The sequence below is a fragment of the Topomyia yanbarensis genome, chromosome 3, assembly GCF_030247195.1.
Source record: "Topomyia yanbarensis strain Yona2022 chromosome 3, ASM3024719v1, whole genome shotgun sequence".
In the NCBI taxonomy this organism is placed as follows: Eukaryota; Metazoa; Arthropoda; class Insecta; order Diptera; family Culicidae; genus Topomyia; species Topomyia yanbarensis.
Window position 1 is genome coordinate 151179634 of NC_080672.1, and position 61106 is coordinate 151240739.

Sequence of the window (61106 nt, forward strand, 5' to 3'; positions counted from 1 at the left end):
GAATACAAATTTTGTTGTTAAATGGAGTTAATATGTACGATTTTATGATGAAAATGTAAAATCGAGACTCTATGTCAGAAAATTTGATGTTTCTGAATTTTACCGGTAACGAATCTATTTTTATTTTGTTCCTAAGAATTTTCCACGTTCAACAAGGTACAGTTTATAAAAATTGAGTAAAGAATAGTAGAGATATATGAGAAAATGATAAAATTTAATATGAATGACAAAAGGCCCTATAACCCCAACTTCTCGTATTCGGACAAAGGTCAAAAAGGCTCCGTTCGATTTCTGAGATTTTTTCACATTTGAAAAACATCGAAATATGTATGATTTTCATCACGGAGCAGAAACATTATCAAAAATAGGGGATTTTGGGGCCAAAATGACCTAGTACCCCACTTTCCCGTATTTTTATAGAAACAAAAATACCTCCATTCAATGCCCTAGTATGCATAACCGTCAATATACATCACAGGTTTATTGACAGAGTACTAATAATAAACAAACAAAACAGAACTGAGAATATACTTGTCAGTTTTGCACAAGATACGACCTATCTTCACACTTAGAAAAAATGAAAATTACGTTTGATGCAAACAACATTGCGACGTATTTTGCTGTCTAATAATGAAATTTTACATGTTTTGACATGTGAAATAAAATATTGTGTATCTTTTGATGTAGAACTCGGTTGAATGGAGATGGAGAATTGTGCACAAAGCGCATTTTTACATGTTCTTGAATGTAAATTTAAGTGAATTGTGACGCTCCTTTTATGTGCATCTTGCGAGATGTAAATAATTTTAAGTGTGTTGGATATTTCGTATTACGATTTCGAAGCCGATTACGGCGGTACAATAATATTTCTCATAATTCTCAACAAGTGTCAATGTGGTAAATCAATGAAGCTGATCTCAATGTTCTGTATTATTCTTGAAAGATTATATAAAATCCCATCTGAAATGATATTGATACTCTGATTCACATACTGACTCTAGATTCTACGTGAAAATCATCTGGAAGATCCGAAATATCCGTAATACTGACAAATTCATGAATCTACTGCCCTTGTATGCAAAAGTGACGTAAACGCCACTTTGGTCAAATTTCACTTTTTCGTATTTTTAAGTTTGCTGCGAAAATCCGCATCTTTCAGTGCGAGCGACTTCAAATAAAAATAAAAAAAATTACTTTTAAAACCCGAAAAACAAAGTGACGAACGCATGCTTTTATCCGTACCATGCAAGACAAAAATTGATTTCCTGAAAAATATACTCGGTGGCGTTTACGTCATTTTTGCATACAAGGGTCTAGTTCTAGAATTTTGAAGTTTTTTTTCGAAAACATTTGTTCCCGTTGCATTGTCGTAAATTTGTAGTTCCGAGTGAAAACTTAACCCAATTGGTCACATAATGGACATCCGGATAATCCACAACATTCGTTGAACTGATCGGTTCATAAAGTTAGTCTTAGAACTAGGTGGTTTTTGGTGTTTCTTGAATTTTCATTTGAATGAGCTTATACTTATGACCCCAACTTGTTTCTAGCTACATAATAAACTTCTGGAAGATCTGGAACATACATTCGTGGAACAAGCCGATTCATGAGCTTTGTCATAGAGCACTGAGATTTTTTAGAAAATATTTTTGTGAATATCGTTCGCATAAATTCGTACATGTGACTGATAGAGACCCAATAATGTAGTGAGCTTCCGGAAGACTGGAATTATTATTGCAAAGAAATCGTATGTGTGACCGGAACAAAGACCCTATAGGTTTCGTAGAAACTTTCCGGAATAACCCCAATAAAATCTTCAGGGTTCTAGTACTAGATTGAAGAATTGACCAGTTACAGGATCATCCGGATGATTTTCACGTATTTTTCAGGGTCAACAATATCAATATCATTTAAGATGGGATGTTAAATAAGCTTTCAAGCATATTACATATTAATTGACCACATTGTTGCTTGTTTAATATTATGAGAAATACTATTACCGCCGAAATCGGCATCGGAATAGAAATCCGGAAGATCCAAGATCAGTCGTAGCATGTACAAATTTGATATATACATTCCAATTTTTGTTTTGTTTTTGTTAATTATTAGTTTTCTGCCAATAAACCTGTGATTTATGATGACGGTTCTGAACACATCTATGTCTTCCAAACATGACCCCCTTCGGCACCGATTTCTACTGGCCAACCTGGTCAGAAACGATAATATTTAACAGAAACTGAAAATTGAAGCTCTAAGAAATAATTTGGATACAAGTTCGTATAGATTTGGCTGAAAATGTATTTTAAAACTGAGTTCGAAATCCGGGCCAATATGACCCGCTAACACCTTATTTGTTACAAAAAGTTAAATCCTAAAGGAGGTAAAAAACAGAAAACTAAACAAGATCTTTTATTTTTCGAGCATACCTAATAAACTATGCTTCACAGGTCGCATCACTTGCTTGGAGCGAATCCTAGACCTTATACCCTTCTAAACCTCCAACTCCGTGATACCTACGGAAGAGTGTGATGAACCATTGCGCTGCTGTTAATTTGATCGAGCAGCAACACTTCCTGTCTACCTTATCATTTATCCTTCCTCGTGAATGATGGAGATGGGGGCGGCCGGCAATGATGTATCATGCTGTTGAGGTTTTAATATGGGTCGGAATGGTATGAATTCCTGCTTATCAATTCCTAAGAAACTCTTTTAAAAAAATCAGCAGTCTAACATGATGAAGTCAGTGTGCAATTCGCCAAAATCGTCGTCACAACTCAACGCAAGGACAACGTATTAGGATACGACTGGTAAATTTTAATGAAATCGTAGCAATGACAATTTGACTTGGAATGTGAGTTCTGGGATCAAACCAAAACCATGACATGCAGTCTCCATAGCAATTTTAAGAATTTTAATCTTCCTATTGCCAGTATTCTAGTGAAATTTAAAAATATTCCAATACTGGAACATTCTGAGGGAAATTCGGATTCTCAGGAAGCACATGCATTCATCTGTTTGATTTTCAATCTTCTAAGAGTTCCTACATTCAAAATATCCAAAAGTTATGAGCATTTCAGTTTGGCGAGTAACCTTGCCGGTTACGGGATTAACAATCCAGAAGCCCTTCCTCAGGCCCCCACTTCCCGAATCATCAATTTTATTTCCACAAAAGCTATGCTCAGTGATGTTCTGAGATGTCACTAAATACTAATTTCCAGCATGGTGAAGAATACTAGAATTTCATGGATTTAAATCTGTCAAGGCACCCTGTCGGACACATAGGATTAATCTTATCACAATATGAAAGTCTCATGCTTGTTATTATTAATATTATTACAGTCTGACAAACCAATATTTGAAAAGTTACCCAAATTTTTTGAATAAAGTGCATTTAACAACAGAATCAAACATTTATTTTTAAATCTCACATATCTTTATGACACAGCCATTAGCTATAAATGTGAGATCGTGTGAAAAATATAAAGGCTTTCATTTTTACACACTTCACTATACAATTTGATCATACTAATAGTTACACAACCACCATAAATTTATTCTCCTTCTCTCATATATCTTGTGCAAACAATTTCTGCGTAGCATGGTCATGAAGGGCCCAAAGATGAACATAACTTATTCGTTAACTATCCAGATATCCGAAGTGCAATCACCGCCTGGGTATCTGTGAACACGAAGGGAATTGTTTAATTTAGTTTTTATGCAACAATCAATCAGATTAATTAAATAAGTTCTCAGTCGCTACTTACCTCATTTCATGTGGAAGCGATGGACCGTATGGCTCATCTGCGAAATCAACCAAAAAGTTTTCATTGATCTTCATGCCTCCGTTGACTGTGTCGATATCAATTTGTACGATTGTTCCACCGGCTTTCACCATCTCAGGGTAAAATTGCTTGTCCCAGGGGGAGAACAAACTTGACGACACGTAGAGCCGTTTTCCGTCCAGTGACAATTGTAGCATTTGCGGCCCACCTAACAGTCGTCGATTTTTAATGAATGTAGGATCAGGCTGTTTGGGCAGCTCTGTGTCTTCAATAACTTTCACTTGTGAATCGCTAAGAATGGCACCGCCTAGCCATACTTGACCAGTTAATTTTGGATTCGCGCGATCGGTTATATCATACTGACGAACATCTCCATGAAGCCAGTTACTAAAATACAGAAATTTGTCGTCCAGTGAAATTAAAATATCTGTCATCATTCCATTGATGTACGGAGAGGGCCATCCTTCGACTTTTTTGGCCGGCACATCAATTACTTTTTCAGTAATATACTGATCTGAATTTTCATCTAGGTAGAATCTGAAAACTTTTGCCTTCAGAGCACAGCCTACGTAGCCTTGATTTTCCTTGGGGTTGTGTAAAAATCTGATTTCCAGAGGACAGATCCCTTCTTCTCCTAAATCGATTGTTTGAAATAACTGACGTTCGTTCCATTTGTAAAAATTCAGTCGCCGGCCATACTGTTCAGGATCTTTAATGTCTGAGTCTTGATAACCACGTCGAAAGAGCTTCGGAGCACCCCATTCAGAGGCAACCATTACATTGAAATACGGCTGGTACCAATAGTCATACCCACACAGTGCAACCTTATCTCCTTTCGTCCAGACCCCCACAAATTCAAAGTTCTTATCGAACTCAAGAAATTCTCCTTTCGCGTTGCCTTCTGCATCACCCATGACCGAAACCATTATATTGCCATTTGGTAGACAATGAGTTGTGTGGGGCGCGGTGGTGTTTGCCTTCTTCAGTATATCACCTTCAATCACTTTGAAGAGAGTAGGGGCTTTAGGGTCTGTTCCAACATCAACAATGAAAATTCGGTCCGAATTCAAACATGGTAGTACCATTCGATCTCTTCTAGGAGCTTCTGCCTTGTTGTCCACAAAATGACAACTAGAACAAGTATTCCATCCACTGTGGTGCATTTCATTGCCAGTACTGTTGGTAAAAGTTCGATGAATAACCTGCAATGCAAAAAAATGTGCCTTAACCTTATAAGCGTGGACAGGAGAATTAACACCAACTTGACAATATGATGGACTGTCTGGATCTACATCGACCGTCGAGAGGTAGTCACCATGGGGCTCGTCCAGTTTCGGCTGAACGGTTACAACGTAGAGGAGTTTTTCCCGTGGACCGTCGCGAATTGCATCCAAAGGAGTTGCATAACCCGGACCACAAAAGCATTTTTCTAATAAATTGAAAGCAAGTATACAGGTTTATGTTAAATATTTAAAAATTATATGTTAGAAGAATAAACATAAGAACAACAATCAAACACGCGCTAAACTTTAAGAGCAATGAAGCCTATATAAAACACAAGAATTTAATATTTAGTCTTTTTTTTAAACTTTGTCAAGAAAGCTTGAACATACTGGATTGGCTCATAATGGAATGGCATACAGAAGAAAATAAACAGACCGGTTTAGGCAAAACGCGCGATTAGACTGACCAATCTTGCGAAGAATGTATGATGATTGGTGTGTTGTTTTGCTTGTCAAGGAAAGATGGGTTAAAATGCACCCCCTGAGGAAACATAATATTCTAGTTCCAGAATGGTAAACGTGAGAATTGAATTGATATCGCTTAATCAATAATCACTTTTATAATCCCAATAATAATATTTAACAAAATATTGAAAAATAAAATTTAATATCAAGAACATCTTTGAAATATAAATGGGGTGGGGCTAAGTGCACCAGTATTAGATTAAAATACAACACAATGAGGTAAAATGCAACCCAACAACGCGTTTTTGCAACGGGGCATGATGCACCGCGAACGTACAATTTCTATCGTAACTTCACAAACGTATGCTAATAAAGCGCCGAAATTTATGCAATTGAATATTTTTCAGAGCAATATTTTTCTGTATTTGATCGAAAGATCCAAAAAGAGGGCATTTTTTTCCTAAAATCAAGCAAAAAGTGAAATGTAGCAAAAACCGAATTATTTGGTGGATATAAAAATATTAATATCATCCGAAAAACCTTATTACACGAGCCTTAAAGAATATATCAGATAAGAACGCTATTTTTTTTATTATGTCAGCTATGTTTGACATACGGTTGTCATACTTTTACAGCGAAAGTTTACCACCATGATCCGTTGATTGGGCCACAGCTGTCAAAATAACAAATTTGATTCGCTTGTTGGTATGTCTATTGTTTGTTAAGTTGGTAAAAGGGGATGGTAGTAACTAAAATGCATCACATCTGAACCGTTGTCAGTTTGATTATCAAAATGAATGACACGAGATTTTCATATTGAGATGCTCTTTAGTTGAGCGTTGGACCGACTAGCGGAAAACCGGTCCAGTCAAAATGTGTTCTCACAGCGAATCACAATTGGTCGATGTTAAGTCAGACCGGACTAAGTCGCAAAACATCAAAAAATGAGTTAATGATAACATTGCTGAAAAGAATTTCTTCAGCTACATTCCACTTATACCAGATTTGAAATATGAGACAATAAACAAGGATTATAGCAAAAAAAATTTCCAATTATAATGTAAAGGATGCTGCGATTCAAACTTTAAACACGTTTTTCTCAAAATAAATGCATTGTCACTTAGTCCGGTCTGACCTAACACCGACCAATTGTACTATGGAGAATTTCTACTGCCATCTTTTTTTCAGAAATTGGCAGCCACAGTGGATGCATTTTGCCTCGGGGAGCGTTTATTCCATCTTTCCCTTTATTTGTGGCTAGTTGGTTTTTCGTAAAGATAAGAAGTGAATGACTAAAGATTTTGTTTTGATGGTCGGCGATTGGCTTGGTGTTCGTGAACATATTGTACTGTGTTTAATATTACTTATACGCTACAACTTTTATGCAAGCAGGATAGGTTTAGTGTATTTCAAATGATTGGTTTAATTTATTATCCAAAGCCGAGTTTCGTTAGGTTATTTTCATGCATACGACACACATACTATACACGAACAACATGTACTCGTGTAGGTTGTCATTTTATTGAATTATTGGTATGTCGCACCATTCATTCGTTCATTTCACAGGTCTTCGAACATAAGCCGGACAAAACTGGAAATCTTTTTTGAGTACATATGTCAGAATAGCTAATTGCAGAATTTTGTGTGAAGCGTAATAGTATTATGACGGAAATCATCCTAAATGACCGTCAATATAGCGGCCGAATTGTTGAGGTATCTGACGTACGCACAATGAAATGTGCTGATGTCTTGCATTTTATACAACCGCATAAGGTAGAGTAAAGTGTCTATTTTCGCCATATTAAGGAGATTATCACTAACTCAACAATTACTCGTCCTACAATCAATGGAATGTGTACAAATTGTCATCCGCAGTGTTGCGCAACGAAAACTCGAATCAAGTGCCCTTATTGTTGCGCTACTTTTTGACTCAATGCGTTGAACGAAGATGGCAGACGCTCCTCTAACCATCGGCTTCAAATGGGTAGGGTGATAATAGAAACATGACGAAATAGGCTCATCACGCTACCTAGAAGTGGTTTGTTTGCATCCCATTCGTCGTGTAAACGACCACCGCCGTTGGATAAGTCTGTATAGTTCTAGAGTAAAATTAGAATAGGACGTAAGTAACATTGAGGCAACATTTTCTCTGTCGATTTTTACCACGTCACTATAACACTTTGCACTAATTTTTCAGTACATATCGAAAACCGATGGTTTTTACTAGAATATTTTGCAAAGAGTTGAGTACTAAATGTCGAAACGACCAAAAAATTAATAGAAGAGAAAGACCCCAAAGAGAATCTCTCATTGTTACTTCGTCGCTGTTGTGCTATCTTATGACAAGCGCCATTTAGTACATTTCGAGAAAATGATTTTTAAAGTTCGAGATTGAATATCTTGAGATTTATAAATGGTATTAACAATTCATAGAAGACAATTCATGCTTCTATCTATTCTGTAATAATCTCTCAAATATTACGAAGATCGGTTGACTATGTTGCCAGTTTTTACTATACATGTAAACAAAAGCGCGTTCTCACGTGTCATAGGTGTGTTTTGATGACAAAATTTGTATAGCGTGTCATAATCGTGCATGGAAAAAATAAAATAGGTACCGTAAACCGGGGTGACATTGATCACTTTTCGCATTAATCATTACATATTTTTAGACGCAACACATTTTTTTCAAGTTTAATATTTTTAAACTATGTACTGATGTGCGGAGAACAAGATTGGATGTTTTACCTAAAATTGGCCGCTTACAGCTATTTTTCCAAAAATGTTGTCAAGTTGAAGTCCGTTTTCGTAGTCCGGGGTGACTTTGATAACCTATATGTTCACCCACATTATGTTATTGATGTCAATGTTTTTCATTCAAATGTTCGTTTAAACTAATTATGGAAAGATACTCATCGTTAAATAGATGTTAATTGGTATTATAAAAATTATTTCAATGTACTGTAAAATTCGAATAACCAAAATTCGTAAAATTGTGTCCAACTAGAATAAAAGATTCTGAAAACCTTCAAAACTAAAAAAATGTTTTATTTTAGTGCTTTATCAATGTACAAAAAGTTTCATCCATTTTAACACATTGAAATATTGAACAATATAAAAATGCGAATTTTAGCTTAAAATAATTTGAAATAATTGCCAACTAGTTTCAAAAAAAAATTATTTTAAATAAACACAAACTCTTAAAAGTAAATTCGGCGCATCCCACTCTGAAGGAAAATAAAAACTCGCTTGTAATTTATTACTCTTGCTCAAATCTGAGATTTATTTGTTTTATAAAAAATAGACACTGTACGAAGCTTCGTAAAAATAAGGTTCGGTTTTTGTAGTTTTTGTACACAAAAACCGAATAATATACTCAAAAAGTACAACAAATCAGTATTTTATAAGTTTAGACTAAAAATCATTTCAAATTAAAATGATTCGGTAGACTATTCTGGTTTAATAAGCGATCTACGAAAAAAGTTTCGAGTGATCAAAGTCACTCCGATGATCAAAGTAACCCCGGTTTACGGTAGGTAAATTACAATTAGATAAAAAGACATTTTCAAACAACTTTTAAACCACCTAACAGTATGATGAGACATTTCTTATAACTCTTAGAAATCCCTTTTCGGATATTATATCGATCAAATTAGCATGGTACAACATCATCGCGAGCAATATCGAAAAAATGTCCTTTAAAATCAGCGTACAATCGACTCATTACTAATTCTTCGTCAATAAAATATTTAAGTTCTTCATTCAATGCATTATTTATGGAAAAACGGAATTTCACTTAAGAGAATATACATATTGTGCTGGGCGAAAAATAAATAAAAATCCGTATATTTGAAGTACTTATCCTTAATAGCGTTTATTTAAATTTTCAAGGCGAGGTGAGAACTAGAACAGTTCTTGATAACACGCTACCTCAACGTGATTATTGTAACATCGAGTTTTTCTAAAAGTGACCGCACAACATATTTCGAATTCCGTTGGACTCGCAATAGAGGAATTCCACGAAGATACGTCTGAAAATAATTAAAATCCTGATCGACCATCTTGGATTCCTATGAAACTTTACACATTTCATCGGTAAAACTAAACATTTTTCACCATCAGTAAGATTATTTTGACTCAAGAGCAATTTTTTTTAAAGGGCGTAAATATTACTATGCGCAATAATTTCAATTTTTTTGTTCGATTACTGTATTTTATACAGCAAAACTTTATAAGGACGAGTTTTTATATGCGAAAAAATATACACTGAAAAAAAATTTGTGTCAATTTAACAAAAACTAAAATTTGCGTTAAAAATTTAAATTGTAAAAAAACCCATTTTTTCTAATTTTTTTTTTATTTTTTGAATAAAAACCAAGAGAAAAGAAACATTTTGAATGTGATTGTATGATGGAGAACTTATCGATAAAAAGTTTTTCTAACAATAACTTTATACATGTTTTGAAATTTCATGGTTTGAAATTTTGACATACAAAACTGTAATTTTATTACAGAATATAATTCTAACTCTCATTTTAAATCAAAATGAATTTAACAAAAATCTTCAAAAATGCGATAGTTTTCGAGATATTTGGAAATTTGTTTGAACAAAAACAGTTAATTCGTGTGATTATGCTCTTTGTAAAAGTTATTCGCCTTACCTAATTATAAAATGCCAAGAATCTAATGTTTATCGTTTTAAAGACACAAACGAAACTGTTTCAGTGTATTTGGATCATAGAGAAGCTTTCAATAAAAAAAATTTCCTAACAACTTTTGACATATTTTTATGATTCTTACTATTTGCAGTCAAAAATACAATTTTCTTTTTGAATATCATTCTAAACGCTATTTTAAATCAAAATGCTAATAACAAAAACTTTCGGCAATGTTGTAATTCTCGAGATATTGCAAATTTTGTTTTAACAACATAATTCTTTTGTTTTATTACGACCTTTTCAGAAGCTGGTGTTGCTACCAAAGTCAGAAAAGCCACTTGGCGATCCTGCCTTGTACTGGCCCATATGTCTGCTGGATACACTCGGAAAACTCCTGGAATTGATGATCCTTAAAAGGTTGACGAAATTCACAGAAGGTGAGCGCGGACTGTCCAAGATGCAGTTCGGATTCCGCAAAGGAGCATTGACAGTGGATGCAATTCGGACAGTGCTCGAGAGCGCTGAGAGAGCAGTTAAACAGAAACGAAGAGAAAATCGATACTGCGCTGTAGTCACGCTAGATGTGCAAAATGCATTTAACAGCGGCAGCTGGGTAGCCTTCGCTGCATCCAGGAGCGGATCCAGAAAAAATTTCGGAGGTAGGCCAAAATTTCGATTTTGAAATGTTTACGTAATATATAATCCCAACATTTAATTAAAATCAGTCTTGATGGTCGAAAATGGATTGAAATGATTTTGAGTTGAGAATGAATTTAAAACAGAAACTATTTTAAAATTTCTCAAGAAGTTAAAAAGTTTTGGGGGGGGGGGGGTGGCTCCGGACCCTCAGGACCCTCCGCTGGATCTGCCACTGGCTGCATCGCTACATAGAATGATCCTGAAGAGCTACTTCCAGAGCAGAGTGCTACTGTCCGAGACGAGCGAAGGGCAGAGGTCAATGCGAGTCACAGCGGCATTCCCCAGGGCTTCATTCTCGGTCCAACTCTTTGGAACGGGATATACGATGGGGTCTTAACACTGCGGCTGCCCAGGAAAGTGGTAATCATGGGTTTCGCGGACGACGTGTCACTAACAGAGTGGATACGAGTATACTCTCCGAGCTGCAGAGGAAGTGGCGAAGAGACCAACAAAGTAGCGCCATTGGCTAGAAAATCACTGTGAAGCCACAAATCGAGTTTCGAGAGAAATTCCGCCTCCGGGGAACTCTCCGACTTTGTCAGGGTGCGCCATCTGGATGTATTCTATTTCAACATTGAACAACTCCGCCATTTTCCAGCCGATTTTGATAGATAAACACAATTCTGAAACGTCATTTAGTGCCATTTAGCTATGAGTCGATTTACACCAAAAGAACACGTTGAAATCGTAGCGCTTTACATTGAAAACGATCGTTCAATAGTGAAAACTCTGCATGCTTATCGTGAAAAATATGGCATAATCCGTAATTTGGCGAAGAATTTCTTTGAGTAGGGGTCTGTAGCACATCCACACGTTATACATCAAACACCACTGCACGACCAGAAAGTAACTGTTTGGGTCAGAGTGTGCTCCAAAACACTCATCGGTCCTCATTTTTTCAATAAGGGAGAGACTTGGGACGGGACGTGCAAAGTGAAAAAAGATGGGTGGGTAATGTCTAGGACATAACCGGAGTGTCGTGACTACTCGTTTGACTTGTAATTCAAATCGAATGATATTCAATGAAATATGTGGGAATGTTTCAAGTTATTCTTTATAATAATTATGGTGGTTCTGAAAAGAACCTCTGTTGTTGGCGTCTGCGTTGATAGGGGATGCGCTGGATTCTAAGCTCGTTGAGACATTCATTCATGAAATGAACAATTTTCTTGCTTTGAAATATCAATGTTAAAATCTCTCGAAACAACCATCGGAATCTTTTCGGTACAGAAATGAACACGCTTAGCGAAAAACTAGGGGCGGGTAATGTCCGGGACATAACCGCGATGATCATATTCTTAAAATTCTGCTTGTATCTCTTTCAAATGGCTAAATTTTACGTATTAAGTTCGATTCACCGGGCTCAGCGAAATTTTCCTGGGGATCCCGTTCATTAGTATATTCAGCAAAACAATTTTATTACCGAGTTCTCCGCGTTGAATACAGGTCAATAATTTCATATAATGATTTCAACAAGCAGACAATGTACATGTATGACAGGTGGGAGTGTTCTGAAGTGGTTTTAGTGGAGGTAACAACATAAAATCATGTATTGGACATTTTACAATGATTCTCCTTAACCCTGCAAAACCACGTGGTTGGCAGCAGAGGGTTAAGTTGTTTGGAAGAGATGACAGTTAATATATGATAACTAAAAATATAAAATTGTTCTATAAATTGCAAAGTTATTGCCGCGTTGACTTGAAAATTTGTCATTTCATTCATAAAGGAACAATCTTTGAAATTATGTCAATTTATGCTTTGCAAGATTTGAAATAACTTCGAAGTGTGGTCACGCCACCTCTGTTATGTCATATACATTACCAACCCATCTTTTCATCATTCGTTTTGGTGTAGCTTTCGCTTAGTGGCAGAGTTGCGACATTCTCTGATTTTCTTGGAAGGATTTGCAAAAACCTTCGGGTTTGTAGAACAGAAAAACATTTTCTTATGATTCACTGGTAAAAGTACAGAATTAACAAGCGCAAACTTAGTACTAGTTAATAAAAGAAACTTTCTAATTAAATTCTTTTTCCATATTGCATTCGTCCTAATAAGGACGGTTTTTAGATAACTATGTTGATACAAGACGAGAATCTTTTGAAACAATTCAAACCTTGCCGACGATTGTTTTTACTGCGTACATACATCTTTCCCCTTTCGCAGCTCACACCGAATGAGTACGCTTTGCAGCCTTCGATATTTTGGTGGCAATTTTAGTGGATGTTACTACCGCCTTTTCAGTGACTGCGTTTCTTAGCCTTTGCTTTTTGGCCTTCTCACCGCCACCAACGTTTTTCTTCTCTCCGGTGGTAGCCGATTTGATTGGTCGTCCGATGCAGCTTCTCACGACCACGCACGTCTGTTATGCACTGCGTCTTACACACGTCTGGCTTTGAGAAAAGCTGCGACACCCTGTTTATAGGTTTTATCATTAATGTTGATTCTCATTTAAAGTAGTTTTTGAACTATTTAAACAATCAATGCTATATCAAACAACGTATCGGTAGCAAGCGTTGAACGTTTTCCTTCCGATTTATGAAACAAGATTGGCAATCCATTTTGTAGAAGAAAAGTTAATAAGGTTCAAAATGTACGTAACGCTTTCGCTAATATGCACTACTATCGCTTTCTCGCTCGTTCTCGTGGCGTGCATGAGCCTTTTCTTTCCGTCCGGCTTCTAATGGCTTAACAAAAACTAATATGCCGGCTTTCCCCCACCAACTGCTCTCGTCAAGCAACCCAATACGAATAATCATAGGAACAAACATGTAGTGGACCTATATATAAACTTTTCATTATTTTATTGTTCATTTGCTGCACCATATTGACGGCTCTGTGCGGGATGGGCTGAAAAGCGTATTTTTCCCTGCTAAATAACATCAATATTGGGAGGGAAAAAGAAGACCGTCTTCGCACGTCCCGTCTCAGGGAGAGACCATCGCCGGCGCACGCTGCCGTTGGATTTTGGCGCACTTTGTCTATCCACAAATGCAGAAAAAAGGTCTGAAAAACTTCTATTTTCAACAAGACGGGGCACATTTTGCCACACCGCAGCCGCTACAATCAAGTTCTTGCAGAGCAAATTCCCAGGATGCGTTGTCTCAAAAAATGGTGATTTGAAATGGCCTCCTCGTTCTCCGGATTTAACGGTACCAGATTATTGACATTAAAAATGTCTTACTCCACTATCTGGGGCTATGTGTCATTCTAAAATCTAAACTATCTCCCATGTAACGAAACTATGTAAGGTTTGCACGCTTATAACTCCGATATTACTAGATGGATTTTAATCATTCATACACCAACCGATTCAGAAACACCTAACTTAAATATTGGTAATAATTGAATATCTCCCCAATAAAAGTAGACTTTTAAAAATTGATAAAATTAAAAATTTCACGAAAAACCGGAAAATTACCATTCGTGAGGCAGATTTCTCAGACACAGCCGTCATTAGAGGGTAGGTTAGTGGCTCAATCACACACGAAAAGTCATAAATAGAAGCAACGCATGTCCGTTTAAATCAGTTGTTGCTCTTATCCCTTACGAGCAACATCTTCTCCGGGCGATGTAATAAGCGCTATCGATTTTCGGCAACGTTGGCATTCGCACACACTCGCACCTAAGTGACTAAATCATATACGGTTAGTTTATAAATAGAGGTGACGCGTACCCGTTTGAATCAGTTTTTGTTCTTATGTTGAACGGGTAAGATCATGACTGCAGCGTCTGGATGCTACACTAAGCGGTAGACGCTATGCATTTTCGGCAGCGGTGGCCGTGTGCGGATTTTTCGGGTACCAGCACGGTGTAACAGAATGATTTGCAAAGTGGGTGGGTGGGGTGGTTTGGATTTAATTCAATACGGTGTGTGCTGCTTAAGAGTGTTGCGTTTGAAAAAAATTATTTATATTTATGCATGCGTGTGCGTTGTAACTTGCTAATCCATGTTTACGGCGCTTTGTAGCTGCGTAGGGTAAAGAGCCTATTGGTTTTCATGTTTCATATTTCGGTTATATTTTTTATCAGTAATGCATCTGACAACGTGCTTCTGCAGTTATTGCACTGTTCAGCAGCGTAGTATTTTATATAGAAGAGTACACTCAGGTTTTTTACGCGGATTTTGAAATTTACGCGGTTTTCATTAACGCGTTTTTTTTTAAATTTACGCGGTTTTCATTTACACGGCCTGTATCCCCTGCGTGAAAAATCTGAGTGTAATTGCATCGGAAACAATCACATTCCCAGCAGAACTTTTTGTTTTCTAATTTCAAACACTTTTGTTTCGTACTGCACAAAACGGAAAATTTTAAAACAGAACTTACCGTCCCAGCAGCAGTTTAAGCGGGTGTTCTTTTTCGATTCAAATTCAAGCCATGTCTTAAGCGTTACTGGACTTAAAATTGTTTTCCTAGTTTATCCAGTCAGAATATCTGCCCTACCCTATGTATTTAAAACACAGTTCTAATTGCGTTTTAAAGTATACAACAAATAGACGGTTGGGTATACTAATTCAAATTTTAAAATAAATCTGTTTTAAATTATGAAACAAACCGCTGTACTGAAGATATAGTTATGTCAGTCCTACTACCACATAAAACACCTATATAACATAAAACGCTGCAGAATTGGTTTAATAATACAATGTTTACACTACAGAGTTATAACACGTTTTAATAATTAGCAACAAGAAAAATGTCACCAAGATAGCATAAAAGCCCGTTTTAACTGGTAGTGCGAACGTTGTATAACAATGTAATTTATCAAATAATTTCATTTGTTCAACCACTAATCGATCAAGAAATACTTAACCTTAATATTGTTTACTTAAGTTCATTAGTACATTATTGAAAATTTAAATGGAAAATGAAATTTCATATTTCATGGAGAATCTGTATATTTCCGTTGGCGGGCGTCATCACAGCTCTCAATATAGAATTTTTCTTTTGAATATATTTTCTGGACAGACCAGCCTATTTTTACTAGATGAATCAGCCAAATAATGCCAATCACCTAGTGAGATACTTGATTAATTAATAGATTACCGTTAAAAGACCTTCAATAAATTATGTTTTGATGGGGAGGGTATATAGCAAATTGTAACATATGAAAACAGGCGAGGGAACAAGAACGTGAGTCGATATGTGTGATAGATAAAATTCATTTGCACGCTTTTGAAAAAAGCTACATTTTTAATGTCACCGTGGTCGTGTCCTGTACACAACCCTTTAATTTTTTTTTTCTCTGGGGTTACTTGAAAAGTAGTTTATTCAAGCAAACCTAAAAACCTTGACGAACTAAAAGCTAATATACGAGCTGCAATTGCTGCAATTAAGCCCGAAATTTGACAAATATTTGTGAGTATTTTTTGAGGAAGACGAACATTTAAGTACGTCAGTGATAGAGTCAACTTATAAGGGTGCATTGTTAGGCGAAATCGTGAAACTTAAAACAAGACCAAAAGTGATCATCAACGAATACGAGATATCAAAGCTTCACCATTTAACATCATCGACTATTGGAAAAATAAAAAAAATCTTGAACCGCAACTATACCACCTAGCTAGAGCGGTGCTGTTAATTCCATCTACTCAAGTAACAGTGGAACGATTGTTTAATCAGCTTAAATTCATACCAGCGTACTCCAGAATGCAGCTAAAGGATACAATAATGCGCAACCTGATGTTCTTAAAAATGAATCTGTTGCCAAGTGTTGTTGATCGAATGAAAGCAAATCCGGAGAAGTGTTGAAGTTGAAGTAATTGGAATGAATAAAACAATTTTCATGAAATGAAATATATTTTTGGATTTAGTGTTATTTTTTAGTTCTTCCGACACCGCAATTGCTTCCCTCGATTTGAAGGTCTTGTTGCTTCGTGCTTGTTTAGCTTTTTCAGTGAAACTGTTGGTGGTTTTGCGTTGGTGGGCTTAGAAAAATGAAAATAATGTTGATAATTCTTGTAAGTAATGGATTTTTCATTAAAGCCTTAAAATAAGTAGGCCACCTAGAGGTGGTGTTGGGCACCTGGGCGAATAAAAAACAAATACTTTTTTCTTCTAGTTACTTCAACATTAGCGAATACAGATGTTATTCAAATTCCCAAATGGGAAAATTTTGGATTATACCAAATTTTTTGTGCATAAGGACAAAATACCTTACATACAGTATGGTTTTTGTTTTAGTGTTTCGGATTCTCCTCGTCAGTAACTAGCATCAACTGGGTGCCTAGTTAGACGATGTATCTAAACTAGTACCCAAATTAGCACTAGTTAGACACTAAATTCCAAAAAGTCACACGTCTTGTGTGAACACTAAACAACTGGCTTATACCGAGTGATGTCTCGATAGTAAGCACAGAAGTTCTGTTTGCCGACGAGGAATATGAACCGAAACTGCCTTATGGTTTGAAGACCCAAACGCCTGGAATTATGCAAATTCCCGAATAGGAAAATTTTGCACTACGCCAAATTTTGAAAAATTTAATATTTTTTGTGTTTTGAATATTTTGCAAAGCGTTATGATTGTGATTACAGAGAAAAATTTTAGCTAAACGATTTCATTAAATAAATTGTCCCAATTAATATTCTATAGCTGAATAATGATCATGTTTCCCTAGGGGGTGCATTTTACTCCATCATTCCCTATGTATTCCGCAGCGAATATTTCCTTAGCGAATGGAATATTCACCTATTATCGAGCTTCATCAAGGAAAAATACAACACTAAGGTGCGTTGCGCGCTAACCTAGATTATTCTTCGATTCGAACATGAAACTCGAAACACGCTAGTATATGTGAAATTGTTGAAATCGATCGTTAGTGTAATGTGTTGAATCATAGAGTGCCTAGTTCACAAATGAGCTGTACAGGTATATCTCGATAGTTCGTACCCTCATGAAACTCATAACTAACTTCAACGAAGCTTCGAGAAAAACTTACAAAATTAGAAAAGAAACGAATATTAAATAAAACTCTTTATGTATGGCATATCCCACAAGATTCTGAGAAGTCTTACTAATTTTAAGGAAAATTGTAAGATTTCGAACATCAAAAAAAGTTTTAAGCATTTCTGAAGGTTAATATCTACATCGATGATGAGACGGTTTTTGATGGACGATCTTCAAGCATAATGTGTATAAAATTTGAGCGCTGAGTCCCATACATTCTAGGAAATATACCGCTTAGAATGGAATGGGCGAGATTCGCATGACTAGTGACTTCGATGGAGGATTGTAGTACTCATAGAGCTGAAAAAACGCAACTAAACGAGCATTTTCTCAATACCTGCTTTGGGGATCTTGTAAGGGTGAATAAAAAAATGTATCCACCATATTGGCGTGGCTCAAGGCACATTTCCTAGTTCAGTAAGACCTATCTTGTCTAGTCAAAAACTATGGTTTATACACCTTATAGCTCATCTGCCGGCATAATTTTAACTTAAAATCATATAGCCTTTGCAAATATATTTAAATATCCGTTTTCGGGGTTTTTAAATTTTTTTGTTATAGTGGTTTTAACCTTAAGGTCATTCGCCTCTTTTTGGGTTAGAGAAATCTCTTTTGGGAAAATCTCTAACTCTATTTGCGAGATTGGGAATCGAACCCAGGTGAGCTGCGTACTGAGCAATCGATTTACCAACTACGCTATGCCCGTCCCCCCTTTCAAGTTCATTAACGACCAAAAGGTGAAAAGAATAAAAAAACAATCTGGAAGCCTGTATGTTTCTGAGAAGAATCGTTATCGTGCCCACAAAACGGGAACTTCTTCTTTTAACCCAACAAATTTTGGTTCGTTCCTATAGTTTGATAAATTGTATTGTTATCACTACACGAATAAAATATACAAAAAACAACTCCTTCTGCTTGAGGAAAATCAACAATTCAAGAAAATCTTCAGGGAATTTCTATGAATTTCAAGCAAATTTGAGAATTTCTGAGATTTCGGATAGTTCTTAAATTTGAATGATAAATACGAAAGTCAATAAAGTTCTACAAGAATCCTAATAAATTTGGGGGAATGTTCAAGATAATTCTACCAAATTCAAAGGAACGGTACGAGACCAAGGAAATGTTTTTACACTACATTTTCAACCATCCTAAGATCAAGATTCTAAGATTTAATACTTGGTGCTTGAAAGGACAGTTTATCACAAACGGGTGCTGAATTTAGTGATAAATATTATTTTTGTAAAGTTTATTTCAATATTAAACATATTAAAATAATATTTTTATTTTTTTTGTGATTCGACAGTACGTACGTTTCGATTGTACGTACACTAAACGAAGCGAAGGTGTACGTACTATCGAGGTATACCTGTAGCGTGTATTTTCCGTTTTGTCTTCGTATGAACCCGTACTCGAGTATTCAAATGGGAATGTTTAAAATATATTCAGAGTTGAAGAGAACCACGGTTTTTACGAGCGAGTAACAACTGAAAATGAAATAGAAAAACGAGAAAAACTTACTGTGTGTTCGTGTTACCGTGTATCGCGGCCGGCTTAGTTTTTCCCATTTCCACAAGTGAAATGAACCCAGATCAGTGGGAGAGCTGAAACTGTGTGATCGTGCGGACATATTGAAAGAGCGTATAGCCACGTTGTACGATCTGTTAGTTTAATCCAAAAATGGAATAAATGGATTTAATGGGCTTGCACAAAATTACGCTGATGCACCTGTAAATTTATAGTGCGCTGCAAAGAAACGTAGGCCTAATGAAAAGTAGTATTTACTTTTGCTAAACCGTCGTTATAGTAATCCATCGAACTACCAGTGGCGAAGTGAATTCAGTAATATTTCAGTGGACATAAACCAAGTGATATAATTTATTGCGCTGCAATTCTTTGTCCTGCAATAACAGGAAAATGGTTTCGGACGCTGAGACAATTTGGACTGTTTCGACGACAGCTGAAAACAGGACGGCGACCGTGGCGGAAGCTCTCGGGGGGATATGCCCAGTGTGCAATCAGTCGGCGAAAAAACGCTGCTCCGGGTGTAATACAGTATACTACTGCTGCGTTGAGCATCAAAGACAGGACTGGAAGAATCATAAAAATGTTTGCCATCCATTCAAAGTACGTTCAGCAGGAACAAGGAAAAATATTACCTTCTTTTTTCGATAGAACAGGGACTGCATGTTGATCGAAGGGATGCCACGTTTTACTATATATTAAATAAACAATAAAATGACCAAATACTAAACAACAAGAGGTGGATTTAAATATCAGTTAACTACCAATTAATCATGATATGTTCTATTTGCTTCTGAGCACTAGTAATTCGGCCGTCTATAATTATCCTAAACCTGCCAAACATCGCTATACCGTGTATCACGGCCCACGGGATTGGTTTACCATTTGATTTTACTTTTGCCCAAGACAATTTTATGTCTACAGTGCAAATGTTTATGGTTTCTTTATCTTTACGGCCACGAGCAACGGATGAAATTTAGATGAGAATCATTGGTCTGTTTGGAGTAGCACCGCATCGCAAGGAATTGAACTTTTCGAACCGTGCACTCATAGTTGCTTATTTATTATTTATTTTTTTCGACAGATCTGCAGTGATGAGCATTTTGGAAGATACCTGATGGCAACGAAGGACATCAAAGCCGGTGCAACAATATTGAAGGAAGCTCCGTTGGTGTATGGTCCATCACAAATTACTGCACCCGTTTGCGTTGGATGCCTTCAGGTGAGTTGTGAATGTGGATGTAATGTATAATTTTATTCACTGGGGGAGGGGGTGGTGTCAGGGAAAGGCTATTGCCCTTCCCTAACAAATGTTCTGGGAAAATTTAAGTTGATTTTAAAATGTTGTCATTATTTTTTTTTATTCATTTCGTTTATTTGATAGGCACAAATGCGTTAGCTTGGCGGTGCCAAATGCTTATGTTTTTACATTTTGGATATCTTAAAACTAGGAGGTTACAATGTTGAAATATTTTTTTTTACAAAGGAAAAAAAAGTTTAAAGCTATCTTAAGACTAGAAATAAGATTCAATATACAAGAGAGGGCCAAAAGATTTTTTTTATGAAAAAATTTAAAACAAAGGATTTACTTTGATATACAAGAGAGGGAGTAATAGTATTTTACGAAATATTTTACGGTTATCTTAAAACTAACAATATAGTTTAGTACACAAAAGAGGGAACAAATATTTATGAGAAGTTTCACAGAAATTTTAAAACTAGGGATTCAATTCTATTTACAAAATGGAGGACAAGAGTTTTAATAAAGAGTAAAAATTATAGCTATCTTAAAACTAGGAATACAGAATACTAATTTGAATTTTTTAACTAAAACTTATGCTTTGTCAAGATATTCAGAGGGTGGCTTATTTCCGCATCAGTGTAGCAGCAGTTGTATCAAGGACAGGGGAGAGACAGGGAAAGAAGAGCAAAACTTGCAACTTTCGCTCGAAGGGGGGGGGGAGGTGGATCAGCAAAATAAATTTGCGCCTCAGTCTAGTAAGTCGTCGAGTACCGGATTGGCGGATGGTATTCTTCGGACCCGCGGGGAATCCTTCAAAAGTCATCGGACCTCGAGTCGCTCTCGCTTCAGTTTCCTTCTATGTAGGCGTAGTGGTAAGGGCGACGGCGGTTACATAGTGGCACTCTGGAGCTGATCGGTTCCACAAGGCAGGAGGAAACTCTAAAAACGAGAAATAAAAGAGAGGGGCTAAATTGGGATATTTATCGTTTTTATGAAGGTATAAATAAGGGACATATAGGGGAAATCACGAGTTGCCAGCATATCTCGGACTGGTACATTGGGTGGTCTACCTAGGGCCCGAAGGGATTCCTTTAACTGAGACCTGGCGTCACAATACCCGGCGCATACCCAGACAACGTGTTCGATGTCGTGATAGCCCTCGTCACAAGCGCACAGACTACTCTCCGCAAGCCCAATACGCCGCAAATGCGCATCCGTGGTGTAGTGATTGGACATAAGTCGGGACATTACGCGAATAAAATCCCGACCCACATCCATCCCCCCGAACCAAGGCTTCGTTGATATTTTTGGGATAATCGAATGTAGCCATCGTCCAAGTTCCCCGTTGCTCCACGAGGTTTGCCTACTGTTGAGCGTCCTCTGACGACAAATACTAAAAAATTCGTTGAAGCAGATTGGTCTTTCGAATATGTCACCATTTAATGCGCCCGCCTTTGCTAATGAGTCGGCCTTTTCATTACCCGGGATAGAACAATGAGAGGGGACCCAATCAAAGGTAATCTGATAAGATTTTTCAGATAACGTACACAAGGACTCCTGTATCATTCCCAGAAAATACGGGAGTTGCTTTTTAGGCTTCACCGCACGAAGAGCCTCGATAGAGCTGAGGCTGTCCGAAACGATGAAGTAGTGATCTGTGGGCAGAGTGTCGATGATCCCAAGGGTGTACTGAATTGCAGCTAACTCTGCGACGTAAACTGAAGCGGGATCATTGAGCTTGAATGAAGCGGTGATAGTATTGTTGAAGATACCGAAGCCAGTGGACCCATCGAGATTTGATCCGTCAGTGTAAAACATTTTGTCGCAGTCGACTTCTCGGAATTTATTATAAAATATATTGGGCGTATATGGTCCGGGATTCCACGAATCTCTTCCTTCATGGATGTGTCGAAGAATACAGTAGAATCAGAAGTATCTAGGGAACGGACACGGTTGGGATTGTACGAAGAAGGATTGATGCTCTGTGCCATGTAGTCGAAGTACAAGGACATAAAACGGGTTTGAGAATTAAGCTCGACGAGCCTCTCGAAATTTTGAATTACCAACGGGTTCAGAATGTCGCATCGGATGAGCAATCGATATGAGAGTTCTCAAAATCGATTTTTTAGCGGAAGAACGCCCGCCAGCACTTCGAGACTCATCGTATGGGTCGAGTGCATGCAACCCAAGGCAATGCGCAAGCAACGATACTGGATTCTCTCCAGTTTGATGAAGTGTATGTTCGCAGCGGAGCGGAAACAGAAACACCCGTACTCCATCACCGACAATATCGTTGTTTGGTACAACCTGATCAGGTCTCCTGGGTGAGCACCCCACCATGTTCCAGTTATTGTTCGGGTACCTTTAGAGTTCCCCAGGTACCTTTAGAGTCGAACCAGACCCCGAGATATTTAAATGTGAAAACCTGGTTGATCGTTGCACCCATTAATAAAAGCTGGAGTTGCGCCGGCTCACGCTTCCTAGAAAAAACAACCAACTCAGTTTTCTCCGTGGAGAACTCAATACCCAGCTGAAGAGCCCAAGCAGACAAATTGTCCAAGGTATTTTGTAATGGTCCTTGCAAGTCGGCAGCTTTGGGCCCTGTAACAGAGACCACCCCGTTGTCTGCAAGTTGCCTTAGCGTGCATGAATTGGCAAGACAATCGTCAATGTCATTCACGTAGAAATTGTAGAGCAGGGGACTTAGACATGAGCCCTGGGGAAGACCCATGTAGCTAAATCGCGATGTTGTTAAATCGCCATGCGAAAAGTGCATGTGCTTTTCAGACAACAGGTTTAGCAAAAAGTTATTTAAAATTGGCGAAAGACCATGCTGGTGCAGCTTCTCTGACAGAATGTTGATAGAAACTGAGTCAAAAGCCCCCTTAATATCCAAGAAGACTGATGCCATCTGCTCTTTGTTAGCATAGGCCATTTGGATTTCTGTAGAAAGCAACGCAAGGCAATCGTTCGTCCTTTTGCCTTTGCGGAATCCAAATTGTGTATCTGACAGTAAGCCATTTGCTTCAACCCAATTGTCGAGGCGAAACAAGATCATTTTCTCGAATAACTTCCGAATACAGGACAGCATTGCAATCGGCCGATACGAGTTGTTGTCGGAGGCTGGTTTTCCTGGTTTTTGGATGGCGATGACCTTCACTTGCCTCCATTCATAAGGGACAATGTTACCCTCAAGAAACTTGTTCTAAGCTTATAACTGATTCGCTCTAGAATACCTATCCGTCTTTCAATTTCATTGCTTTCGTTTCTCTTAGTCTTAAATTTGCCGAAAATAGTCAACAAAATCGATACAGTAGAACCTTGCGGCAATTAAAACATAGTAACATCAAGAAACTTGTTAAATAAATTTAACAAGCGCCTTTTTGCAGTGTCAGGCAGATTCTTCAGCAAGTTGAATTTGATTCTGTCTAACCCTGGGGCGTTATTGTTGCACGATAAGAGAGCAAGTGAGAACTCCACCATCGAAAACGGTGTTTCGTTCGCGGTATCGTCAGGAGACGCGGCGCGGCACGTTTTCTGTACCGGGACAGAGTCCGGACAGATCTTCTTGGCGAAAGCGAATATCCAACGGTTTGAATATTCCACGTTCTCGTTGGTACTATTACGGTTACGCATACGTCGAGCCGTACCCCAAAGAGTGCTCATCGCTGTTTCTCTCGTTAACCCGTCGACGAACCGGCGCCAATAACTGCGTTTTTTGGCTTTCATTAGACTCTTCATTCGCCTTTCTAACGACGCGTACTGTAGATAGCTAGCGGGTAACCCGTCTTCCCGGAAGGCCTTATATGCAGTGGACTTTTCCGCGTACAGCTCTGAGCACTCTTTATCCCACCATAGGGTGGGAGACCGTCCATGGGTATTCGCGCTGGGTACTGGTTTAGTCTGAGCTTGATTCGCACTGTCGAGAATCAAGCCAGCCAAAAACCTTTACTCTTCCTCCGGAGGAAGTTCTTGAGTGGATTCGATTTTAACGGATATCGCGGTCGCGTAACTCTTCCAATCAATGTTCCGTGTGAGGTCATATGAGACATTGATTGTTTCCGATGGTCTTGAACCGTTAGCAATTGAAATCACGATAGGCAAATGATCGCTACCGTGGGGATCAGGGATCACCTTCCACATGCAATCTAACTGTAGCGATGTCGAGCAAAGCGACAAATCCAACGCGCTTGCGCGTGCTGGTGGTGTAGGAATCCGCGTCATTTCTCCCGTGTTTAAGATGGTCATGTTGAAATTATCGCAAAGATCTTGGATTAATGTTGATCTATTATCATCATGAAGACAGCCCCATACCGTACCGTGCGAGTTAAAGTCTCCCAGAACTAGCCGCGGTGCCGGTAAGGATTCCGTGATATTACAAAGCGTTCGGTGCCCTACCGAGGCTCTAGGAGGAATGTAGATGGAAGCAATGCAAAGGTTTGATTAAAACTTGACAAGCGACAATTTCAATGCCTGGTGTCGAAGGGAGGTTAATTCGGTTGAAAGAATAGCACTTTTCGATCCCCAAAAGTACTCCTCCATAGGGGTTTTCTCGATCCAGACGAATTATATTAAAGTCGTGGAAGTTGAGATTTATATCGGAAGTTAACCAAGTTTCACATAATGCGAAAACATCACATTTTAAACTATTTAGTAAAAATTTAAAGGAATCGATTTTCGGGAGGATACTTCTGCTGTTCCACTGTAGAACAGTGATCGAATCGGTGACCTCGTTCGATGACTTAGCCATCGAAGGATACGATCGCTGCAAGGAGGGGCCATTTAGTAGTCAACTGCTTCAAAAATGTTTGCACTATAGGGAGAAAACGTATCAGAAGGCTTTTAAGAGGATCAGTAACATTAAAAGCTGTGAAAATTAAGTCCACTATGTCAGAAAATTTCATTAGTCCGCTACTGGACTGAGTATCTGTTTGAAAAAAGGGGACACTTGGGGTTTTGGATGTCCCTGGAAGTGGTGGGTACTCCTTGTTAAAATTAATATTTCCAAGTCCTGGAGCAAATTGCTTCGGCTTTTGTGCATCACTTCCGTTGGATTTATTGGTTGTAGATGGCGCACTCTGAGTGGACGACACCTTGGCACCCTTACGAGGCAATGTAGGGGAGGCTGGATTTCTCCTCTTCCTGGATTCCCCAGGGTTAACCAAAGATGTTCCCTCTCGTGGGTCGTCAGATTCTTGCTCAACGTTAGCCAAACCAGCATAGGGATTTTCGGACAGGACAGATGGCGAAGCATTCTTTAGCATTTCTGCATAAGAACGCCTTGAGCGTTCCTTAAGGGAGCGCTGAATTTTATCCCCGCGCTGCTTGTACGCAGGACATGATTTAAGAGTATGTGAAGGGCCCCCGCAGCAAATACACTTTTCAGTTTCTTTGTCGCAAGAGTCATCCTCATGCTCTCCTTCGCATTTGCCGCATCGTTTCTTATTTCCACAATATGTGGCTGTGTGGCCCAACTGCTTGCAATTGCTGCAGCTCATGACCCGCGGTACAAACAGGCGAACTGGTAGGCGAACCTTGTCAAGGAGGATGTAGTTGGGAAGAGAGGACCCGGCGAATGTCACCCGAATCGAGCCTGATAGAGAGTAGGTAGTCTTACCTCCCTCGGTGTTTGCGGTATACAATTGTTTGCATTCCAAGATCTTAATCTGTTCAAGTGAGGGGTCCTTAAAGCAGCCAACCCCGTGCTCCAACAGTTCTTCGCATTTCAGGCCCGGTTCGGACACTACCCCATCGATTTCACAGGCCACACAAGGCACGTACGCTTTAAATTACCGCGTAAAGCGCTTACAGCAAGCAATCGCGTTTGCCTGGCCGAGATCACTCACTAGAACACGTATCTTGTTTGCCCGAACACGTGTTATCTGAGTTACGGCCGGGTAATTAGCAGTCAGATCTCGAGAAAGTTTTAATATATTAACCGGTTTCTCTCCGGTCCGAAAATATACCACCCATGGCCCAGAGGAACCTTCTGGGTACTGCTTTATACGGGGAGCAATGCGAGTATTAGGGGGATCAGGGACTTCCATGATTACATCAGATGGTATTTCGCCCTCGGCCATTTAAGCACGAGGGCAGAGCGTTATATAAACGGGAATGTGTCTTATTATTTGATTACAAGGTAGAGTACAACACAACAAGTCGTCGTCAAGTTCGCACGCTTTTATCGTTCGATCCAGGTGCCGTGCGCGATATTTCATTTAGTTTTTTATTAATTCAGCTTTTCGTGTGTGTACATCAATCATAATGAGTTGCGAAATTTGCACTTTCGACACTTCCGCCGATACAGTTATGTGGACGTGTATAGGTTGCCCAAGAAAATTCCACGCCGCTTGCATTGGAGTGACTGTTCCGAGGGGATCACTGCGGAAGAAGGACAAGAGGGTGGACATCAACTCGTATCTATTACCGTGCTGTGAATCATGTCAAGAATTGATGCAGGCCAAGATTGAGTTCAAAGGGCTTATTGAACAACAACAACTTCTGGAATCACAACTGCAAGCCAATACGGAAGTAATGCACCGGCTCGCGTTTCAACTGGAGAAGCCTAACATAGTTCACGAAGCGATCGATGGCCTAGAAATTTTGCTTACAACAATAAAACAGGAATTGATAGCAATAAACAAAAACAGCAGTTTGACTGGAAGTGTTGTTGCCATTAAAAATCACATTACCTCGCTATTCGATACAGCAATGACGACAACGAAAAATAATGTCTATAGCACGCTGAAAACGGTAACGTCAGAGCTATCAGCTGAACTGCGCACCATGAATGATGAAATAAACCAGCTTAATCAACTGTCTCTGGACACAGCGGCTAGTATTACTATGACGTCAAACCCGACGCTGGGGATTGATATTCTTGACGAGCTTAAGTCTCTGTCAGCGAACATATCCACCAGTCAAAACTTCACAAATTCTGCGCTAACTATTGATATCCTCGACGAACTTAAGGCGCTTTCATCAAACATAACGGCAAGTCAAAACGCTACATCATCGCTTGATTCATGCCCCAGTTTGGAAGCCGAATTAAATAACGACAAAAATATCGATAACTCAGGTTGGCGCTTTTTGGGTACAAGGAAAGTATGGAAAGCAGACTGGAGCGATTACGATGCACGCAAATTAAGAAACCTGAACCAGCAAAAACAGGCCGAAAAGGCTAGAAGACGTAAAAAAAGATCGAGGCGAAATAATAATAATAACGTTAATGAAAAAAACAAAAGCACCACAAATTTTCCTCGACCTGATCAAGAGCAAGCAGCGCGCCACTCACGACAGCCAGTTAATAGTAACCATACAAGTAATACCAATCGCAGAATCACATTTAGGGCCGGCAACACCCACTATAACAAAAACCATACGAGTAGTCACTACAACAATAGTTTCCTGCCACCGGATAGAGTGCTTCTTGCGGCTGCAAAAGATCATTTCTCAGGACCCCCCACGAACTATAGGCCAACAATTCAGTTTCAAAGAGGACCGACATTGAATCCCTATCCAGTGGATGATTTACCACGGTCGACGATGCAAATGCACCCAACATCGGAGCGCTTGTCAACAGTTTTGTGTAAGGCGTGCCATTCTCAACATTCGTGTTTTCGACGACATTGACGCATTCCCTAGAAGAAGGAAATGACGAGGACACCGCAGTTTGCCAAGATTCGACGCCATTTGAACGACAACAAAAAGAGGTAATCTCGATTCCTCAAGTAGAGTCGTCAGTAGAAATTTTAATTTACTGTCAAAATTTTAATAGAATGAAAAGTGCATCGAAAATGAATGAAATTCACAAGAATATTTTAAGTAGCTCCTATACAATTATTTTGGCTACAGAAACTAGTTGGGACGAAAGTGTTAGAAGTGAAGAAGTTTTCGGGAACAGCTACAATGTGTTTAGAGCTGACCGAGACATTCATATGTCTGAAAAGAAGTCAGGAGGGGGAGTTTTAATAGCAATTACATCAAAATTTAATGCAGAAATCATTACTACAAGGAAATTTAAAGAATTTGAGCATGTGTGGGTTAAAACCCATCTGGCAGGTGAAACACATATATTTGCCTCTGTGTACTTCCCCCCAAATAATGCCCGCAAAGATACATTTGAAAAGTTTTTTCTTATTGCCGAAGACATTATAACCAAGCTCCCCCCAGAGGTAAAAGTTCATATTTATGGTGACTTCAATCAACGAAGCATTGACTTCTTTCCAGACACTGAAAATGAAAGCATTCTACTTCCAGTCGTTGGGGATAACGAAACTCTGCAGGCCATATTTGACAAAACTGCAAGTTTAGGACTTAACCAAATTAATCATGTTAGAAATCAGCAAAACTGTTATTTAGATTTATTATTCACAAACATTCTTGAAGACTTCTGTGTCACCGAATCATTAACTCCACTATGGAAAAATGAAGCGTTTCATACAGCAATAGAGTTTTCTGTATTTGTACATGATAACAAAAGATCCGATGACTGCGAGTACGAAGAGGCCTTTCAATTTCAATTGGCAAATTTTGACAACATAAAACAAAGACTAAGCAGTATAGATTGGCAAACGTTGTTTAGAAATGAAACAAGTATCGAAAATTCAGTAGACGTCTTTTACACAAAATTGTTTGATATAATAGTTGAACAAGTACCACTGAAAAAAATTAGGCGACAAGGCAACACAAAATATCCAGTTTGGTATAACGAGCAAATTAAAAATTTAAAAAATCGTAAACAAAAGGCCCACAAAAAGTATAAAAAAATCAGAAATGAAAGGAACTTATTTAACTATTTGGACATTTGCGATCAACTAAACCTATCCATTAAAATAGCATTTGAAGAGTATAACTCAAAAACCGAACTTCAAATAAAATCTTGCCCAAAAAATTTCTTTAATCATGTTAAAAATAATTTAAAATCGGAAAACTTCCCTTCAAAAATGAAACTTAAAGAAAATGTCGGTGTCAACGCGGAACAAATCTGCAATCTTTTCGCAACCTTCTTTCAAGACATCTATACCACATTTTCTGAAGAAGATCGTGATCGCGAATATTTCGGTTTCTTCCCAGAATTCACCACAGACATTGGCGTCAATCATGTCAGTGTGCAAGATATTATGGAGGCTCTAAACAAACTAGATGCCTCCAAAGGTTCTGGACCTGACGGGATCCCACCCGTATTTATGAAGAACTTAGCGTTGGAACTCACAGCTCCTCTGTTTTGGCTTTTTAACATGTAGCTTGAATCTGGCATTTTCCCCAATTTATGGAAAAGCTCGTACCTGGTACCCATTTTTAAAAGTGGCAAAAAATCTGACATATGTAACTACCGTGGAATTGCCATTATGTCATGTATGCCTAAACTCTTTGAAGCAATCGTTAACGAAAAACTATTCAATCAAATCAAAAACAGAATTACTAACATGCAGCATGGGTTTTTCAAAGGACGTTCAACTAATACAAATTTACTAGAATTCGTTAACTACTCATTGATTGCAATGGAGAATGGAAACTACACTGAAGCTCTTTACACGGACTTTAGCAAGGCATTTGATCGTATCGACATACCCTTGCTATTATTCAAACTGAAAAAATTAGGAATTGAATCAGGTCTTCTCAAATGGCTCGAATCATATTTAACTAACCGTCAACAAATAGTTAGATTTAAAGGGAAGAAATCGAATCCCATTCAAGTCACATCAGGAGTTCCTCAAGGCTCCCACCTAGGCCCTCTTTTGTTCATTTTATTCGTAAACGACATATCATACATTCTCAAAAACATAAAAGTTCTTATCTATGCCGACGACATGAAGCTCTTTTTAGAAATTAGGAACGAACAAGACATAAAGATATTACAGGAAGAAATACATATGTTTTACCTCTGGTGTAACAAAAGCCTTCTGCAACTAAACGTAAAAAAATGTAATGCAATAACTTTTAGTAGGAAACGAAATACACCTGACATTTCAATCACTCTAGGAAATCAAGTGGTACAAAAGTGCGAAAGAGTTAAAGATTTGGGAGTCATTCTAGATTCAAAATTAACATTCATTGACCATTACAACACAATCATCAATAGAGCAAATAACATGCTTGGATTTATAAAGCGTTTTAGTTACAATTTTAATGATCCATATACAATTAAAACATTATACATCTCGTATGTAAGGTCAATACTGGAATATTGTAGCATAGTTTGGTCACCTTTCTCAATCACACATGAAGAAAGAATAGAATCAGTACAAAGGCAATTTTTATTGTTTGCACTTCGCAAAATAGGTTGGACACGATTTCCTCTCCCATCTTATAAAGCTCGCTGTATGCTCATTAACATCCAAACACTAAAAGAGCGCCGAGAATATGCAATGGTTTCATTTCTAAACGATATAATTTCGTGTCGTATTGATTCAGTCGAACTTCTATCTAAACTTAATTTTTATATACCTTCCCGGCAGTTACGAATCCGAAATACATTTATAACAAACAATTATCGTACAAATTATGCCAAGTTTGGACCATTAAATCAGATGATGGCAACTTACAACAAGCACTGCGAAGCTATTGACTTAACAATGACAAAAAGCAAATTAAAAAAATATTTCTATTCTATTCGCTTATAAAGAACATCCTAAAGTAGTTCTATGTAAACCAGATAGTGTTTAGTTTAGTTATTAGTATTTTATGTTTTAAGTGTATACTATATTTTATCGTTGTAACAAAACGGTCTACTCTTGTTTGACGACAATAAATAAAATAAAATAAATAAAATAAAATAAAAATAAAAGTAGGGAAAAGGAAAGAAAGCAAACGAGGAAAAAAATAAAGCAAAACTTATCTGCAAACAACGTCGATTGTTCCGCACCAGCGAAAACAATGTACTGGATTTACTGCCGGCACCAGCAGAATGGCAGCTAACGAACGAACAAAGGATGACCTTGAATCACTGAAATTTACACACCGAACACCACTGTGAAAGATAACGATCCGTTCCGTTCAAAGGTTGGGAGACGTATGAAATGTTGTCATTATGTTGAGTATTTGAATAGAATCATATATGTATCTATCTTTACTTTTAAAACATGTTTCTCTTTCAATTTTGATCCGATTTGAGCATATCTAGTTTCATTATAAAGAGCATTTAAAGAAATTTGTTGATCATTTCAACATGTTTGCCAAATTTGATTCGAACTATGCAATATTATTACAAATATATCTTAAGTGGGTTGATAGCAAATTCTTTTTTAAATGTTTGCCGACATGGAGGAGCATGGTGATTAGTTCAAAATGATAACTGAATAAAACGTAAACAAACACTTTTTGCAGAGATTGAAACTAGTTTCATCCAATTATTAAGTTGTTACATCTAGTTTTAGTTATATCTAATCAGTAAAAAAAATTTATCATAAAAATAGTATTATGCTAATAAGAAAAGTTCAATAACACTTCGACATTAAAAATAAGCTCAGTACCCCAATTTTTAGCCAAATTGGGCAACATTTTTCGTTTTGTCCAACTTTTGTTCGAAGACCCGCCACTGTGCGCTACGGCGCTTAGCAAAATTATGTGCTTTGAGCATACAATTATCGCATCATATCTCGTTACTCCACCACGACTATATTAAATATTGTACGGATACATACCTGGAGAATCCATTTATAATTAATTCACGTTCAAAGCACTCGTTAAACGCTAGAATAGGCCTAGCCATGATTTTTTTTCGATACATTACCACAATCAAAACAAACTTTTTGCATCCAGCAGCCACACTATATACAGAAACTTAAAAATATATTGTAATGTAATTTCAGGTATAACTAATAAATTATATCAAGTCATTCAACTCATTGCTGATTGCAGAGATTTTATTTTCATCTGGACATAACGTTTGACTCGGGACAATGCGATGTTTGATGTCATTATCAGTTATTAGCCTTCGCATGATTATTTCCTGCGAGTGCAATATTTGGTGCGCTTCTTATAACGAATGATGAGGTTATTTCATGTGCGTGATGTTTACGTTTGTTTTGATTGGCTAAAATAAGTTTACAAACTATGTGTTGGCGTCTGTGATCTGTATACCTAGTTAGAATCGACGCAAATATTACTGTTGTTCAAAAAATAGTGCGGCCTTTGGGTTAATAGTGCCAATATAGGCTCATTGCCCTAATTGAGGTCCATCAATAAAGGAGAATCTCCAGATAACCTTAAACGACGCCGTCAAGAAAAGCTCAAAACGAAAAGGTGTAAACTAAAAAGAATGAAAGCCCTAGAAAGTATATTGTATAATAACTAACCAATTTCAACTAAAGCCATTTTCACAAACATTTCAGAACATTCTTAAGCAATGGTTATCAAATTCGTACAATTCGTTATCAAATTTGGACAACTTTATCTAAATAACTTATTTTTAAAATTTTCTCTCGCATGCTGATTTTTGTACAGTTTATGCATTTCATGGATTTTATTTTATTCATTTTGTATACGGCTCATTCCACGTAAGATTTACAACCAAAACTTTAATTTCTCCTAATTTTTTTTCTTGCATTGTTTAACTAAAAATAATTGATGCGTATTTTTTTTTGTTTTGGTTGAATATGATATTTTTTCAAGCCATTAGTTTTTGAAGTTTATAAAATTGAACAATTTTCAATTACTGATAACTCGGAAACGATTCGGTACAGTAAGATTCCGTTTTTGGCACGTTCCGATTTTGGCATGCTCCTAATTTGGCACACTCTGATTTTGGCAACAAATGGGTTCCGTTATTGGCAACAACCTTATTGTACATAATAAATCTTTTTAAAATGTGCAATAGATATTTTTTGAATCAATTGACATTACATTTGACTTTATTTCCGAACATGGGAGTCATATTAACCCTCAAAGGCGCAAATCGTTTTTTTATTTTGTTAAAATTGTCTCATAGTTTCAATACATTGCTGTGATATTTTTACGATGATTTTCGCAATGTTATTTTTAAACAGCTTTATGCATTTAAGGGTTAACTATATTTTACACTATACATGTATTCAATTATTACAATATGTATTGAAATGTATTATTTATGTATATTTAGTATGTATGTACAGTTTAACTAGTGTCTGGCGGAATCAAATTTCATACTAAGACCCAGAGTCTGAGATTTTAAGAGTCAAGTACAGAGGAATGCGCTACACTGCATAATAAGATTAGTTCTGGAGAAAATTTTCAATTGAACCTTAGTAACATTGCGAGCCTTTCTCTCTTGCGATTAATTCGACGTCACTACAAAACTTGGCATTAAATTTTAGTACATATCCAAAGCTGACCATAGTGCGTCCCAAAGCCGTATTTAAGAATTCAAAACTGCTGGCTCCCAAATAATTTGTTTCAGCTTTACGATGTCTTTGGTGAATTTGTTAGTTTTTTTTCGATTTTTTCAAATGAATGGAATTAGGGTGGTCCTTGTGGTTAGGGTGTTCGAAGTATCGACTGTTCAGATGTGAAGTTTACCTGCGCAATGCCCTACAATATAATAACTCAAAAAATTGAAGCAAGTTTGCTGAATAAACAAGGCTATCTATAATGGTTGATTTGTTATGATTTAGTTTTAAGATTTGAGGTAGGGTGGCTCTTGAAAAATGGGGTTGCTTATATTATCTTTTGATGTGTTAATTTTTCGCAAATGCATTGTTCTAGAGATTTTAGGAACATTCATTGGAGCACATTTTTACCGTAGCAATGATGTTTCAATCCCTTTTGTTTGGACAGTTGCAAGTGATTTTTACAACAAAAATGGTTTTCTTCAAACCTAAATATCTTCAAGCATTGCAATTTGATTTTCAATCTAGCAATTCTATATGAAAGACAAACGATTGGTTAGCTATGGAGAGTTGATAAATTTATTTATTTTTTAAAAGAGCATTGTTTTTTTAACCCAATTGTTCATTAATTTTCAGAAAGAAGAGATAACTGCCTAGGAGCGAAATCAACACTACCATGCAGTGAAGTGTTTGAGTTTTGACGTCCAGTGGGCCGAAGAAAAGCAATTCGAATTAAAGGATATGTTACACCTCCGTCATGAGGGGCATTGCACTCGAGAAATGCGCGAAGATTGTGAAAACTCTACTGGACGGCGCACAGAGTCGCCTATCCGTACAAAACCTCAAAAATTTGTTTTGGGTTTTTCATGATGTAAAATATTTCCCTGTTTGTAAGCAAGTTGAATAGAGTCCCAAAATATAAAGTCTTGAGGACAAAAGATAGAATTCTTACAGAATATCAAAGGTGAAATTGATGATCAATTCTCGTAAAAACTGTGTTCAAACCTATGATATTCAAATGAATATATCGTTTTAGTTAAGGTTTCGATTAGGTTCGAACTGATTTCATTAGTAAGATTATTCGCTGAATTTATATTCGCCATTCGATTTAGTCGGTACAAGGCTTTCTTCTCACTCACTCTTTCTGAAGAACAAATAATAAATCGCACATTAAATTAAAATTATAATGTTAAAAGTGGCTGTACTTTTTTTCGAAACAGTTCGGAAATATCGCTTGTGGTTCATGACTCTTGAAAATTAGTGTACTTTTCGAAAATAAATGTTTTGTTTTGCCCCTTTCTATTCCGAGATATAAAAAAGATGATTTTTCATGCTATGTCTGAAGGTGCCGCATAGTAGTTTTTGATTACCCAGGGCTCGCAATGTAATTTATAAAAGTCTCTTAGCATTATCAACAATTTTTAAAAAAATGTGTATTTTGCTAAAAGTTCAGTAAACCAATTTTTTTGGAAATGGATTGTAAGATATAGTGCACTTTATATTCATTAATGTTGAATTTTCAAACCAGCCTAGATGCCAAAATTCTGAGGTAAAAATAATTAACACCAAATATGAATGCAGTGACGTAAAATTTCATCAAATTCGGACCCCTTTTGAGGTTTTGTTCGACTTTTGTATGGAAAGTGATCACTGTGCGATGACTGAATTTGATAAAAAACATGAATAAAATTAAATTTTCTTATTTTTTTCTTTCATCTCATTCCATTTCGCACATGAATAAAAATCCTTGAAACATTTTTGAAGTCGTGGATTGAAAATCCAAACTTTTAAAATAAAGTTCCATTTTTGGCGCGGTTCCGGTTTTGGCAACTGAAAAAAATAAAATTGTTGCCAAAAACGGAATCCTACTGTTTATGAAAAAAATATTAAATAGAAAACTAGTGTTTTCAAATGTGCTTACCATAAAAAATTACAAAAGTTTTTTTTTGTTATATAATTTATGAAATCTGCAAATATTAGAAAAAAATTGAATTTTTTAAAGTTGGACAAATTTTTGTTCACTTATTATTTTATTTATATATTAAGAATTATGTTAAAAAGATTGTGTAGAAATTTGGAAGTTGATATCAAAGTACTTTGCGATATATTACAATTATAAATTTAAAACTTGACAATTTTACACTAAACGCTCAGTGATAGGCCTGTTAGTATTGAAATATCTCGTAAAATACTTCGAGTTCCTTTCAGAAATTTTTACACAATCTTCTTAATATAATCTTTTTAACATGATTCTTAATATTTAAGGAAAATAATAAGTAAAAAAATCGGTCCAACTTCAAAAAAATTCAATTTGTTTCTAATAATTGCAGATTTCATAAGTTATATAGGAAAAAAACTTTTGTATTTTTTGTGAGATCTTTTGAAAGCGCTACTTTTTTTATTTGATATTTTTTTCCATATTCAATTTACATTTTGGTCATTTAATTCATTTTGCTTTGCTTTTTCCTACTTTTTATTTATTTTATCAATTCTCTTCGTCTTGTTTATTTGATTCGTCTGTTTAATTTATTCGTTTTATCCTTTTCATTTTTTTCCTTTTATTGAATTTATTTATTTGATTAATTCGATTAAGGGAGGTCAAGGTTTCAACGTGAAAAAAACGCTCCTTTGCGATTTTTTTTAAAGTTTGGGTGAAGCGAATTGATCAAAACTACTCAATACAAACTACTACGATTTATTTCAAATTTTGCATACACATTCTATATAAACCCTACGTTGAGTTTTTGAGAAAATTTTTCAATTAGGGGTATTTTTTTAAAATACGGAATTTTTCGTGAAAATTGCAACTTTTATTTAAAATGAGTAAAAAATTCCCTTAATTGAAAAATTATATACAAAACTCAACGTAGGCGATTAGGTAATTATTACATAGAATGTTTTTGCAAAATTCGAAATAAACCGGTTAAGTAGTTTTTGAATGACAGTTACCACCGCAAATCGTGTTTTTCCTGAGACGTTATACAAAAAGCTTTATCATCGAGTCGTTTGTCGGCATTTTTGCGTAGAAAAATTACAGAATGTTATAGAAATAATACATTACAATGTACAAAAGTTTTGATAAATTCGCTTTACTGAAACTAAAAATAATCGCAGAAAAAAGTGTTTTTTTCACGCTGAAACACTTATCCCCCCCCCCCCCCCTTAATTTGATTAATTGGATTAAAGTGATTAAATTGAATTATTTGATCAATTTGATTATTTTGATTGATTTTATTATTTTGATTAATTTGATTAATTTGATTTATTTGATTTATTTGATTAATTTGATTAATTTGATTAATTTGATTAATACGATTAATTTGAATAATTTGATTAATTTGATTAATTTAATTAATACGATTAATTTGAATAATTTGATTAATTTGATTAATATGATTAATTTGATTAATTTCGTTAATTTGATTAATTTGATTATTTGATTAGTTTGATTGATTTGATTAATTTGAATAATTTGATTAATTGAATTAATTCCATTGAGCCTGAATCGGTAATTGCATTTGATTAGGAAATCATTCCAAAATCGTTCAGAATGCCGAATCATATTGTTCCACCTACTAGTTGCTTCGATTCTTTTCGATGTCGTGAACATTGTATCGATATCAGTGAAGTATCGTGCTTGAGGTATCGATACCGAAAAAGCGAGTATCGGAAACAGAAGTATCGATTCCGTACTAGTACCTATAGAAGCATGTTGTCAGATATTGTGATAAACTACAAGGGGCAGCCCTATGGGGTTGCACGAACTGTAGACGTAGGACTACACTATCTAATTTAAAATATTTCTTTTCTATGTACATTTAGTGTAATAATAAAACAAATATATTTCTTACGTATAGTTTAAGCACAACCAATCAACATCGAATGTTACATATTGAACCAAACCTTCTTGGTTGTCAGGTCATTTCATTTGTAGTAGGTGATCGACTCCGATTAAACTTATTTGAGAAGATTTGAAAAAAGAAGACATAAAACCGCGACGGAACTAATATCAGGAACTAAATCTTTATAGCACAAGATGAGTTTTTTAAAAATTGTAAAAACTTTTCGATTGTGTTTGGTAAAAAACTCGGACCGGTGAAGAAAAATCAAATTTTAGACAATATAATCACTAGACTGGTTCAATTTTTGACTTTTAGCTCCACCAGACTCTACTGATTCCTTTTATGGCCCTTAGTAATTGTGCAAATTTTGGTACCGATCGGTTGTGTCTACGGACCCTCCAAAAATTTCAAAGTTTATATGGGAGTTTGCATGGAAAATCGGTTAACATTGAAAATAAATTCTTAAAAAATCACCCTATCAATCAATCAATCAGTACACTATATATTTCTAAAGATATTCTTCTACTTTACACATTCGGGGAACATTGCAAGTTTATGAAAATTCGTTAAGAAAAGTTATTAACTAAAGAAGCAGTATGACTTCAAAACAAGTGGATTTCATTAGTAACCATAGCAACCCTGTTTGAATAGCTGTATCTGCCATACGCGAGGTGGGTGGCAAGTCCACGTTACTCTTGTATAACGATGTAGAATCAATATAGTTGAAATAACATGAATTTTACAAAACTACGTATTTTTAAAGTAGTTATTAGAAAAAATGATTACTAGACATCAACAAGATACCATACCTTATCTGACCTAAGTTCATCACTTATCTTGCAGGCGCTCACCGAGAAGCAATTCCTCGAGTGTGATAGATGTGGATGGCCGGTATGCAAACGCAAATGTCAAGACCGACCGAGTCATCAAGCGGAGTGCCAATTCACCATTGCCCGAGGTAGTAAGGTAAGTGAAGCATTCGATATGTGAAGAAATGGCCCAAAAGCCCCCGAACTGTCACTATAGGCAAAAGGTCTGTTTTTTATTTTACCGGAAACCACATTATTCGCAGTTCATGAGTGACAATTCCCCAGCCCAAAACCGCCTTCACATTCTCCAAAAATGGCCGATATGATTTCAAAATACATTAATAGCATTCATATAAGCAATACTATAACAATTACGGTCGGTTCTCACGATAAAGAGGGACAAGTTTGTCTTTTCCAGGAGGCATGTTGGTGGACTTGAGTGATTCGTAGTTATGCTGCCTAAGCTCAACCCCCACCAACAGAAGACAAAAGTTAAGGTGAAGCGATGCAAAAATTACAACAAAGGTTCGGTTATGTTCGGGTTACGTATCTGTGTGCGGCTAGAACGTACTGTACCGATAGGAGATGGCACGCACCCAAGCGAATCGTTCAAGAATCAGCTGATTGATTTTTGTACCACGTGTTTCATTTGTTTTGAAAAAATAAAAAGGTTCAAATTTTTCAAACGAATCAAAATTCGTTAGAACCTATTCATCTGCATGTGCTAACAAGCTTACATGCAGTGATACAATGTCTAAGCAATCTGAGATAAGACATTTAAGTTTTGCCTTGCGCATCAATGCAATGTTTTGATTTTGACGATGAAATAAAAAGAAGAAGCAGACACGACCGAGCCATTTTAGCTGCCACCTTGTGACTCTATTCAGCATGTACTAAAGCCCGTACAATATTAAAACTGTTCTAATGATCCTGTCACTTCTAATTTTCCGATTTGTATAGTTCACATCCTTGCTCTCATTTGAGTACCATGGCTCTACTTTTCATAACTTCCCTACCCAGTAGTCTCCAGCTAATTGAATGTTGTTAAAATGTAAGAAATAACAAATTCATTATATAATAATGCCAAAAATGAAGCTAAACTTTGGGAAATTAATGAAAATGTATTGAATCGCCCTCCGGCACACCCCACGGAATTTCGTTATAATCCGGAACCAGTATTCCACCACATGCAACGAAGTCGAGCTACACTCAGCTTACTGTATAACTTTACAGTGTGTAAATGTGATCTGATAAGGACAAAAAAGCAAACAATACGCGTGGTTTAAAAGGGATAGGGTAAAGAGCCTATTTTGGTCATTTTAGGAAGGGTGCCTATTATTTCATTAGTTACACGGCCTAAAATCGATTAAATGCGTATAAATTAGCATCGACATCGTTACTTCGTTCCTAAAAACCAATACCAAAAATGACCTAAGAATAATGAAATACTTTTGTTTGAGCGCAACGAAAACTATTACCATGCGTCAAACACATAAGACAGATGCTTTTCGAACCAAATGCTTCAAATAATAGAAACAGGGTAGAAAAAAGGCTTTTCTTCTGAGATGGTCAATTTTAGATAACAATTTTAAGATAAAACTTTATTGTAATCATTTGAGGATAACCCTGTCTGAAACGATATGCAAAATTATTTTTTGTACCGGCGCTAGTATTACGCTAAAATTAAAAAAATGATACTTGAGCTTCTATTTTGACAAAAACAATACATTGTATTATTTATTGTTTCAACACAAATATAAAAATTGGATGTAAGTTTAAGGGGGCGTCTGGTGTAATGGGCAACAAATCGACTTCTTTTGTATTCGCTTAATTGTTAGTATTGAACCTCTAGAATAGTCTCCCGCAATCTTGGTGGCCACGCTGAACTTCCAGTCATGCATTCCTCGTGCGTATTTGCTGTAACACACGCAGATTTCAATCTAGCGGCAACCAGTTTCGAAAAACTCATAACGATAAAAATACAATGTAAACAATACACTCTAAAATACTTCTGCCCAAATTTGCAATAGAAAATACCCAATGGGTGTTTTCTCCGTGATGCAATTTGATGGGGACACCCTTTAAAAGCGTTTTTCTCGACACCACGTTTTTCAAATTGGCGAACTCGTTTACTCAAAAATTAATCAACGAATTGACTTTCTTTTTCTTTCTTTCTTTATTTTGATTACAGAAATTTTAACCTTAGGGTCATTCGCCTCTTTGTCAGGTTAGAGAAATCTCTTTTGAAAAATCTCTAACACAATGTTCAGGGTTGGGAATTGAACCCAGGTGAGCTGCGTACAAGGCAATCGATTTACCAACTACGCTATCTCAACCCCCCGACGAAATGACTTGATTTTTTATGAGAATGCACAATATATGTAGCCTGTCGATAAACCATAGAAAACTGAATAATTTTTTTTTCTCCCTATTATTTTGAAGAAGAGTGAACGAGTTTTACAGTAAAATATGATTTTTTTCGGTTTTTATGAAGCCATTTTCCGAAACTCGAACTTTTTTCAATTTTTTTAGTTCATCGAGTAACTACAAGTTTAAGCTTTACAAATCTTATTGAATTTCATATGTCAGACAATTTTATCAAGAGTTATCGTGTTCACCGCGGCGCTCCTCGACGTGGGCATGGTTGGACGTCTACTGCTCGCATATGTGGCTCTGCGTGACTGAATGTGTAAATAAATCTTAACATTTCAAAAAAGGTCCATTGTTGCATTACCCTTCAAAATCACAAAACAAAATATCATTCGGTTTGAGCACTTTACACCAGACGCCCCCCTTAAGAGAATGCTTGCAAGTAGTCGTAGTAGGTGATGAAACTGAAACATAAAATATACGCAAAAAACATTTCTCTTTGAAAAGTGTGACATGCCAACCAAATTATTTGATAAGAGGATTTAAATTACATTAAATTAACCTGGTAATGTAATGAAATTATTTGTATTCGTACTTTTACCCGTATTTTGATTATTTGGTAATTGGTGACTATATGTCTATTTTATCTAAAAAAGGGGCTACTTACGCCAAGCTACACTCATGTATGTATTACACAATCTGTATATTTGATCTAAAATTTACTCTTATTTTGTTATTTGATTCTAATTCAAAGCAGATTTTTATTAGCGTACTAGTTTAACAGTAATTGATAATTTGCAAGTTGAGTAGTGTAGTTGCAATGGCGCAAAAATATAAAAACGGTATCGTTTCTAGAAATATTCAAACTATGTGTATTGAAGCAATTAGTTGTGAAATGACAGAAAAGGCAGCGGGGAACAGTTCTGCAGTGTAGGCGTATGATCTTATGGTTGGAACCTTACTAAACAAAAAAAGGTCTTCAGTATATTGAAAATGGATATCGCATCAAAGATGGATGAACTGACCTGCCCATTAAATATAACAGTCCCATTCGCATTCTTGTTGGAAATGCCATTGCACTCCGGAACACAATTAAAACTACTTTCAGGAAAATACTAAAACAAGGTTGTCTAATTCTGAAACTGAACTCACTGTAGAAGTATATCTCGGACAGCGTTTTTTCTACATTTACTGTTTTTCATTGTAGGACTTATTGGCTCTCCAAAAAAAAAAGGTTACTGGATGTGTGTTACGCAGTTTTTTAACATACCCTTCTATTTTTACGAGCACGACATTTATTTGCATTCACACATAAATGATGAGCATAATCCTTAACAATAAATCAAGAAATTGACATGATTTTGGAAAAAAAACCTTTTGCATGTGAACTAGTCCCCCTGGGGGCGACTTTACACCAATTTTTAGTTCTTTACATCTCATGTTTAATCTTGATTTTCCAAAATTTCTTTTCACTGTCTTTAGAGGAACTTCTGCAATATGTGAAACATCAAACAGTTTCAAATTTGAAGTCGCGTGATTGTACTTCTTGTGTGTAATGTATAAAAAGTTATTTTTTGCGTGAGGTAATCCCCGATGACCTTATGTATGTTTTATTTTGAATGTCGTACAAGAAATGTCTCAATTAGTTGCCAACAATCCAAAATGTTCTACTACAAACAAGAATTGCGCGGTGGAGTACAAAATATCCTCTTTTTTTTATAAATTTTTCTAGAATCTGTGTTGGGTTTGGACGGTATAAGTGGCACAGTAAATGATTCTCTAAGATATACTGAGTAAAAATATAGAAGAAAGCTATACTGTTGACTGAAGCTAAGTAAGTTATGGTAAAAATCGACTATTGAAATTATTTTTCCAAAAAGACGTATTATGTCAAATATTTAATACCTTAGAAAAAGTTACTCAGAATAGCATTATCTAAAAAATTTCCGAAGACACCATTCTTCTATCATACCTCCTTAAAAAGTTACATGAAGCACCGCACAGTGGCTGGTGACAGGACAAAACCTCAAAAAGTTATATTTTAATTATTAATATTTTATATTTTTCCTGATCTTTTCATGTATTGAATGATACATATTCAAATATTTATGGTCATTGGATAAGCATACGATTTTAAACAGTAGTTTAAACGTAGCTATGTCCGGACTTTTTAATGATTTTCATTTCCGAATGTTTATGTTCGCTTCAAATGAGTGCTGCTCTTTTGATTTTTGTCCTCTTTGGCACAACTAGTTTCATTTTGTAACGAAAGAACTTAATTTGCGATTATAATATGTTCGCCAAGTTTGCCTTGCACTATGACTTTTTTGTTTAAATATGTCTGAGGGAGTCTGATCAAAAATACTTTAGTGTTTTTTGTTGGACACATAACGGTTAAAACAGCCATATAAAGGCCGAAATTGTAGGAATCGACTTTACTAACGACACTATACTTCTAAAACGTAACCACAAGGCGTTATTAATTTATTCCACGTTTTCTTAATTTCCGCATAAATTCATTTCAGATGTCGCTGCAGCACTTTTACGTTCCACATCCGGTTTATCAATGTGTGACTCCTTTGCGCTGTCTGTTGCTGGCTGATACCGATTCGACCAAATGGCAGACACTAATCAAGTTAGAATCGCACGAGGAACAGCGTCGTGGATCAAAGCAGTGGCGAGACGACCGGGAAGGAGTTGCCAAGTTGATACCCCGGTAGGTACAACCCTTACAGTTCCTCTTTCTTGATGGTGACGGAGCTTTAAAAGCAAATAGTCTCATTTTCCATTTTTTTTTTGATTTTCTCCCAAACTAATCATATGTAATTAGAAAACATTCTTGTTAGTGTCGATTGTGTCATAATTTTCAGTCTATTGAAATTAACATCAATATTTGATCAGTTGATTCGGGATGCCTCGGATCCCTCACCACAGTCGACCAAGCGACCGTGAGCCGTTCCGTTACTGTTCGTGATTCATTTGATTCATTTGATTCATTTGATTCATTTGATTCATTTGATTCATTTGATTCATTTGATTCATTTGATTTATTTGATTCACTTGATTCATTTGATTCATTTGATTCATTTGATTCATTTGATTCATTTGATTCATTTGATTCATTTGATTCATTTGATTCATTTGATTCATTTGATTCATTTGATTCATTTGATTCATTTGATTCATTTGATTCATTTGATTCATTTGATTCATTTGATTCATTTGATTCATTTGATTCATTTGATTCATTTGATTCATTTGATTCATTTGATTCATTTGATTCATTTGATTCATTTGATTCATTTGATTCATTTGATTCATTTGATTCATTTGATTCATTTGATTCATTTGATTCATTTGATTCATTTGATTCATTTGGTTCATTTAATTCATTTGATTCATTTGATTCATTTGATTCATTTAATTCATTTGATTCATTTGATTCATTTGATTCATTTGATTCATTTGATTCATTTGATTCATTTGATTCATTTGATTCATTTGATTCATTTGATTCATTTGATTCATTTGATTCATTTGATTCATTTGATTCATTTGATTTATTTGATTCATATGATTCATTTGATTCATTTTGTTCATTCCTTTAATTTTATTCATAGCATACACTTAATTATTTTATTCAATTTCCGTTTTTGGAATGCCCTTTTTCTTGGCACACTCCGATTTTGACAAGAAATGGGTTTCGTTTTTGGCAACATTATTGTTGTACATAATAAGTCTTTTAAAAAGGTGCAATAGATATCTTTTTGTATCAATTGATATCACATTTGATTTTATTGCCAAAAATGGGTCTCAAAGGAGCAAATAATTTTTTTTTAAATTTTGTGAAAATTCTCTCATAGTTTCAATACATTACTGTGATAATTTTGAGATGTTTTTCGCAATGTTGTTTTAAAACATCGTTATGCATTTAAGGTTTACCCATATTTTACACTATACGTGTTGTATAGTATAGAGATGTATTATTTATGTATAATATAACTGGTAATAGTGTAGCTAAAGTCTGACGGAATCAATTTTTATAGTAAGACCCAGAGTCTATGCACTTTAAAAGTCAAGTACAGAGGAATTCGCTACACTGCATAATAAAAGTAGTTCTAGAGTAAATTTTCAATTGAACCTTAGCTTGTCTTTCTTTTCATTACATTTCACATATGATTAAAAAAAATTGAAATCGTAAATTGATGATCCAAAATTTAAAAGTAAGGTTCAATTTTTGGCACGGTTCCGGTTTTGGCAACTGAAAAAATAAAATTGTTGCCAAAAACGGAATCCTACTGTATTGCCTAATTTTCTATTTAATGATTTAATCTAATTTGATTTATGTATTTTTTGATTTGGTTTATATCTATTCATTTTATAAATTTGAAAACCTTTTTATCCTTTTTCGTTTACTTTTTGTGTTGTTCGTTTTATTGATTTTCTATAATTTATTCAGTTTACGCGAGGTTTTATTCGTGCAATACTAGAAACTGTTGTGTGCCCCCCCCCCAAATTTGTTCTACAAGATAATAAATGATCCAACAGACTATTGGCAACAGTGATATGTGTAAAAAATGTCTCATCTCAATGCTAGTTGGATTGGTTTTTCCGCATATAAATGAATATATTCTCCTCATGTAACCATTTCTGACCACAATCGTGTATGACTGGTGGCAAGATCAACATGGTTACTGTTCCAAAGCCCAGTAACCTGTAGTCTGTATGCACATGATAGTGCTTCTTGTTTGAGGTGTATGTGTAATTTCGCTCCGAGCAACTTTTTGGGTTCCATTTGGGTTCTAGAATAAAGTTTACATGGGATTTCGTATGGATAAATCGACTTTTATAAAATAATTCATCCAAGAATAACCCAGTGCCTCCTAAAAATAGAAAATTTGCCAAGGAAGCAAAGTCTCGAAGACCGCAAAACGAATAGTATATATAAAATTTATTTTTTTTCATGATGGAATAAATGGGTCCAAATTTACTTTCTGTAATCTTTTTAAAAAAGAAAAATGATAATCAAGACGTAAAATAGGATATGTTCGACTTTCTATTATTATCTGTTGGTTGAATTCGGTTGGAATCGTTCCATTCAAAGACAACAGACATTTTACAGTACTTTTAAATCAATAGTAAACAATAACTCAAAATATCATCGAACACAAGATTGAAACTTTAAAAAGATTGTTGTACTACGGACTTAGTAAAGTTAGTAAAGTGACATATCGAGGAAACAAGGTTACTCATTCTATTACACCGATAACACCGATAAATAAGGACGGCTCTGCCCGAAATAAACTGACTCATGTATGGGAGTTTTCACGTTTTCAGATATTATTTTTACGGGGCTTTCAATAGTAATTTGAAATCCTCTAGTTGATAAAAAGATTTAAAACAAAGAATTTGACATCGTTAATCTAACGCAAACGTGCCTTACCAAATAAACGAATTGAATCAAAAAATATGCTTTTGAAATAAATAAACTATATAGCAATAGAACATAATTTTAGTAAATTCCAAGTTGTTTGGTAGTAAGATGACGGAAGTCCATTCATAAATAACAGATATATTAGTATTCGAAATAGTGACGCAAAAAACATTTCTGCTATCAGTTCTGAAATTCCATATTTCATTTTTTCGACTACCTTTATGTAAACCCATTTGAATGCGTTGGTCGTTAAAGGCTTAATATAAACATTAACCATAGTAGCAAATCACATCGGATAGCAGAAATGGTTGACAAAACTAGTAAAAGTCACTAATTTTTCAGTAATATGTTGTTGTTTAGGCAACCAATTTGTAAGGAGATTTATGAGCTACAGGGCGTCTCCATATGGGTATTTTCAAAAACATAGATATACCAACTTGGGTGCAAAAATGTGCAAGATGAGCCCTGTATATCTTTAAACTACACTAAATTTTCAGTCAGATTCATGATAAGTGATCCATAGGAGACCATCTCAAAAATTGGAAGACGTATAAAAATAAATTACTGATATGATATTAAATTTTTCAATTGAGTTTTTTTTGCTGCAATCAGTTTTGTACAAAAATCTCACATCTATAGTTTAGCATATTCATTTTTCATTCCAATTAACTTAAAATTGCTCCAATTGGCTGTGTAGTTCTTGAGCTATCGCCATTTGGAATTCAAAGGTACTAACAATGCTAATGAATTGAATTGAACAGAAATCCTCGACATCACTTGCTTCAACGACATGTTAAAAATTCATTTTTCATTCGATTATTGTAAAATTTTGAAATACCGTTATTCAAACTGAGAGAAAAATAAAATAAATATTTACAAAAGAATTACAAGATATTGATTTTTGGGGTTTTGTCACTCGTCGTGCCACCGTGCATCGTATTATTTTAGATTTTAGAATGACACCCAACCCCAGATAATGCAGTAAGACAATTTTATTGTCAAAAGAGCAAAAGCACAATCCCTTCTGAAGAAATACGTAACGGTGCCACGGAGGGATGAGGATTGGGAGAAACAAGATGTTTAGGTTTAGTCGGTAGGTTTAACTATTACAAACCACTCCATTAAAAATCCGACATTACTACGAGACAACAGGTAGTGGTGTCTGTTGAAGATTCCTTCTCGGTAACAGACGTTGACCTAATTTGTCGAGCTGAGTTAATTGGTACACAAGAATTGGCCCTCCAGGTCTCGGAAAAAATCTTTAACGCTTGATGGATTCTATCAGAACAGCAAATTTTGAACAAATTGTTTTGATCTTGAAGGAGGAAGAGATGTCAAATTATGCCCTACTACGTTCAATTCGCAGTTGTTCGTTTGCATCACTCATTGAAACGGCCGAGCTGCTCAATCATTTTTCATTCATTTTTTCAATTTTATTGACGCTGTGAATATCTCTCTGCTGGGGTAATGACTAGTTTTTTTTAAGTAAAATTGCTCTGAACATACATCTTACTGTTCATGTTAGCTGTAAAACGCAAAACATGTCAACCTCAACTGGCTTCTATAGAACAGATGACAACTTTGGTTGCTGAATGAAAAAGTATCAATTTGTAATGAAGACGTACGAACTGAATCATCATGGAGATGGATTGAACGGAAAGTTGGCATTTGAAAATGAAAAATTGCTTCACTGATCTCTATAGCCTTCTTTTACAAGAAGTGTAAAAATATCAGAACCCTTCCTTGATAATTTTCTGCGCACAACTGCTTCGTTTTAAATTATAAATTTCTTAAAACTAAGGAACTACAATTTATTTTTTATGTTAAAACAAAGGTGAATAATTTGACAGTGATCTTAAATATACAAATTCATGTTTCGCGTTCTAACAAACTCCCATAATACGATAAGTACTATAGAAATATGTACCTCTTGTAATTTCTCTTTGTATTATATCTTTCCATCTCATCTTCCGTTTGTATTTGTTCCTGCCACGTGCCTCCACGAGCGGATGTATATATGTGTCGGATTGGCTGCCGGGTGTTGACAATATAAATTATTCGCCAATATCGGATGGTACCGTGATGTCGCTGGCGATGGAATAGTTTCTTCAAGTGTGAAAACAAATGGAGTGAAGATGAAATATTGAGGGTTACTGGTATTTTGCAAGTCAACGGGCACGAGATACCGTTGACCGATCCACCATCGGTGGCGATCTACAGCAACGCCTCAATGGCGGAACATTGTTGTACTCCGAATTTAGCAAAGACATTTACCAGTAAAAGAGAAATCGTTTTTTGGGCACCAAATGCAATCCAAAGTGGTGAACGGCTGAGTATCTGTTATTCGGATGTGCTGTGGGGAACGCCAAACCGCTTGGATCACTTACAGCAAACCAAATTGTTTCGATGTTCCTGTGCTAGGTGTAGCGATCCCACGGAGTTTGGAACCTATTTCAGCGCCTTAAAATGTTCAGGCTTCAAGAAGGAATCTAACTGCAACGGTTTGCTGCTGCCGGAAAATGTGAAGAATTGGCATAGCAACTGGGTGTGCAACAAATGCCAGGGAGTGGTCGTATTTAAAGAAATATCAACAATTTTGGAAAGAGCTAGAGTCGACATTGGTGCCATGGAAAAAACTAGCGAAAAACATTGCAACATGTTCATCTCTCATTATTCTACTTGGCTGGGCCCAAATCATTATTATCTTGTCGAGGTAAAAATTTTACTTTCCCAGATCATCGGAGGAGGCAGCCCAGATGCAATTAAAGAGATCTCAGACGACAACTTAATGAACAAAATGAAAATGTGCCAGGATTTAATTCGACTCTTTGAGAAGATTTGCCCCGGTAAGTAGTCCAATATACACTCGGTTTGTGTACCGTTTTCAAATCAATACAGGTCTCCACTTTTCAGCCGAGGCACGTATTATCGGTACGACCCGGTTTGAGCTGCACGCCGCTCTAGCCGAGTTTGCCCGCCGGGGTGTGGAATCGGGAGGACCGGCTGTGAGGAGTGCCCTCGAGGACTCCCTGTACAATGCAAAAGAGTGCGTTCGGATGCTTACAAATGAATGTGACGAGATGCCAGAAAGCCATATTTGCGAGCAGGCGAGAATCAATGTTAAATCGTTAATGGTGTTGCTCGGATTACAGGAAACATGATTTGTTGCGCAGCAACTCAGAGCCGTTTTAGAACTAAAAGACAGTTAGATATTTTTGAATTATTTTATTTCCTGAGTGGTTTATGTGAAATTTGAATAAAGGGTTTAAGTATTACACTGTTGTTAAAGTCAATTTTATCGATTAAATCCATTGTTTTGCAGATGGGCAACAGCTGAAGCAGTATTTCCATTAAATAGCCATTACTCTAATACAGATGCAATTCAAAGAAACTGGTGGGGTTGTCACCTCTCCGATTTTGACGCATAGACTCCGGTTTTTGAATGCAATCTCCGGACCACTGTGTTTTACATCAATTTCTTCGGACCCGGTGATACAAGAGATTATTTAAACTGTTTTAATACTAATAATTTTCAAAGTGTTCGAAAAGTGTAAGTAGTGCCATTATCATCTCTACAGTTAACCCGAGAACGCTGCACTTGCGTTTTCCACCCTAGAACGTTGCACTGGGGTACAAACGTACCCCATTCATTTGATCGCAATTTTCGCAAGTAAAAATGCAAACTAAAGAAATGTATAATACATCATTTTCTTCGGTTTTTAATTGCGAAAACAGCAGTGTTAGTGAAAGTATGGAATTTATTGAATCAATGATACTTAAATTAGTCTAAACAAAAAAAAACGAAAAAATCGGGGATTTGACTTTTTCACAAAAATTACTATAACTTTGCGAATTTTCAACCGATTTGAAAAAAATCAAATGATTCTAAAAGTTTAAAGTATGGTCTAGAAACTATATAAAATGGAATTTCGACATTTTTGAAAAAGTGCAATTATTTGGAGGAGTGAATGTTTTAAAATCGGGTTTGGGAAAATACCACAAAATGGGGTGGAAGTTGAATTGAAAACTAAATGATTCTGACCAGTAGTGCATTGGTATCACGTAACGTTACTATTACAGCAGTTACTGTGCGCAAATTATACTTGCGAGCCATTGTTTTTTGAAAAATAAAAAGTAAACAATAAAACAGTAAAAAGCAGCAGAGGCGACGGACATAGCGTAGTTGGTAAATCGATTGCCTTGTACGCAGCTCACCTAGGTTCTATGCAATCACTGTAAAAATCGACTTTTTAACCGAGGCCCGGAGGGCCGAGTGTCATACACCATTCGATTCAGTTCGTCGAGATCGGCAAATGTCTGTGTGTGTGTATGTATGTGTGTGTATGTGTGTGTGTATGTGTGTGTGTGTCATTTAAACTCACACAATTTTCTCAGAGATGGCTGAACCGATTTTCGCAAACTTAGTTTCATCTGAAAGGTATAACGCTCCCATAAGCTGCTATTGAATTTTTAGTTGATCCGACTTCCGGTTCCGGAGTTACGGGTTGAAGAGTGCGGTCACACAGCAAATTCCCATATAAACTGGTACCACCATGATGTTCAAATGATGTAAAACATATTAAAATTGATGTAACATTACTCTAGTTTGCGGGTCTGGATCACTAATGATCAATCAAAGCAGCTTTGACCACATTGGCCACCTATGACGGTTCATGACGCCCCCGGGGAACCCGCCAAGTTCCTAAGCTAATATCACACCCATTCCCCAACGAATTCTCTACCGATTTTTACAAACTTGATTTCAAATGAAAGATACAGTAATGCCATTGACTGCTGCTGAATTTCATTCTGTTCTGACTCTTGCTTCCGGAGTTACAGGGGTGTTAGTAAGGATACACTGGAATTTCCCATATAAATCGGTTCAATCGTAATACCTCAGAGGCTAAAAACTATTGAAATGGTCACTAAATTACTTCTAATCGCAGATCTAGATCACTGATTGCCAATCAAACATTCTTTGAATATATTGTCCACTATCGACGATTCCGGAAGTCCGGAATTCCGGGCATATTCCACAATTAAAGTCACATCGGTTCTTCGGTGATGACTGAACCGATTTTCTCAAACCAAGTCTCAAATGGAAGGCAAAATATGCAGTTGAGTATTACGTCGCCGCCCCTCCTACCCCCGCCTTGCCCTTACACCTCCCTCCTTCATCACTCCCCTCCCCTTGGACCACCCTCACGCCCGCATTTCCTTCATCCACCCCGTATACCGAAATAAGATGAAGGATTTCTGACGCATCCTCCACTCTCACTCTACTAACCCCCCATTCCCTCCACTTTCAAACCCATTCCACCAACATTTCAAAATATAATTACATGAAGATAACATTGAACTCATGCTGATTAAGGTAATTAAATACTATTCTTTTGCCTTTCTCATATAGAAAGGTTATGCAATTGCTCCAAAAACCGACTTCCTAACCGAAGCCCGGAGGGCCGAGTCTCATATAACATTCGACTCAGTTCGCCGAGATCGCAAAATATCTGTGTGTATGTATGTGTGTTTGTATGTGCGTATGTATGTATGTATGTATGTATGTATGTATGTATGTATTATGTATGTATGTATGTATGTATGTATGTATGTATGTATGTATGTATGTGTGTATGTGCGGATTTGTTAACAAAATGTCCACATCGGTTTCTCGGGGATGGTTGAACCGATTTTTAGAAACTAAGATTCAAATGAAAGGTATACTATTCTCATAGGTTGCTATTGAATTTCATTTTCAATCGACATCTTGTTCCGGATTACGAGTTGAAGAGTATGGTTACAAAACAAAATTTGTTGATTTGTCCACATCGGTTTCTCGGAATTTTCTGAACCGATTTTGACAAACTTGATTTTAAATGGAAGGTCCATCAGCTGCTGTTGAATTTTGTGTGGATCCGAGTTCTGGTTCCTGAATTACAGGGTGATACGTACGATCACGCAGCAAATCTCGATTCTAACGAATTCTGCGATGAATGTAAAAAGGTAAAATTTTTGCCTTTCTCAATAGAAAGGTATTGCAATTGCTCTGAAAACCGACTTTTTAACGGAGGCTCGGGTGGCATATACCATTCGATTCAGTTCGTCGAGTTCGGCAAATGTCTGAGCGTGTGTATGTATGTGTGTGTATGTGCGTCTGTGTGTGTATGTGACCAAAAATGTCACTCATTTTTCTCAGAGCTGGCTGAACCGATTTTGACAAACTTAGTCTCAAATGAAAGATACAACGTTCCCATAGGCTGCTATTGAATTTCTGATGGATCCGACTTCCGGTTCCGGAATTACAGGGTGGTGAGCACGATCACGCAGAAAATGTCGATTTTAATAAATTCTGCAATGAATGTATAAAGGTGAAAATTTTTCCAAAATATGACCACAACTGCTTCGATTTGTAGTATTAGGTCACTAACATCCATTCAAAGTCTTTTTGGCCCCATTGGCCACCATCATCGGTTCTGGAAGCCCCGGCGGAAGTATCCAAATTCAGAATAACAGGCACATCGGTTTCCCGGAGATGGCTAAACCGATTCAACCAAACTTAGTCTCAATTGAAAGGTGTTGCGCCTTCGTAAATGGTTATTTAATTTCATCCCGATCTGACTTCCGGTTCCGGAGTTACAGGTTGTGGCGTGCGATCACATAGCAAATTGCGATTCAAACCGATACTCCGATGAAAGCAAAAAAGGTAAAAATTTCGCTAAAATGTCTCTCAAACAACTTAATTTTGCTGTTCTAGGTCATCGACGGCCAACCAAACTTTCGTTGACTACATTGACCACCATAGACGGTTCCGGAAGTGCCCGGGAAAAGCGGCCATCTTTCAAAATTGACGTACTCACATCAGTTTCCCGGAAATGGTTGGGCCGATTTTCACAAACACTGTCCCAAATGATAGCTATAGTATCCCCACAGATGTCTATAAAATTTCGTACGGATCGCTTGGATGCGTCCGGAAATATAGACTAATCCATCCGGTCACATATGAAATTCCCATATAAGCCGGAACTAAATTTTTTTTCAAAGGGGGGACCCCATGAAATTTCAGAAATCAAATTCGTTTTTGATGCCAAACATCTTTAAAATGCATGAAACGTCGAGATTTTATGTTATCTCGAAAAAATTTTTTTTATTAAAATCGACTTTTTGGGACTGCCGATTTCGCACCTTTTTTCAATTTAATATTAATGTAGCTGTTTTTTCTTTTACAAAATTTTAGAACTCGAATAGTGATTTTTTCTTGTATATTTGTCATGTCATGTATAATAATAAAATGTAATATATTCATTTGAAAGCTTTTAATGAATATAAACAACGCAAACATTCACGTGTTCATGATTGAGAAAGGCACAATTGCACCGCTAGGTGGATTAAAATAGGTTTTTTCTACTTCGGAATGAAATTAAATTAATTGAATAAATGATTAAAACCATTATATAACACTAATTGTTACTTACGTAGCAAAACAACTGGTATTCTCACGAGTCACATTTCCACTGACAGCACGAAACCTGACGAAACGCTAACGGCAACCGTACACTGGGGTACAAATGTACCCCACGCCAACTTTGACACCTGCTTCCACGAAGGCTATAAGTAAACTGGCTATACCACCTTTTCCTACTCTTACTAGGAGCTCTAAATTGAATTATGGTTGAATGCCGAATTCTCGTCTTCATACGGCTCCAAAGAAGGCGTGGGGTACATTTGTACCCCAGTGCAACGTTCTAGGGTTAAGACTTATTTGCTCGACTAACCCTTTGTTTTTTTTTTTTTTTTTTTTTTTTACAATGGAGAAGACCTTTATGTCCTAGCCCAGTACACGTGCTAACGGTAGGGTCCAATCTACCACACGGGGTGCACTGGGGGCGTGTCGGACTCGAATGGTGACCAGCCATTAATACCGACTAAACTCCATTGGGCTCCGCCATCATTCCTCCCAGGAACTACCTCTCGGTATTACTTCTGGGGGGATGGCTGTACTAAATGTACTCATTCACTCTCACTCACGCGATCATACATCCTGTATGAGGCTTACTTGGGTGCTCTCTCAATCACACTTTGATTCACTCTCAAACACTCCCACATGAGGCTGACTTTTGTGCTCACCTTTTACGTTCCATGCGAGGCTGACTTGTGTGCTCACCTTACTCATTCCTTGCTAGGCTTACTTTTGTGCTCGCCCTACCCATACATGTGAGGCTGACTTGGGTGCTCACCCTATCACCTGATTCACTCTCAATCGTGCCACTCTATTGTACCTTTGTCACTCCCTCTGGCATCCCATGTGGGACATTTTTCTTAGGCCCCACTTCTGACATACCATGCGAGGCTGACTTTTGTGCTCACCTTTTTCATTCCTTGCTAGGCTGACTTTTGTGCTAGCCTCTACCAACCTGTGAGGCTGACTTTTATGCTCCACCTTAACATGCAGTGTGAGACTGACTTGGATGCTCACCCTTTCACTCCTCTGCCACGCCATGAGGCATCGATAGCTTAGTTCCAACATACTACGCTACGACCCTCCCGTCTTGGCATGAGGCAGTCCACTTATACGCCTATACACTCACTCTTCTGTCTTGCTTCGGGGTGGCTGGGTTTACCCCTTACGCGGTTGCCATTCACTGCGCCAACCTACCTCGGCATGAACAGACCATTCACTCTCTTATTTTGCGCTTGGCCTTTTTCGCTCCAACTAACCAATCACTAGTTAGCCGTGCCCGCCGTCTGTTGCTCGGTTCGCCAGATTACCTGTAGCCTACTGGCAATCTGGATGGTAGCAGCCGAGACTGCGTTCCACTTCTCCACCGTTTGACACATCCGCTGAATAAGGGTATCCGGGGTTGTGTCCCAGCCACAGACGTCAAGCATTGCTCTTCTTTCGACGTCGAACCGATGACATACGAACAGTATGTGTTCGGCAGTTTCGTCTACACCTGGGCAGTCCGGGCAGACTGGGACCTCCGCGTGTCCGAACCTGTGGAGGTACTGACGGAAACAGCCATGGCCTGACAGGAATTGTGTCAGGTGGAAGTGAACTTCCCCATGGGGTCTTCCCACCCAGCTCGATATGCTAGGTATCAGCCGGTGGGTCCACCTACCTTTCGAGGAGTTGTCCCACTCACGCTGCCATCTGGCGACCGAGGTCACCCTGGTGCGCTCGCGGGCTCCCCTATTTCCACGTAGCTCAAAGCACTCCTCATCTTCCCGAATGACCAGCCCGACTGGCATCATGCTCGCTATCACGCAGGATGCATCGTGTGATACCGTGCGGTAGGCAGATATCACTCTGAGGCACATCACGCGGTAGGTGCTCTCCAGTTTCTGTAGGTAACTGGTTACCCTCAGTGCTCTTGATCATGACGGGCCGCCGTACCTGAGGATAGATACGGCAACGCCTGCCAGTAACCTACGTCTACTGGCGCACACCTTTGAGCTGTTGGACATCATTCTCGATAGTGCCGCAACAGCAGTCGACGCTCTCTTGCACGTATAGTCGACATGGCTGCCGAAGGTCAGCTTGTCGTCTATAATGACTCCGAGAGACTTCAGACTTCGCTGTGAAGTGATCGCGACTTCTCCCACATGGATAACTGCATGTTGTGCCGACTTGCGGTTGTTGACGATAACTACCTCCGTCTTATGATGAGCGAGCTCCAGGCCTCTCGCGCTCATCCATTCCTCCACCGTGCTAATCGCGTGTTCTGCGGTTAGTTCTACCTCAGGAATTGACTCCCCGTAGACCTCCAAGGTTACGTCGTCGACGATCTTGACCCCAGGAGGGAACTTCAGTCTCAGAACCCCGTCATACATGAGGTTCCATAGCACCGGGCCTAGGATCGAGCCCTGCGGGACTCCGGCGGTAATCGGAACCCTTTTCTGACCGGCATCGGTCTCGTATAGCAGTACGCGGTTTTGGAAGTAACTTTCCAGGATCCGGTACAGACCCACCGGTAGGCTAAGCCGGTGAAACGAGAGCGCGATGGCATCCCAGCTTGCGCTGTTGAATGCGTTCTTCACGTCAAGTGTCACTAACGCACAGTATCGAATACCTCGCCTTTTTCGTTGGATCGCTATCTCGGCAGTCACTGAGTTGAGAGCGTCCACTGTGGACTTACCCTTCCGAAAGCCAAACTGGTTGCTTGACAGACCGTCCGTACCTTCCGCGTACGGGGTGAGCCTGTTGAGGATGATCCTCTCAAGCAGTTTGCCAGTCGTGTCTATCAGACAGATTGGTCTGTACGCCGATGGGTCGCCTGGCGGCTTCCCGGGCTTCGGCAACAGCACCAGTTTCTGCCTTTTCCATCTATCGGGGAAACGGCACTCGTCAAGGCATCTCTGCATAGCTAGCCTGAACATGTTCGGGTTCGCTATGATCGCTGCCTTGAGAGCGTTGTTCGGGACTCCATCCGGCCCTGGAGCTTTGTTCATTGCTAGGGATTTAGCCACTGCGAGTAGTTCTTCGTTCGTCACTGGAGCCACCATTTCGACCGTGCCCGCACTGTCTCGTAGTGCAGGTGGCCAGGGGCTTGTGGCTCGAGACGGGAAGAGTACTTCGATAATCGTTGCCAACCGGTCCGGAGACCGTTCTGGGGGTGAGGAGCCCCCTTTGGTCTTGGCCATCACAATCCGGTAGGCGTCACCCCACGGATTCGCGTTGGCACTCTCACACAGGTTGTCGAAACACGCTCTCTTGCTGCTTTTAATAGCCTTGTTAAGGGCTAATTTCGCAGCTCGAAACACTTCACGGCGGTTCTCTCTTGCATCCTCGGTGCGAGCTCTTTGCATCCTACGTCTAGCTCTGAGACAGGCTGACCGTAGAGCTGCAATCTCGGCACTCCACCAGTATACCGGGCATCTACCGTTTCTTGGCAGTGTTTTTCTCGGCATAGTGGCGTCGCACGCGCGTGATAGAACAGCTACCAGCGCATCCCCGCTTAGACTGTCGGTGTTGGCCTCCAGTCCCAGGGCCGCGGTGAAAGCTTCGCTGTCGAAGTGATTGGACTTCCATCCGCGTACCTGACAGGGATCTCCCGCCCTCGGATGCTGCACACCATAGTTGATCTTAAAGCGGATTGCTAAATGATCACTATGGGTGTAGCCTTCGTCTACCCTCCATTCCATGCCTGGAGCCAGACTCGGGCTGGCAAAGGTCAAATCAATCCACGCCTCCACTCCGTTTCTACGGAATGTACTAGCGGAGCCATCATTAGCTAGCACAGTATCGAGTTTCGCAAACGCTTCCATTAGCGCTTGACCCCTGCTATTTGTACAGCGGCTGCCCCACTCCACTGCCCAAGCGTTGAAGTCTCCCGCTATTACTACCGGTTTCCGGCCCACGAGGTCCGACGAGAGCCTGTCGATCATCTGGTAGAACTGTTCTATTGGCCACCTTGGTGGGGCGTAGCAGCTGCAATAGAACACACCATTGATCTTGGCAATCGCCACACCCTCGGCGGAGGGGTGTATTACCTCTTGAACCGGGAACCTTCCCGTTGTACAGATTGCCACCATTCCAGACCCGTCCGACACCCAATTGCCGTTGCCGGCAGGGATGCTGTACGGGTCTGATAAGAGGGCGACATCTGTCCTCGACTCCGAGACCGACTGCCACAGCAGCTGTTGGGCTGCTGCACAATGGTTAAGATTTAGCTGTGTGACTCTCACGGCTTCTTCTTATTTAACTCGCCGAAGGGACACGAAGGTCCGCCCATAGCATGTTTATGGGCTTGCTTCTTAGAGGTGCAGATAAGGCACTTATATGTCTTAGTGCACCCCCGCTCTTTATGCCCCTCCTCGCCGCATCGACGACATAGCTTACTCCTGTCTAGGCCTTTGCATTCGTAAGCTTTATGGCCGGATTCTAGGCACCGATAGCACCTGTCCACTGAAGGCGGCTGGGGTATACTAATAGGGCATACCGACCAGCCGATCTTCAGCTTCCCTTTCTCGGTTACCTTTTTGGCATCCGCATTGAGTAGCCTGAGGTAGGCTACTTGGGTGCCAGAGGGTCCGTCCGTCAATCGCACAGAGGCCCGCTCGATTGTGACGCCGCAGTGCTCCTTGACGGCTGCGACGACGTCTTCTGCGGTCGCGAACTCGTCCAAGTGCTTGCACTGGAGAGTTGTTTCCGCACCTAGCGACCTGATTTGGGCGCCCTCGCCAAGGACCTCTTGAGCCAAGGCCTTATATATTGCACTTGATTGTGCGCCTCGCTTCAGCACCAGGAGCATCTCTCCCGTGTTGGTGCGTCTTACGCTACGCACATCCTGCCCAAGGGCCGAGAGGCTTTCGGCCGCCTTCATCGATTTAAGGACATCGGCGTATTTGTCCTTGTCGGTTTTTAACCACAAGGCTTCGCCTCTGTCCTTGGCCTTCCTCGCAGGCCGCGGTACCTCCGGTTTCGGTGCCGGCTTTTTCTTGGTAACCAGCGTCCAGGGGTTTGAGCCCCCCTGCCCCGGTCGTGTCGGGTTGCTGGTACCATCGCTCTCCACAGCGAGGTCACTCTCGCCCTCGCTTACCTCACCCAGGCGGCGTTTGACCTTGACGGTTGCACGCCGAGTGGTGTCGGTTTTGGCACCCTCTCCTGGCGACTTCCTAGGGCGCTTCGCATTCGATGCCGTCTTGCGATTGCCCTTTCCCTTTCCCTTCGAGGGGAACTCGGTCGCCGCTCCGATCGACGTGGCTGCTCCATAGAAGGTAAAGGCCACTGTCTGTGAACCTCTATTAACCTTCTCACTTTCCTCCCTATTGGAGGCCACTGTCTGGGTTTCTCTGTCGGGCCTCTCCCGACATTCCACCCTCTCAACATATGCCTGCTGTTCCTGTCTTGCGACACGAACAGCTTTCCGGAGCTCCAGAAGGCTCAACTTCAACTCCTTGGCTATGTTCTGCTTTGCGCTAGCGAAGTCGATTATAGCATCGAGTTGCTTCGCTACTTTGCGCATCGCAGCTATTGGCCCCTCCGATGCATTGGTAGGGGTATTGCCTACCGCTGCTGGGGGGTCACTGGTGCTTTCGAGTACAGCACTCATCGTTCCACTACTCTCCCCACGGGGGGGAGACCTCGCCAAACCACCTCTTGCGAAGGGGTTTGGCACCTCCGTCTGTTTATTTTTATTTTTGTTTGCCTCCATGTATAGTCCCACGAGTAGCGCGAGAAATATATGTCCGCCACGCCAGAGCTCCGCATTAGCGTGGTAAGGGACGCTTACTGTGGGGGTTGCCCAGGTACCCCACAGGCTCCGTTAACGATCGAGCATCTTTTTCACCCCCTCGATCACTCATCCCTCGGCACGGGTCGCTTCACGCCTTGGAATTGGGGTTATGCCCTACCTTGCTTTACGTGGTGATCTCGGCCCGGATCATCATAACCATCCTCCTTTACCAGGGCTTTGGACCTGTAGCTCTGGATCTCAATAGTTCCATGTACGTATGTTATTACAGACATGCTACTATTGGGATCCGTCATTCGCTAGCGGAGTTTAACCCTTTGTTTAAAGGTGGTCAAGATGCCAAGAACTATTTCGGAATTCGATTGAGAAACAAATTATTTTGTCCATCATTTAAAAAAAATATCCCGCCACATGCTAAAATTTTTTATTTTACATCCCACAAAGCCGTTAAAAATTGTTTAAAAATTATAAATTCCTTTGAATTCACCAAATCAACTCACTGTTTCTGATGCTTATATGCAGCTGCTGCTTCATAGAATAGCGGTTGGTCTAATTCAACCGGCCGTGTTAACATCTAACGATTTCTTCTCGTGTTAACGTTTGCTACTCCTTAAGCGGTCTTCAAATATCGGCTACAGAGATAAACTTTACTCCTTAGCAGGGATTTCCCTAGCGATTGTGGCGAAAAACTGGACGGCTCTGAACAGCGGTGCGCATTATACTTTGTAAATGTGAGTCAATTTTGGCAATATTCCAATCAACCCGCACTGAATTGATACCCCAACTAGTTTCAGAAGGAATGAATGAGGACATACTTATCACTTTTAACTCATTGGGTAATAAAAAGCGATAAATGTCGAGCAATCGCTGTGATTCATATGTCCCTTGAAGTCTACTACCACGTCATTAAAAATCTGCGGGTCAAAGCCTTGACAGTGGTGCTAACCCTAGAAACTGTTATACGTTTTTGACCTAATTACTAATTAATATTACATTTGACGTAAACAACATAACAGATATTTTATTTTGTCTCGCTCTGCTCTGAAGAAATTGTTTTCTCGTATTTAATAGAGCTAGCCTAAAAATGTTATGATGGTACTGTACTATACATGTAAACTAGTGCTTAAGAAGTGTTAAATTTAAGCAGTTTTTTAGTGTTCGAAAAGATGGAAGTTTTGTGCCTACGGGAATGGGAGTTTTAAGAATCCACTCTCGCGAGCTTTTCCCTCTCAATAAACAAAGAACAAACAAAGAACATCGCGACGTATTTCTCTGTCTGCAAGTTTTAATATAAAACTCAGCTAAATAAACTGTTAAAGACGTGTATATGATCTTAAATCGTCGCTGTTGTGCTATCTTATGACAAACGCCATTTTGGTATAAACTGAGTTAGATATGCCACATAACTTGTCTGAAATATCTCTACAAAATGGCGTTTTTACAATTTTGGAATTCTGCTTGGTTACTGAGATATAGTGAGAAATGTGATCAGGGATGCAATGCACCTCAGAGCAAATAAAGTTCTTCCGATCAATCTTTATCTGAATTGTAATTTGATTCGTCTTCCTACCTGTTTGCCAGTGAGGGGAGGCACAATAAGTGGCTCTTCAAGGTG

At 38.1% G+C, this 61106-nt stretch overlaps 2 protein-coding genes across 3 annotated transcripts; one reads left to right on the plus strand and one right to left on the minus strand.

Annotated features, from left to right (window-relative positions):
- Positions 1–3006: 3006 nt before the first annotated feature.
- LOC131691005 (methanethiol oxidase) lies at positions 3007–5489 on the minus strand. The gene is made up of 4 exons (XM_058977128.1): positions 5396–5489; positions 5045–5211; positions 3765–4984; positions 3007–3679 (listed from the first exon to the last, which is right to left on the minus strand). The coding sequence occupies exons 1-4, from the start codon at positions 5406–5408 to the stop codon at positions 3631–3633; spliced, it is 1449 nt and encodes a 482-aa protein (XP_058833111.1). The 5' UTR covers positions 5409–5489; the 3' UTR covers positions 3007–3630.
- Positions 5490–10455: 4966 nt separating this feature from the next.
- Positions 10456–49576, plus strand: LOC131689424 (SET domain-containing protein SmydA-8). Of its 2 annotated transcripts, none has more exons than XM_058974504.1 (6): positions 10456–10787; positions 20381–20518; positions 38532–38654; positions 43393–43583; positions 48405–49147; positions 49215–49576. In XM_058974504.1, exons 2-6 carry the CDS (start codon positions 20414–20416, stop codon positions 49460–49462), a joined length of 1410 nt encoding a protein of 469 aa, XP_058830487.1. In that variant the 5' UTR covers positions 10456–10787; positions 20381–20413; the 3' UTR covers positions 49463–49576. The 2 variants fall into 2 exon arrangements, with proteins under 2 accessions (XP_058830487.1, XP_058830486.1); XM_058974503.1 differs by lacking the exon at positions 10456–10787 and adding an exon at positions 19266–19899.
- Positions 49577–61106: the final 11530 nt, after the last annotated feature.

Coding starts and splice junctions, on each gene's coding strand:
- LOC131689424 (XM_058974503.1), top strand. CDS start 19,690: ATGGTTTCGGACGCTGAGACAATTTGGACTGTTTCGACGACAGCTGAA. Junction 20,519..38,531: donor TTTGCGTTGGATGCCTTCAG/GTGAGTTGTGAA, acceptor CTTATCTTGCAG/GCGCTCACCGAGAAGCAATT. Junction 43,584..48,404: donor GTTGCCAAGTTGATACCCCG/GTAGGTACAACC, acceptor GCGATGGAATAG/TTTCTTCAAGTGTGAAAACA.
- LOC131691005 (XM_058977128.1), bottom strand. Junction 4,985..5,044: donor ACAGTCCATCATATTGTCAA/GTTGGTGTTAAT, acceptor TTTGCATTGCAG/GTTATTCATCGAACTTTTAC. Junction 3,680..3,764: donor TCGCTTCCACATGAAATGAG/GTAAGTAGCGAC, acceptor TCGTGTTCACAG/ATACCCAGGCGGTGATTGCA.